The 64,259-nt window shown below is 40.9% G+C and overlaps 2 protein-coding genes across 3 annotated transcripts; both read right to left on the reverse strand.

Annotated features, from left to right (window-relative positions):
- Positions 1-20,903: 20,903 nt before the first annotated feature.
- On the reverse strand, positions 20,904-22,238 carry LOC108039691. Its single transcript, XM_017116769.2, has 2 exons — positions 22,048-22,238; positions 20,904-21,970 (listed from the first exon to the last, which is right to left on the reverse strand). The coding sequence occupies exons 1-2, from the start codon at positions 22,079-22,081 to the stop codon at positions 20,904-20,906; spliced, it is 1,101 nt and encodes a 366-aa protein (XP_016972258.2). The 5' UTR covers positions 22,082-22,238.
- A 21,059-nt stretch (positions 22,239-43,297) lies between these two features.
- LOC108039693 (calnexin) lies at positions 43,298-48,124 on the reverse strand. 2 transcript variants are annotated; one of them, XM_017116770.2, is made up of 9 exons: positions 47,733-48,124; positions 46,525-46,860; positions 46,351-46,422; positions 46,118-46,251; positions 45,074-45,662; positions 44,868-45,008; positions 44,397-44,525; positions 44,093-44,320; positions 43,298-44,031 (listed from the first exon to the last, which is right to left on the reverse strand). In XM_017116770.2, the coding sequence occupies exons 1-9, from the start codon at positions 47,874-47,876 to the stop codon at positions 43,987-43,989; spliced, it is 1,818 nt and encodes a 605-aa protein (XP_016972259.1). In that variant the 5' UTR covers positions 47,877-48,124; the 3' UTR covers positions 43,298-43,986. The 2 variants fall into 2 exon arrangements, with proteins under 2 accessions (XP_016972259.1, XP_016972260.1); XM_017116771.2 differs by lacking the exon at positions 44,397-44,525 and adding an exon at positions 44,653-44,778.
- Between the last annotated feature and the right edge of the window lie 16,135 nt (positions 48,125-64,259).

A 64,259-nucleotide genomic window follows, 5' to 3' on the forward strand; every position in this document is an offset into this window, starting at 1 on the left:
TATCGGCAGTGTCTTCCCGAAAGAGAATCGCCCCGGAGCCTAACACGCAACTTGGGAGCCTCGAGAGGCCTCCTCCTTCAGTCCTCATCCAGGCTAAACGGAAACGAACATTGACAACGACAATTGCTTGTTATTTGCAAAGCGAATTCCACCGCTTCATCAAGTTCGAAAGGAAGCTTTATAGAGGGGATTCCAGGGGAAGACCCCGTCACAAACAGTTGTGGCCCTTCGTCTGTCGGTGCCGGGGCGTAATTATAATTATGAGATGGGATGGGATGGGATGGGTTGGGTTGGGTTGGGTTGGCTTTTCGCATGTGTTCGAAGCGGAGGGGAAAAGAGAACGCCTGCAGCTGGAAGACGGGTGGGGATGATGGGCAGCATCATTACCGCCGGTCGAGAACCGACTTGAGCTCATCATTGGCATGATTATCGGACGGGAAACGACATCATCAGCAGCCGCTCGATTTGGTGCGAGACGCACTTTGACTTGGACAGAAAAAGGCTCTTTATACCCTTTCAGAAAATTACCCAAGTTTAGTCGAATTAGTTTTCAATTTTTTGGAATTTAGAAATATTGGAACTTTTATTTTTATTAGTGAATTCATGTATGTTTTCTGCAACATAGAATATTCGTCCAGGAAATCTAATTACTAAGAATGTTAAAATATATAATGGACTCTTAAATATTTTTATTTTTTATCAATAAGAAATAAAAAGGCTTTTCGCCTTGCTAAACAATGTAGAAATATATTAAAAAATGTATGTACAAAATATATTTCTTTACAATTTCACTTGGTAGAAGTGCTTTACCTTTACAGATATTCAAAGAATAAAAATTTCTCATTAATGTTTTTTCAAGTTTTGTTCATAAAATTATAAAGTCTTTATGATTTAATGATTTATTTGAACACGCATTGATAATACAACATAAAAGTCACACTTTTTCCACGGTTATCTCAAACTTTAAAGCATTTCTTATGAATACTACAATAAGATTATTAACTCTCCGACTTGGGCAGTTAAACTTGAGATCCCGAATGACTTTTTGTAGAGGGTTTAACTGGGGGAGCAGGGGAAACATAGTGCGTGGCATGTTGTGAGACTTTGCAACACGCTCTTGTGTCCCCCAGCATCTTCGTCACTTATCCAGCGAGAATCCAGTGGAGAATTCAGAGGAGAATCCCCAGAGGAGACTTGGTTCTTGCTCTGGTTCTTTTTTGTTCTCCTTTTTCTTGATTCCTTTGCCTTTGTTTGTAATGCAATTTTCAAAGCGCGAGAATTACAGCGAAACAAAACAATGAAAATCATCTGCAGCGCAGTTGGAGTTTCATATTGAGTCGAAGTCGGGGCTTTTATTTGTGTTTGCAATGAGTCTGCGGTTGCCTTGAAGCCTGTTGCCCGGGGCCCACGGATCGGACAACCCATAGCCCGAGGATCGGGGATCGGGAATCGGGAATCGGGAATCGGGAATGGGGCATCGGAGTTGGAGTTGTGGGGCCGGACTTCAATTTCAATTTAAATGAAAACAAACTGTAGTCACTTTGTAGTTATGTATTTTGTGCCTGTGGTCGTCGTTCATTCAGCTTGTTTGCATCTTTAATGCTTCGTGACTCTTGAGTGTACTTAACGACACAGATGGATGGACTGCATGGATTGTGTAGGATGCAGTTGCAGATACAAAGTGCACTCGCAATTGCATTGCGAAAAAGGAGACTGAAGATCGTATGGCAGATCTTGTGAGAGTGGACCTTTGATCTCGGTTGGAAGTGCTAATTGGTTTATTATCAAAGTTCTTAACATGATATAATCCCCGAAGCAATTTAGTCGGCTAAATCGGGGTTATTACTAGGTGATGCTGATAATTATTGCAATTGAATATTTAATTTTTAGCTTTTTTGCAGTGTAAGTAAGCTACATAATGAATCGAAATTCCAGCACGTCTTTGATAGGGTTATCTTTTTATCGACTTCCTAAAAGACTTTCATAGAAACTTCTTTGCTGATACCCAAGAATAGTTTTCCGTTATTTGAGTGACTAACACCCGACTTATCTGAAACACATTCCATGTGGCCACCCAAGCATCCCGAGTTCGCTGGGCACTAACTTCACGCCTTACGAAAATAAACAGAAACATGAATGAAACTGAAAACAGAAAACTTGAACTCGAACTGAGAAGTGTGAGGAGTGTGGGAAAGACCGGGGAAATCTGCGGAGAGGAAGGCTCGAGGAAGGGGACAAGGGCCCAGATACTAGCGCCTAGGCCAAGTGTGAAGAGCGTTTGACGCATTTTGCACGCCCTCTTCCAGTTAAAACAATTGTTTGTTTCCACATTTTCTGCGAATGGTTGCCTGGCCCGGAATTTTGTACCCCAAGCAGCGACAGCATCCAGTATTCGAATCTCGAGAACTCCAGACACCACAGCCCCCAGAAACCAGAACCCAGAAACCAGCTGACAAACGGAAACGCCGAGCGCCGTCTGTCATATTGTGCCAAAGTTATTTTGAATATGCAAAAAATTATGAAAATATATCTTGCGAAAAAAAGGAGCAGAAAAAGATGAGCAAGGAATGGAGCCAGGGAAAACGAACTTTAGCAAAGAGATTGGTCCATTATGGAGCACTCAATGCAAGCAGAGATGTGTGCACTTAGTATACTCTACGAAAGGATACTGTTGACTTATTTAACGTTTTAAAATGCATCGAAGGAAATATAAATATTTATATATGTATAATCATATTTAATTATTTGCAAGCTTTTAAAAATGTTTATTTTAAGTTACAAAATATACGTTAGACAACTCGACAGAATTAAAAGAACAAATATATAAAGTACTCATATTGTTTGCTAAGATATCAAGATATAATATTATTTGGCTTTATTAATTTAATTGTAATCTTTTACTATGGTTTATACTTGTTCTGAAACGTAATTTATTATTTTCATTTATTAAATATATTCTTTTGTTAAATTGACATGTTTTTTGAGTTACTAAACAGAACAAATTATTTTAGAGCTTTTATTTTGTATTTAAAAATCAGCCAAAAATTCAAAAATCTTATATATAATATGAAACAACGAAAACGATAATGTTGTAAAGTTTGTTTGGCGATCGGCGAGCAAGGGTATTCGAAGTTTCGAGGTTAGCCATTATTTATTTTATATTTATACCCGTTACTCGTAGAGTAAAAGGGTATATTGTATTCGTGCAAAAGTATGTAACAGCTAGAAGGAAGCGTTTCCGACCCTATAAAGTTATATATTCTTGATCAGGGTCACTAGCCGAGTCGATATAGCCATGTCCGTCTGTCCGTCTGTTGTCTGTCCGTCTGTCTGTCCGTCTGTCTGTCCGTGTTGAACGCTGAGATCTCGGAAACTATAAAAGCTGAAGATTGGCATTTTGCATGCAGATTTTGGAGTTCCTACGCAGCGCAAGTTTGTTTCAAAAGGTGCCCGCCCCCTTTAACGCCCCAATCGCTTATATACGATTTTAAAATTTAAATATTTCGGAAAAGTAAAAATTCAGTTTTATTGTGTTTATCAATACCTATCGAAATGTAGAATAAATTTTTTAAATCGGACCATTCGTTAAAAGTTATGCGTGATCAAGTTTCTATCTCCATCTCCTCTCCCTTTACCTGGTAAGGGTTCTGATAGTCGCGCCCTATAGCGTTTCTCTTGTTTTTTTTGTTTTTTGCATAACCGTCTCGTTATATATTTGCCAATGTTGTTATTGTTATTGGCGGTGCTGCTGTCGCTGCCTGTTACTTTGTTGTAGAACATACAAAATCCAGAGAGTGGCGACGCGGAGGGAGTCCAGATATTCAGGCAGACGACCGGACCTTTGGACGGACTGGCAGACAGTCCAAGGGCTCAACAAAGCCAACAAGTCGACGAGGAGATGGGATCAGATGGGATGCACGGTGCGGTACGGTGTGGTATGGAATGGTTTTGTGGGCATGGTATGGAGACATGCATATTTGAAGATCATAAAACAACGCCAGCAGCAGAAAGAGACGGCCTGCCAGTTGTTTCGCTTCGCAGGCGAGTGTGAAATTGTCAAGTTGTTTAAAGTTTACGCAGCGTATTAAATATTTGCCAATCGGCGTTTATAGATCTTGGGCTGATCTGCTCTGAGCTCTGGGGTCTCGGGTCCAGACCCGCCTGTTTTTTATTTTTATATCGCATCTTATGTGTTTTCTCTAATTTTTACTGTAGCAAAAATCTTAAGTCGAGGGCGGAGGCTTCAATTTGCGTGGGAATATTCTAAACGTTCGTTTTGGGTTTTATTTATTTGGTTTATTTTTTTATGGTTCATTTTTTTGCTTCAGATATCGATGAGCATGGTAATGATGATGTTTATTTGTGTTGACAACAAATTTTGGCGCGCAGCTGGGAGTGAGTAACTTAGTGTGTGTGCGGGAGTATCTGTGTGGGGTCTGATCTTACTTTTGGAGCTGCTCTCCCATTCTATTTGTCCGTTACAAAATAGGATGCTCTCATGGGGCTCCACTTCGGTATTTAAGGGGATTTTTAGAGACATTTATATGGATGACGTAGATGACTTAATACAATCATTTAATAATTTTACCCTCGACAAGGTATTTTAACTTTATTATACATAGTTTAAGCTGAATCTTTTTTACAGTTCTGCCATATTCTTTGCCGCTCACAATTATTCAATAAATTGTGTTGTAAATAAATATTCATGGACAAATTGTTTATAATTGTGGTACAAAAAAAAGAAAAGGAATTATAGATAAGAAGTTTCCGAATTTGATAAAATTATCTTATAGAAACACTTTTTCAAAACAAATAGTATACATATGCCTTCTATGGCAGTAGTTCTTAACATAGCTTAGAGATAACATTCCCCGGCCCTATAACTTCAAGTCCAACTGGTCGGTCCACTCTAATTTGTGTGTTTGTATGGGGATGCTGGGTCTATGTGATACACATGGTCTCCACAATCTCCAGTGCCTTTTTATATTGTAGTTTGCTGTGTTTGCGAGGAGTTTCTTGAACCTTAGATAAAAGGGATGGGGAGTGTGGAGAGCCGGGGCTTGTTTAATATAGCTCCACTTGTGAGGGGGCTGCTTTGAGTGTAACTGCAGGCAGCTCCATTGTAAACACACACAGATATCCATAGGGACGCAGTATTATACAGTACACAATAAGCTGGAATGGATGCATTAACTAAATGCATTGACCTTTCGGCTCCAGTCTTTTTCAGCCCTCAGCCTCTCGGCTCACTTGGTGGCAGAAATACGAGTTTTCCGTGTATCTATCCCCATGGATGTAACGACCTAACTGCACGACTCGGGCTGTATCTCTGTATCTGTAGCTGAGCTGGTGTGTGGGGAGTGGTTCTTGAACTTGTCCTGCATCTTTTCTATGTATCGCACGCCTCTCACTCGCGCGTCTTCTTCGTGTTGGCGTCGATGGCCATGGGGGCATTTGATTTGCTCTTTTATATTTTTAGATGATCCCGGGAAAGAGCACACAACTCTACCACAAAAACAAGGAAAAACTCTGTCTTGGGGGAGCGTTTAGTTGGCCGAGTTGTAATTGCCTTAAATTGATGTTCAAGTTGATCTCTGTCCTGGAGATATTTAGACATCTTGTGGGGAGGTCAGAAGTTATCCATTGTACATTATGGGCAGATGACACAACATTAAAATATTTTTGTTATTGACCTTGGGACTTATTTCGCATTGAACCACAATCTTTTTTAATGTTTCAATCGTATCTCTCCCAATTCTTAGTATTTTTCTTGATAAGAAATTACAATTGTGTATGGTCTCAGTTATGTCCACTTTATACATTTCTGCCCACAATCATTTGGCATATGTCGCCGCGTTCTGCGTTGTGTCCAGATTCTGATCGGAAGTAAAATGGCATGCCTGATGCATATTAAGTATGAAGAGAAAAAATCAACCAGGCGAACCGATATTATTCCCACGGGACCCACGGACCCACAACAAAGGCACAAAGGAGAAAAAACAAAACGACAAGAAGAAATGAGAAACATACAAATGCTCCGATTTAAATGACCTATTCGTCTGACCCTTAAATAAACGCGAATAGCGCTAAAATCGGAGCTCAAACCTCTCGATAAGAACACAATGCGATAGGCGTATCCTTCATATTTCCTAATCGCATAATTTGTTTGCTTTTCGCAGCGCAGGACAGGTACAAAGGTCCGAGCAGAGGACCACCTAATATTTCGATCTTCGATCTTGTGGACCACCAGTCAACCACTAATTGCACGGAGATCTCTTTATTGGCCGATGAATCACTATCACAATCACAGGAAGCAAGTGCACAAAGCGGAAATCTCTCTATTCAGGGTTTCCCAAATTTTCTCAAATTTTCGCACAAAGGCCAAGGATGTACGGCTGCCGAAAATGGCAAATGAATGGAGCGTAGGTCCCGAAGATGATGACGTACAGGGTCCTAATCCCCGAGCACAACATTGTTGCTAATTTTCCCCGGACTGACCGCAAATAATCGGACAGGAAGCTGCAAAACCCCTCCGGAGAATAGACGGCAATTGTGTGTGGGCTTTAATGTCGAACAATTTCATTAGCAAGTGTCTGTCGTATATCGAGTCGGTTTTTAGTGCGTGCTTCGTGAGTTAAAGTGGCTTTTAATGCCTCTATCTTGGCGCCCAATTAATTTCGTTCAATAAAACGAAAATTATATGCATGAAAGGGGTATATCCGACAACACACACTCGCCAAAAAAAAAGTATCTGTGTGTGAGCACGAAGGGCGTTCAAAGCGTGGCGTGGAAACGAAGAGATTTGCAGAAATTTTGGCGCCAAAATGCAAGTTGATAAACCAGTTGCGTTGCATATTTTGTGTTCAAATCTTTTTGCGCCTTTTTCAACGTCTGCACGGTCATATGAACGTGTATATATAGTCGCCGATAGTGTGTGAGAGTGGCATATCGGTGCTCGTCATTGAGGCAGTCAGTGCGGTCTACATTTATAGCCAGCTTTCGCAGGCACACACACAGCCCACATCCTCAGATACTTGTGCGTTTGAATTTTGAAAAAAAAAGGATAAACCAGAATGAATTCCCGATACCCTTTCCCCACCCCAGCACCACAGTGAACCCTGGTGACCCCAAAAGTAGTTGGGATCTTATTTAAGACCTCTAAGAACCTATTTTCAAAAGTATTAAAACATACATAGTTCATGCTTTTATTGCTACTTATAAATTTAATTTTATTTGGGAGAATTTAATTCATTTAACTTATCTGTATTTTTTTAATACGGTGTTCACATATATATTTTAAATTATATATTTTATTTCCATATCCGGATGAGACAAGATTCTTCTAGGCATTCTTTTTCATACATACATATGTATACATTTGAAATGCATAAAATATGAAAATATAAACTATGTAGACATTATGAAGACAAGCATATTGAAATCTTAATAGAATTAAAGGCTTAAATTTCCATAAAGGCATTTTAATTTTCGGAACTGATACCCTCTCATCAAGAACTCCGTGAGTAATCTAACAAACTAAGATAATTGATAGTGTCCAGAGTACTTCCACCCAGACAAGGGTATTAGGGCCCAGCCCAAAAAAAGGGATCCCAGCAGATTCAGAGCTCAGACGTAAAGCAGTGGAGCAGGCGACGCATAATTTGTAATAAACCTCCAGGACTAATGTGTCTTTCTGCCGCCGCAGACCGACCATCGACCATCCATCGCCTCCCCCTCGCAGAAACAGAAACCCAGGCCCGACGCCGAGTCATAAAAATCAACTGCCAAGAATGAACGAAAAATTTGAGCCTTTAAACTTTTCACTTAATGAATCTAAGCGGAGTGCGCGGAATGGTAGTGGACGTGATCGTCGTCGCCGTCGCCGACGCCGTCATCAAACCTCCGCAGGTAGTAAAGTTGTGCAACATTTTTTCCCAGGAACTTCTGCCGGTGCCGTGGCTCCTTATTGAAGCATATCGAGAACTGGTGCCACAGCATTCCATGGGACATCCACCGAAAGCCAGGAGTAAAGCACTAAGAAGGCCGGGCAAAATCACAAAAAAAGAACTACCAAAATGCAGGCTCACAAACACCGCGGACGTATCAAAGACCTAAGCAGCCAGCCATTGATCGGTGGTATTCGTTGTTGCACTGTCTGGTTAGAACTGCAAGTTTACCTGACCAAACCATTTAACGTGCCAGACACATTTTCGGCGAAATGTTTTTAACAGCCAAAAGTGCAGGGCCCCAGGATCACCACGGATCGAAACGGAACGAAACGAAGTGAATCGGATGAGATTGGATCGTATCGGCTCGAATCCGGACATGCGAAAGCTACGAACTTTGTATGGTGGGTATTAATTATGAATTATACTGCATTGGCATTCTAAAATATGGATCTTACTAAAAGAATTACCTCTTTAAAGGCCTGGATTTCTTTCAAAAGATCTTCTAAAACCCTCTAGTCTAAATCTATTGAAATATTATTAAAATGATTCATTGGTATATACTCTGCAAGGCAGACTTTAACTGTTAAAAATTTTATTTAGGTATGTTCAGTTTCATATCACACGAATATTTATAAAATAAAATAAAATTTTCTTTGGTTGCCAGAACTTTCTGTACATAAATGATAAATTATTTGACTACTGAACAACGTTTCACAATTTAAGAGATTTTCTACAATCAGAATCATTGAAGTGAAGCAGGGGGTATATTTTAGTCGATAAACTTTAGTCCTGCCTTTGGATTTCATTCTTTCCCTTTTTGGCAGGTCGGCTTCTCGAAAGAATTCGCCAATGCGAGACTCTGCGTGATTAGAGAACCAAATTGTGCATTTCGCCGGGGTTGGGCTCCATCTTTGGCTCGATTGTGGGCATTGGTTTTTCGGATTTCGAATTGGTCTCCTCGTCTCACCCACAATCGCGACATCTTTCTCGTTTATTGAAAGCAGCAGGCAGGAGTACATGTCTGTTATCGCTGTTTGCCAAGATCGTTATGTGTGGTTCCCTCGCCCCGGAATCGGGCACTGGTATGGGGTATACCAAGTGATTGGGACTGCTCGTATATGGCGTGTGTTTGCAAAAGACCGCCAAAGTGCAGTCCACAATCGCTTTCGTGGTGTGTGACTCAATTTTTGGCGCGAAAAGTTGGCGTCTCTGGTTTGTGGGGCTGCTGTGGGGCAGGTTAAACGAGATACGAGAATTGCAGGAAAAGGAGGAAAGGGAAATTCTCGAGTTTAGGGATTCCCATAGGTCTGGCTCTTCCGTTTTCCGGTTCTCACTTTCACCGGAAGGAAATCCTGCTAACTGTAGAGACTTTTGGCAAACTTCTGATCATCTGGCCTCCCAACCTTGAGGTGTCCTAAGTAAATAAAGTTACACCACAGACATGACCACATCCTGAGGTTCAGTTGAGAACTGTGACGAACCGGAGATCTCGAATGGCCGTTAAGCAAAGTTCGATTGACCGCAGAAACACCAGAGAGCAGAAGTAGAACCGAAGTGACATTTGCTTGTAATTCAATACGCTTGAAGAGGCTGCGAATGGTTTTTGGTCAGGTCTTGTCTTACATAATCGATGTATAAGACCGACCACTTGGAACGAAAAAGATCTCAAATCCTTAAAATCGGGAGCAACTGGAGAGGGAGGGCGGAACGAGCAGGTTGCGAACTTCTTATTTGCCCTTCAAGTGTTTGCTTTAGCGGGAAACTCTCGAGATTTTCGGTGGGCGAGGCACCTGTGACTAACCGTTCTTATGCAATCCTGGTTTTCCCAGTTTCGTGGAACCGAACCGCAAAGATTCCATGGATTTTGCGGACCTCCGGTGACAGTTAAATGGACAGAGAGATAGTACGGATGACATACGATACTCGGTTCAGGGAAAGTGATCCCGGTTTAAGGATGCGCCTATCGGCAGGATAAATCTATGCGCAGCGCACTTGAATCCGTTGGACACTTGAGGCGAAAAACAATTTTCTCATCATTGCCAATGCGTTGGGTCAATTAATGTACTGAGAGATAGGACCGGACAGAAAGGATCCTGGACAAATACGAGTGAGTATCCTGTTGTGCACTTCGCTTAGCCGTTGACACTCCAAATAAAGTGCAACAACGGCAAAAAGATTGGTTTTTTTTACGGCTAGTTAGAGATATCCCTTGTTGGTCAGACAGTTTGACATTTTTGTGTTCCTGTCGCCGCCGTCCTGTGGTGTCCTGTTTTTGTAGTGTTGTTGTCCTGTTAGACAAACAACAAGTGTTTGCCAGTGTGCGTTGGGCAGGATCTTAAGACGTGGGATCGTGGGGACACATCAGCTGAGCCCAAGAAGTGCTGGGAAAATTTCTGTTCAATCAGCTGTTGGTAACACATAAACCTATGGCCGTTAGAAATTGTTGTTGGCGACAAGGTTATGGGAAAATCGGGACATAGTAGGGGTCTTGGCTGTTGGATTCTTTGGGCCCTCGATCTCGACTGACTTGTCCTGAAGTGTAGCTAAACCTGTTTGACTTTTGTTGTTACCACTGGCTTTGGTTGTTTTTCTTGGCTGTGTGGGTAGCCCTAATGCTCTAACTTGTTGCTGCTTTGCTGGTTTTTTGCTGCCTTTGTCCCGATTTTGGACTCAACAAAGGCCCAGCAAATCATCAAGTGCTGCCGTCCATGATGATGATGATGATGGGAATCGAAGTCGGATTGCACCATCATTTTTCCAGCTGCACGAGCGTGGCGAGTGGGCGAAAAAATCGGGCAGGGATTTGGAAACGGATTCGGCTTCGGGGTTTTGGAATCAAGGATCGTACCTGCCGTGTGCTGATCTCACGCTCGCCAAACAATGCCAATGCCGAGTCAATGACAAAGTGCACTGGGCTGGTCAGGACAGGTTACTGGGTGTGGGGAGGATCTGCCACTAGGATATTCCCATCACAAATAGACCCTAATAACGCTGTTTCCATTGCCATTGTCCTCTCCCCTCGAGGTGTTACAATTGCAGAATTATTGCCCTGGGAAGCGGCTCCACCTCCGTTTCGTAGGACCACCGAGCCGATTCCCGATCATTTGGGCCCCGTCAGTTAACCCACGCCTTGAACCATAAACTTTGACAGTCAACACAAAAAAGAGGTCCCATAAAAACAAGACACCCGCTCAATGAGCGAAACGCTATGCAAACATTTAAATAAAAGGGGAACACTTCGAGTGGCTCAACAAATTCTTAATTGTTATACGCTTAAGAAGGGTTCTTTTTAAATGGGACCGAGTTTGTTCAAGTCGGGGAAAAGAATTTTTAAAAATACTTTAACTGGACAAAACATTTAAAAAATTTAGTCTATATATTTTTCCTAATAATACGGCGGTCTAAGGTTTATCCTTATTAAATAGATTTTAATTTTCCTTTAGACTCCAGAAGGAACAGTAAGATGTGGAATATGAAAGCCTTTTCTAAGCTGAACCTTATAAGTAAAATATTTCAAAAATAGAAAAAATAGAATAAGGATCGGTTTATTAAGCACTTGTCCCTTATGCCAGGCCATTGTTAAGTTCTTTTTCAATAGTTTTGAATGAAATTTAATTCTAGTTTCCAATTGATGGTCTATGAAGCTTCGGTGTTCAAAGCTACCCTAACTATTTTTCGTTTTCTTCTCTTTTCGCATTGAGCCAAAGTGCATAAAAAATTTATTTTTGTCCGTTACAAAAATCTGCCGCTCGGCGACAGAGAAAGGGAGATTGAGAGAATCAGAGAAGAGGGACCGGGCGCGTGTTTGTGAGTGTGTGTTTATGTTTGATAAAATGCGATATGGGCACATTCCCTTCCCACTTCCCACTGAAACTCCCCTCGCGAGAAAGAGTCTCCCTCGGAGAGAGAGTGAGAGAGAGAGACAGTGAGACAGGGACGGAGAAAACGGAGAACGTGAGTCTCAACGCGCAACATTGAGCACTCTCTGCCGCCGCATGTGTTCATGCCCCATCTCCACGACTGGAGAATCGAATCCAACTCGGAACGAGAATGAGAATGAGACTCAGCCAAGATAAACGGGAATAACGTATTTTTGCTGTCGGTGTGGCTAGCACTCACACTTAGACGGCGAGAAGGAAAGATAGAGATTGAGATATCCCCTCCCCACAACCTTCACCCCCTCCCACATAACTACAGAGAAAAATACTGAATTGCGAGATTATGATTTTAACTATTATCTTTTTAAATTGTGAAAAGCGAGACTCTAACAAAAAAGTATAGAAACTTAAAGCCACGGGCCAGGGTTTTTCAAACCAACCGACTTCCAAATCTCTAGATATACCTGAGTGGCTCAGCTAGATATATAAGTTCTGAAAAAGTTCAAATATTTTGCTAATTTCAAAAAGATTTATATTCAAAATTTAAGATATAGTCTGAAGTATTTCCAAAGTAGATTGTAATGTTATTAAAATAAATATATAAGTAAATGTGAGACCTTTCGTTGGGAAACACTGAATTCCCGATCGTTTAAGTTGATATTTTTCTGTGTGCACTCAACATAGAGTGTCAACTTTTCAGACCCAAAGTCAAGGCAATAAAACTCAAATAATTGAAAACCAGACAGAGCAAAGGGAATAGCATGATGGAAAAGGAGAAAAGTGAATGGGGGGAGGTCGGTTCACTATTTATGCCCAAAAATATATGAAAGATTAGATGGCGGGCATTTAAGAACCCCTTTTCAGGCTTCGAGTTTTGGCTCCATTTCTGGCAGCCTCAATTATTTGGGGGCCAGACGACGAAAGCAAGACACTTATGATTAATGTTCTGGCAAAATTGAAAATATATTTTTAACCCCACATGAACAACAACGGCAAGCGGAAATGAGGAAGTCTTGGTTTGGTTTGTGTTCTGCCAAAAAGAGTTGGGGTGGATCGGTTAGGCGAGCGAACGGGGCGGAGATCGGGGTTCTTGGGGTATAGTATGCTCAACATACGGGGCAGATCACGATCACCACAAGTGAGATTAGGCGGGGGAGTGTTTGTTCGTACCATTTCCATAAAGAGGAAGTTGGAGTTTGTTGTAGATGAAATTCTCGGAAAGCGACAATAGTACCGAGAGTATACAGTTAAAAAGGGGGGTTCAGCTTCAGGGGGTACAACTTAAATCAGATGGAGTTAAGAAGAATGAAGTTGGGGACTGTGAATAAGTGGGATTCTTGAGGATGTGAAAAAGGATGGTCTATTTTGGTATTGGTTTTTTAAAGTCTTTGATATTCTGTATACACACGTTGTGCACCAGTCATTTGACCCATGAAAGTATGCAACATTTTTTGCACACTACCAATAAGGCACAATTCAATTATGGAAATAAATATAAGCAATATAGTTTAAGATTTTAGGTATTTAGCAATTATGGCTGTACACGTTTTTAACTCGTTTTTAACTAACTTTAATAATTCTATATTCTTTACTTACCCCTTATTAAAGTTAATGTAAGCCTTTTCATATTTCAGATTTTAAAATAAAGAAAAATGTTTTTAAAACTTTAGTATCCATTGTTCGCCCACTTGACTAACCTTATTCCTTCCATGAAGTTAATTTAAAATGCATGAGCAATTATCATTTCTACGAATCATTTCATGGCATTCGCATTTAGGGCTGGCCCATAAATCTCCCAGCCTTCAAATCGAGATCAATGCACGTGCGAATCCTAAATGCTGGGAATGTTTAGAAAGAAACCCAAAATCCACCGGCAATACGAGAGCAAATTGCGCAGTCGGACGAGTGGACAACAAGATAAATGACCTGCTGACCCAGCCCATAAACGATGCTGTCACTGGGAAGATAGTTCCCAAAGTCAGCCAAAAGAATGGGTCGGGGCCCAAGTAATAATAATAATAAAATAGACAGCAAACTGCGACAGACAGAAGAAAGAGTACTGTAGAATAAACACGCCAGGATATCAAGTGTACACGTCTCAGCTCGACTCTTTTTGGATCGGATCGGATAGTGAAGAGCATGAGTTATGTTCGGACTGCGAAAGATCTCCAGTTTCTGGTTTCTGCACTTGCAACTGCCGTTGAAATTGCAGGCATTGTGTCCACATAGATGGCCCGAAAGAGAGTATCGTGGGAATGGGCATTGTGACAAAAATAAAAAAGGAAAATTGTCTGTGGGCCTCAAGTGTCGCCAATGCCCGAGTCCCGTTTGTTCGTGTTTTCTTAGACAAATGTGTCCAATTTTTTTTTTGTTGCTGTCGGTTGTTTTTCCCACTGGCCACAAAGAAAGTGTAGTACGCGTTTACCATGCGACCGTGATCCTCGATGCTCCTTGGTCTCAAGTGGTCATCGCTGGGAAAGACAATCACAGACAGTCTAATTTGTGCGCGGGCCACTTGAGTCTGGGAAAGGAAAGGCAAGGAATAGAAAGGAAAGGTTGGGCGTGCACCTCTCCTTGGACAAAAGTGAAGGAGTATTCCGAAATATCCTGGACCGAAGGCAGATGCATTTGGCGTGCGTGGGAGTCAATTTTGTTAGGGCCAACGTGGGCACGATGACGCAAGGGACAATGTATTCCTTAAATGCACTTTCTCACGGCCCAGAGTAAGGTGTCAATTTTGGAGGAAGCAGAAAGAGGAGAAGTTCGAAGTGACTTTCCCCAGCGAGGTGAAAAGAAAATCCTAATATTTAATATTCAATAAATGTAATGAGAGTAAAGAAGGCGAATGCAATCCATTCGCCAGGTTTGATCTTTACCAGACGTTCTTCATTGCTTTTATTTAGATATTTATTTTACTTAGCTTATATAAAATAAAGAATACATTAAAAATTCCCTAAAACGTTTTTTTAAAATTAGCATTTATTATTGAAAAATCCAATAATTGTAGTTTTACGGTATATTACCTTAAAACTCAATGTTGTTGCCGTGCACATGTTACTGCTATGAAGTATAACCTGTTAAACAGAAATAAGTATTATTTATAATCCCAAGCGACATTTTATGGCCATTAACACCGACTCTTCCGGTCGAAAAGGTCGCAAGGTATCGTAAATCAATGAAATCCCGATCAAATAACTGCGATATATACTTAGCACAAAGGTTCAGATACGGAGGAGATTGCATGAATGAAAGGCGGAGAGTGAAGGAATTTCGATTTGGACACGGATGTGGCAACAATGTTGCTAAGTCTGGGCAAACATTTGAAAGTTTGTTCTGAGATAAGTGCCGGACTGTTCGATAAGCGTGGCATGGAGGAGCTGTGGACTCGGAGTTTTAAGAGCCGAGTCGATAGGGCATCTCGCTGATAAAAAGTAAGGGTATCAGCTCGAGAGCAGCAACAAAATCAAGAGAGAGATTTCTGGTCTCCCAAGAAATCCGCGTTATTTCCTTTATTTTCGGGCTGGTGATAAAACCTCTGCTGACTGCCAAGCCGTATTTGTTCGATAAGTAAACATCGGATACGCAGATACGCCACAGATGCAGCGCAGATACAGATACATTTGGTCGAAAGATACGAACTGACCGACAGAAGTGCGCAAACATATTTGAACTTAGTTAAAAGCGCGTAAAAAGTCGATAAATGTCACTTATCTGTTTGTATAAATAATAATAAAACCATCAGTGGCCAGGGGAGTGAGAAAGTTGAACTGCACTGAGAATTATTTAAATATGTATTAAGATGAGCTTATTGATTTTTATGGTCCATTAAAAATGTCCTACAAGGAGTCTTTGGCTGGATAAATTTATATTTAATAAAAAAGTTTAGATTTCTTAATTTTCGTTGCTATTATACTTTTTTGAGGAATATCTAACAACCTATCATTATTAGTCATGATTAAATCGTTCTCTAAGGAGTCTTTTGTTTATTATTTATGATAATAAGGTCATTAAATTCTATCTTGATAGTTAAAAAATGATTCTGAAAGATAACCATATTTTTTACTGTGTAAAATGCAGAGGAAATATGAGTCTGCGGGTTGTGCAGAAACGGAAACCGAAGCGAGTGCACCACATACAGCGAAGCAAAAAAAACAAATTAGCGCCAGCTGCATTCGAGTGACGTCACCAAAATATCGGCAGAAAATACGCCCCCGCTTTAACCCCCCACTGTCCGCTTAACCCGCATGTGTGCGGCACTGATAAACCGAGTTTTTATGAATGGAAAAAACGGATTTTTGATTGCTTTATAACCTTTTTTGCCGCTTCTTATCAATGGAAGCCAAAACGAATATTGCAATGCTCTCGAACGGAGGCGCTTCTTTTGAAGGTCGACCTTGAGGGGCAAGCAAAAGATATAGTCATAAGACCAGATGATATACTCCCGAGACGAGAGTGTGCAAATAATGGGGGGCCCCAACACATGTGTGTATCTGCAAATCATATTTTATCTTACTACGGAAATGACTGCGACGTGATCACTGGCGAATTGTTCGTCTCCTCCAATTTCCCCTGGGCTTCAGGCAAACAATTCGCTACAATTCCAGTTGGCAATTTATGCAGACTTATCACATATACCATGCATATATGTATGGCCATACATTTGTGCACATTTTATTTCACTTTATTTGATTTTCTGCTTCTTTCAATATTTACTAAGCCTGGCGCGTGCTTTGGTTTGTGAATGAAGCGATTTATGTGTTATATTTAGTTGAGAGTCAGCTTTAACTGATCCATACATTAACCTTTTAAATACCCTTTTTCATTCAAGTTCCTAATAATTGGCAAGTCCATTGGAATTATGATTGTTGTTGTCCTTGCAAAATACCTTGAGTGTCATAAGATTCAAAATTACTCGAGTTACTCCATGTGAACTTTATATTATTTAGTTGGCCTTAATTTTTCTATTTTCTTAATTGTATTTTTTTGAAGGGCATCTAAATTTCAATACCTTTATTTAATAACAGTATATTGTTTTGCTGGCTTCGCACATTTTTATACCCTCATAAAGGGAATGCATTGTTAATCATGTGTATTCCTTTAAATTCCTACGTTTTTGTAGGAAATGTTGGAACTTTTGAGAATGCGATTTTTAATTGGACTATAGATTGCATTTAATTATTTTTAAAAATTCGGAAGCCCTAAGAATCTAATGTCTAAATGTTTTAGTTCACAATGTTCAATAAAGTTTTTTTTGCTCATTTTAATGTAAAGGTTGGTGATTGCAGAAGAAAATCAGTTCTCCCTATTGTCTGAACCTCTAATTTAACAGAAAATAGTAGAAGAGCTTTTACCAATAAAAAGGGTATTTCCAGACTCGATTCCAGAAAAGCATATCCCCAATATGTATTGCACCATATCACACAGCTGCAATTGTCGGATATTTTGCGGACCGAAACAGTTATATAAAAAAATGTAATGTACCCTTGGAATATTCTAAGAAATATCCAAATGAATCCATAAATAGTAGTCGAGGCGGCAGACTCAACCGCATTCCGGCATAGTCGGGTTTTATCGTTCTCGGGTCATCTCTGAATGGGATTTACTGGCCACTCCCTGTCATTGACCAGATTCATTTATTGAATGGCTGTCGCACTATCTCTAAAATATTCCTGGAACGCATTTGGGTGACACAGTGAGGGACGCAGTCGCGGCCTCTTCAAAAACCATTCGAGCCCCCGCTTGGCTTTCTCAAGCACCAGCGGGTTTTTATTATACTCTACCATCGCGGACAAAGGTTGAGTGTTCGGTTGGATCCGAAACCTAGAAATTATGCCGGACAAAAGTGTTAAGATTGCGTAGAGAAATTGTTTGGAAAATATGAATTACAAGCCTCTCGAAGCGAGCCCAACTCCCCGAAGAGTTACCTGCCGCGCCCTGCACGGGTTTTCCTATTATGTAAGGCATTGTAACAGGTTTGTCGAGACTGGTTATTGTTTCCATCAATATTTTTTAAGTGCCTGCCGTAAAAAATCATCGTTCTGGTTCGCGAGATCCTTGAAGTAGGTGTTAAACAAACAGCAGCCAGATAGGAAGCTGTGCGGAAATCAGTTTAGAAGACAAAAAGTGTATCAGAAAAGGCGAAATAATAGCATCCAAGGGGGTATTGCTAAAAGGAGAACTTGGACGAAAGAATCCTTTATGGGAAGTAACTTCTGTTTAATTTGAGAGGCGACTTGAAAGTACTCCTCGACGGTATCTTGTGGTTTTCTTAAGGCTTGACCTTAACATACTTGAATTTTAAACACTTCTGGTCATATTTCTAAGGGGCACTGCTGTTTTTCTTGAGAGAAGGCCTTAGAACTATTTTATCTTGAGTACTTATGTTATTTTCTAGAGTCATTATACTCTCAAGGGATTCGCCGACTTTTGGGCACTCTCAACACGACACTATTGCCAGTTATTACATTACCTTTCATAAAAAGTACTTTTATGTATTTGAGTTTTTAAAATCTTTTTACCCTTGAGTTTATTTGTATTATAATTGTTCTTCAAATAAAATATCATTAGTAAAAAATATACTTCCATTTTGCATTTGTTTTAGTTATTATTATTTTTCTTATGAGTAAAACACAATGTGTTTATTGTTAAGGATTAATGTTATTCTTAAAAATAAAAGTCACTTCAAATGATATTCCTTTTTATTTAAAAGGTTTGGATGAAGAACTAATAATCCACAGAAACAATTGAAAATCTTGTTACAATTACTTGATTTTTTTGTCCCGCCTAAAAAACACATGATATTACACACCTTGAATAAGACACGTTTTTACTATTCCTTTAATTGTATGAATGGCCATTCATTCGCCTCAAACAAAGGCTATTTAAAAACCTATTTCATACAATTAACAACAATAAAATTACTCTAAAATTGCAACAACACCACACACCCCCAACAAGGCGAAACACAAAGGACACAATGTCCTTTGTCGCAGGATCTGATCCACTTGCCACTGAGGCCGCTATTCAAAGTAACTCGTAACTCTGTTCGTTTCATTCAGCAAACTCACTATATAGCCGCCTATATGACAATGGGCGTGGCTCTGCGCACTCGACTTCGAAATCCACAGATCCAGGCGAACATTGCACGTGCGTGAGTGCAACAATTGTCCGGCGACCTGCAATTGTGTCATGTTCTGATCTCCTGTTTGTCCTGCAATGTCCACCCATGGTTGTGTATTTTTTTCCATTTAAAATCAGCGATGTGAAAATTTCCCAAGACGTGATTTTTATGTAGTTTTTTCCTCATATAGTACCTCATTGTTTGCGCAGTTCATTAGTTGCCAGGATTCGAGTTCATTTCGGTGGACACGTACATGTCGGAAAAATGCCGCCAAAATGGTAAGACGATTTTTCCTGCCAAGCTTTACTTGCCTCAGCTGCGGTTGAGTGTCTTTTTAGTTTTTTTTTTTTAGAGCAGTATGGTGTTCCAAACATTAAACTAATTTATCACCAATATATGCCAAGATCCTGGGCGCATGGATGGGCTGGGAAAGGACACCCCTTTCGGTGGGAATCGCTCGTGTGTTGGGCTTTTGTGTCTACTTACCATAATGAAAACATTTTCAAATATTTTATGCAAAGTCCTGACATGACCTTTGCCGAACCTCAACTGCCGCGTCTCCCGTTGCGTTTGATGTCCTGTCCTGAATGGGAACTGCAACCGTATATATCCCATCCCATGCCATCCCTTACCGGTTCGTAATTTGCGATCTGAACTAGTTTTCGGGATGGCCCTGTCATTATGTAGATTTTCCAGGCTGCGCGTACTGCGAGTTTGCCCCAAAAAAATGGAAGGGGAATGTAGTACTTAGTGGAATGTTGTTGCTGTTAGTCGGGATGTACCTCCGGTTTACGGGGGTCATCCTCGAGCCTGGGATTTGTTCTCACAGGAAATATATGTGTGCTAGACCATAAACCTTGAAAGCACAAAGAGAACCAGATAACGATCCAGCCCAGAAATGTATCCACCGGCAAATGGGAAAAGGTAAACACAAAGCCGCAATTTGGCTGGTGAAAATCGAGGTCGATCCATTTGCAGGACCATATAACAAACATATATACGATCGGCAACTCCGCCTCCGCCGCGATGACTGACTGCCGGGTTTGACTGTCTAAGCCACAGGTACAGAGTGATTAACCGCCGAGCTATTGCCACCGCAATTAGGATCGCATCGGATCGGGATGCCCGAGATCCCAATAAAAGCCAAATTGAAAACTAGTGCAGCAGGACCTGTAAGGATGCAGCTGATAATGGCAAAGAATTGCGTCGTCACAGGTTCACAGAGATGGCCAGCCAAACCAAGGGGGGAAATTGTAGAACAATTTTTTAACATCAAACGAATAAAGGTCGCCCCTCGCACACACTTATATTTACTTTGGAAAAAGGAGCTCCTGATTTGTTGCAAGATTTCTCCGTAAATGGCATAAAAAACCGCTCGAGAAACAAGGCGACAAGCCGTGGGATCGCTGTGGCTGTGGCTGTGGATCGTTGTTAAGATTGTTAATGGCACCCGACCTGTTCACGTCCACGATCACAATGTTGGACAATTAACACGGCCAACAACAAGAACAGTCAGGTTTTTGGAGGCACATCCTTGGGAATGTCGGGCAAAACAGAGTTTAAAAAGAAATCAAGGCCCACTATTTTTTCTCTTTTATCGCATTCTCTTGTCTCTTATGAATTGTTCATATTTTGTGGATCATTCAGAAGGGCAGTGCCGCCATCAGCTGATCCAGGGGATTAATTATGTTGACAGGTTGCTGCAATTGGAGTGCCTTTAGGTTATAAGGGTCTACATAAGTGTGATCGGAGTGGGGAATTAACTTTTTTAAAAAATCTATTCTTGTTTCATTCAAGCAAGTCCTTCTTTTTCTAGGAATCTAGTGCACATCCTTTGGGATTCCCCCAAAATGTATTGATAGTCAAGTCATTATCATTTAAAATATTTCAGTCTAATAGAGAGGTGGAATATTTTAGACACATTTTTTGGAAATATTACAAAAGAGTGAGCCAAAGTTATATATCTGTCCATTTGTTTTCTTTTTCTCCGTAAATCTGATCCACATACTCTTTTACAGTGGGTCGCTTCATCCTTTCTTCGGGCAGGAGATCGATATAGCACTTGCTCCTCCGATAAGCCTCCACATTTGTATAGCAGTGATGCACGTAATCCTGACCCAATGTGGACAAAATAACGGATCGCAGATCGGGTTTGGAAGGTTCTGGGATGACACTTTTGGGCAAAGGAACCAGGGGAGAATGATTCAGTAGGGAGGGCAAGGATGGGGCTAAGCATAGATTTGGAGATTTTGGCTTGCTATCACTTGAAGTTCCTGGACTATTCGGAGCATTCAAGGTGGTAAACTTGACTGCCTTTTTTGGGCGAGCATCCAGGAGGATCTGTGCCGCCTGTGGCATACCCCTTTCCCTTGAACTCTTCTCGTCCGGACTCAAAGTGCACCTGCACAACTTGAAGCTCCACCGGGATACCCTATCTTTGGTAGTCACTGCATACACATATGTTCTATCCGATTTCCTGGGAGCCACTTTTTTGTTCATTTGCTGACGGCGTTCCGACCTGCGAAGGGGTTTCGAAGACTTCTTTAGCTTCTGTTGGTTACTTCTTTTTGACTCCTTTTTCTTTAGCTGCCAAACAGGAGGATTGGGTGGCTTAATCGGGTTTGTACCAGGTTTCCTGCAGGATTCCCGTTGTTTATTGGAAAACCCAAAGGGCTGCTTGCTTGTTTTATTTTTAGATCTTTCGTTGGCCTTACGGCAGTTCAAACGGTGTCCCTTGATCGTATGTGGATTAGACTTGATGGCCTGTTCCATGGAGGAAGTGCGTGAAAAGAGAACCATGGCGTAGTTCAAGTTATCCGTGCCGTTCTTCACGCAAACCCTTTCCAGATCCCCGAAGTTGCAGAAATAGTTAAATACTTCGCGATGGGTGATGGCTTGATCCAAATCGGGTATATACATGCGACGACCGTTCTCCGCCTCGGGAGGCAATCGTTTCGGTGGCTGGATGACCACTGTACCCGGCTGGTACGGTGAAGCCTCCGCTTGATGGCCTTTCAAGAAAGCTGGTTAAGTAATGTATGTTATTTGATGAAGTCTTAACTTAAGGGAGATATTAATCACAAGCAGCTTCGTATCTTACCTGCCTCCAGCTTATAGGCACTTGCCATTTCCATGGGCAGTGAGTAGTCTTCAATGCCGTCTGTCAATCTGGCTTTCTTCGGCGCAGGACCCTCATCATCCGATTTATGGTCTATTCCCGTATAACCTGGTAAAGCTGCAGACACATGGGGAACCACCAGAGTTTCCAGAGAAGCAAAGGAGCTCCATGAATTCTCCATGTTTTCAGGTTCAAAAAAATAAGAGTAAGTTTTACTAGTTTAAGCTGTTAACTTCACTTGGGCACTAAATTCAAAGTGAACTTTGATTAAGTATAAAAATGTAACATTTTTCTTACTTTTTGCTTAGAACTGGTACATAGATACTATTTTCCAATACAGACCAAGTTATTTCTGTAGTATTTAGTATAATAATAATATTTAGTATAATATTTAATATGAAGTGTCACACATTTCTTTAAGCTATTAAAGTATTATTATTACTTTTGTTTACTTTTTTACTGCATTTCATTGATTTCTGGATGAAATGGTAATTCAAATCTTTCTCATAGAAAAATTTGCCAATTCCGTGTCATCTATTCCCCTAATTTCCCCTTTTTTTACCCAGAATTTTTACTTTTCCTTAGGGGTTTCCCTAATTCCTTGAGAAACAGGCCTTCTCAAACCTTTCGCGTTGCATAAATATAAATTGCATTTTTAGTTCGCTGAGGCCTGGGAAAGTTTCTCCCCCTTTTCCAAAAGGAAATGATTTGGCAAATTGGGCACAAATATTTTCGTTGGAAATTTAATAAATATTTTATAAAACCATAGAACAAAATTCGAAGCCCCATTTAAGGTCCCCAGAGTGTGTGCCGCAATGAATGAATATTCGTAACGGTCGGGTACAGATTTCAATTCACAAAAATGTTGCTACCAAATCGTGGCCAAATGAAAGGACCCAGTAAACCGAAACGGTGAAACGACGATGGCCAAAGGCAAAAACTCAGCTGGAATGCGTTGGCAGTTTGAATGTCGCCTCAGGTGACAAATTGCAAGGCTTGCTGCACAGGTTGCAAAGGCTCTAAAAAGGACTCAATGACGCGGCAGGTTCCGTCAAAAATGAAAAAATGTGCCATTTCGCACCTCCATAAAAACGTGTCCCGAATGGGTTTCTCAACCATTTGCCATCAATGAATCTGACGGCCTTCAGTTTTGGTTGCATAATGTTTGACTGCTGGGCGGAAAGTTGCACATGGCTTCTAATGTGCGATTTGCATTTGCAATCGGTCAAGGGTAAACAGGATGTGAGTGCTGTGTGCGTGTTTACCCAACGCGATTTGGCGCGCAGAAATCAGGGCGCATCATCCTTTTCACAATCTCGGATTTTCACATCCTTTGCCACCCAAGTTACGTAAGCCATAAACAAGTGACTGGCCCTAATAGACTTGTTGCCAAGGCCGCAGAGATCGCCTCCTTCTCACGCCTCGACTGCATCCGGGACTCATTGGTTTCCAGCTAAAAACGCGGCAATCCCTCAGATACTCAGATACTTTATGCGGACGTAAACTTGTTCATTCATTCATTCATTCATACACCCGCAAACAATAAGGACACAACTAGCAAATCTCTCGAGCACTTCAATGAACAATGAGGAGCCCAAGCAAATTTCTGTACGAGGACATTCGGTGTTCTCACGTTTATTCCACTGATTTCCTTCGTTTTTGGGTGTTTTTTTTCGGCTCTTTTTTAATGTTGGCTTAAACCTCAAGTGACCGAGGGTTTGATGATGATTACGATGAGCTCACAGGGAGTTTGCAAAAAAAAACGAAAAAGGAAAGCGGATACTCAGCCACTCACTCGGGTGTCCTCGCATCCTCATCATCCGCCGATCATCCCGGATATAGTTCGATATTTTTTGCGAGTTCGCCGCTCCTTTCATAACGCAATTCCCTGGAATGCCTCAAGAACACATAATCAGCAGATAATGCCGTTGATTATCTCGGGAATTTCTATTCATCGCTGGCGCTGTGTCCTTCGAGTCCTGCCGCCTCGAATTTCCCTCGCCGTGTGCGGCCTGCCAAAAAGTGAGAATTTATGAGGTTTACAACCAGACCAGAGTGTTGAGTTCCGAGTGGGGGGGAGTTCTCTGGAAGGCGAGTAGTGGAGCTGTTCGGTGAGTGTGGGAAAACTGCATTTTCCGGGCTGACTTTGGCGTTTACCAAGAATTTCGGCTATTATCACAGATGCGATGTTGTCGCCTGTCGCTCATTGTTTGGACAAAACACAATTTAATTTGATTACAAATCAGAGAGACTGACATTTGCATTCAAGACTTTTTCCCAGCCACCCCGGAACCCGCATCCCTGCGATTTGGTCAAGACATTATGCAGTCGCTCGATAAGCACGAAGTCTGTGTCATTGTCGCCTGATGAAGATGAATGATGTAATAATTCCGTCATAAAAATTACGCATACTCAGCATGTTCGTATCTGCAGGGTGGATTTACTACATAGCTTTAATGCGAACCGGACCAAATTAAAGCTAAGAACGGAGCATGGAAATCCTTGGCCAGCTGCCAGCTCAACAAGTTCTGCATGCTGTGTGTGTATACGTTTTCATTTAGAACTGGTTTACTCCGCCTAACCCCATCATATCCATTTACATTTATCGCATTTCCCGAAAACCCCGAGCAGCTTTGATGTTTCCAAAAAATATGTCGGATCGTCGTCGGGGCAACAGAAGAAAATCCAAAAATCCATTAGCATGCTCAGCCAGGCAAATCCATCATAAGCCATGCCCTAAAAAAGTACTTAAATCTCCGTTCGCCTTGACCCTGCCTCCGAGTATCTCATGGATGCGAGTCGTGCATCTTTTTTTCTGAGCTGGATACTTGTTTTATGTCTTCGTTTCGTGGGCTTGTTGCCCTCGCCTCACCTTTGGTTTCATTTTCTACAACTCTGTTTTCGTCGTGGGCCAGTGTTCGATGGCTTTTGTTTTGATTGCGCTGTCCGTTGAGTTCGAGACCCCATTCCCCTAGCCCGTAAACCCCATCCTAAACCCCATTCCCATTCCCATACCCTTTTCCGATTCCTCTTTCTCGTTTGTAAAGTCAAAGTGTCGAATTGTAAAGATCAGTCACCTTTCGCTGGATCGCCTAGGCCTCTTACATACATAAATGGATGTGATGTGTGCATATGTAAGGCATCCCATAGATACATAAACATTTACATTCCTGCCCCCTTTCGACGCCTCTTTTTAATCACTTAGAAAAATATTTGTAAAACCAAGATAGATTTAAAGAAAGGGGCTTAGAAAATAGTATGATAGTTTATTTTTATTCAGTTTTTAATCTTATGAACTTATCTAATAGGTTCTCACTATAAGGTTTTTTAGGACTGTTTAGCTCTTATCACAAGAATTTGAATATCTCCGATAGTCGTTTAAAAAGGGAACTTAGAAATTGATGTTTTCTTTTCACATGAGAAACAAACCGCTTCCTTATAAAAAGTAGAGTTAAGGCTCGAAAGATATGTGTTGAATATTAATTATAGAAACTTATCGTAAAGTCTTGGCAAACAGGTTTTTAAGAATTGCTTGGCACATTTCATAATATTTTCAATATCTTTGATAGTGGTTTAAAAATAAATTTTAAAGTAAATATTTTTGTTACAAAGGAGAAACGAACCGACTCCATGTAGTTTTAAGAAGCTATGTAGTTTAGCTTAAGTTTTTCTTGCAGTGCTATTAAGCCCAGCTGTACACCTTTATTATGGGAGGCATGTCGCCTCCTTCCTTTGCCATTCCACTGTGTAATCACGACCAGGTTCACTCCCTACCTCCCTAGAACTCCATCCCACCACATAGCATATCCCAGATCGGTTCAGTTCGCAGCTCTATGGCTGCACGCTTATTTGTTTGTTTGTGGGCTCCAAACTGGTACTGGCATCCGTTCCAGGGCGTTCACTGTACATGGGTACAGTCCTCTCTCCTGTCTTGGTGTTTTTCCTGATTTTTCTCCAAAGGGCGCACGTCCAACTGGTTTGTCTAGTAACGAGAACGTACGTGCATCGCTCCCCACCGCTTTTAATGCTTCTGTTGGGTTCTTAGAACCCTGTTGTTTTCCTTTCGGCTCTATCTGAATGCCGATCGAGCCCCCTCTTCCAGTTTGGCTAGGAGTCAAGTTTACTTACCTCGCCGCAGTTCTGTTTGCCAAGACTTTCGGTGTTATGGAATGGAACTCTGGCGGAAACTCTGGAGGAAATCGTTTCTATAAGCCGATTTGCTGCCGGCGAAGACGGAAGGAAGTTGACCAAATGATGATGCGTGGAAAATATTAAACAGCGGGAAATGCTTACCAGTCGGTTCATAGACCTCTCTCGGATGGGAAATTGGTAAATTTGGGGACTCATGAATTTTAATGTGGTAAATTCATGAAAGTGGTAAGAAAATAGCTTACTAAAGGCAGACAAATTGGTTTTCGTTAATGGAAATGTATGGGAAAGGTCACATAAATGACCATTAGGATCTTAGCTGAATATTAACTTCTTTTTCCCAATTATAAAAATTGTAATTTTATCTTTTAAAGAAGGAAAGGAATATAATTTAGATTTCAGAATGCTCCAAAGTAAGTATTTTCATACTCCCCATTGAATTTGTACACTGTTCGATTAGTTTCATATTTTTATTACCGATCGTAAAAGTTGTAATACCCAATAGACGTTTAGTAAACCCCAGTCACGCCCATTTGGGAAGTCGAGTGTTTCGCCCACGCAGTCGATGCCAAATTGAGATGTTGCATTTTATGGCTAATTGATTTTAATCTCGACTGCCTCCTTGGTGGTCACAGAATCAGCACACAAATCCCTATACATTACACTTAAATACAGGAAGAGCAGAAAAAAAGAGGCCAAAAGGTAAATACAGATATATCACGATAAGGAGGACATTTTGCGCATCATCATCTTAATTTTGGAGAGCAGGTTCCAACGAGATCTTCATCCCGGGGCAAATAATTATGGCAAACGCAGATTAGTTGCGGATGAATAGCTACAGAGATCTATGGCCAGTTATCAATGGCACCCACAGTGAGGTCCGTACTGCTATATCTGAAGTTTCGGATCTCCCAGATGATAAACGCTTCAATGAACGGGACTGTCAACAATGAAATGGAAGTGGAGGGAGAGCTGCAGCAAAGGATTTCATTTAGTTTTATTTATTTTCTTTGCCAGTCAGCTGACTGACCCGAGTTTCAGCCCACTTGAGGTCCAGCCGAACCCAAGATAATATCTGGTATAACTCCACCTCCTATCCTCGTTGCATGGATTTTTCTATTTTCTATTTTTCTGAATTCTGTTATCTGGGATAGAGCAAAACGGCAGAGGACAAAGACATTTTTTGGCGCTCTTTTTCTTGGGTTGGACATGGTAAAGAAAAATTTTACTGTGAAAGGATTTTTGAGCAACCTTTTAGGAAAAGGATTTGCCGCACTGCTGTTCATTTTTCGTTAACCGCAGAACCAAAGCCAATAACTCTTAACAGTGTGTGCGCATTTCGTAGTTGGTATCTGCGAACTCACATCGTGAGTTGGGCCGGCTTAAGGCTTATATTTCCATTTCTCATTTCCTATTTCCAGAATTTGCATGTGTGGGCTGAAACAATATTCCACCCACATAGAACAGGGAATATTCATTAACCAAAGCCAAACAAAACCAAACAAAACCCCGGCCAAGTTAGTTATTCTCTCGATGCTTTCCTAGCAATATTTTCAAGTTAAAGCAGGCTTATCCCGGTCCCAAATCCATACCCTGCTGGCCGGGACCTATTGTAAATTGATTAACTATCCACAAAAGCAACCTGTAGCTGTTCAGTTACAGTTCGGATAAGAGCTCGAGTTAGATCGTTTTTCTGCATATCTAAGATGGATCTGGAACCCGAGATCCTCGAGGCCTCACATGCTGGACTAATGGACCAATGGACCAATGGACCTATGGACCGAGGTCCATTCAGTCGGAAGTAAATGTGCGAAATTGCTTTGTTTCCATATGAGATCATCTGGTTTTTGTTGTGCAAAATTCGAGCTGGCAGATGCCAACTAGTTTTCCATATACCGCATACCTATATGGTATATATCGATCCATTGAGCAATCTGTCGTCAAACAGTTGCCGCCCTAAGTCCTCGTGCTCATCCCCGGACAGGTTCGGCTCATATGCAAATTATGTCCAAATTGTTCAACTTCCTGGAAGCCTGCACTCAACCAATAGCTCTCCATAAGTATTCCAGATCGGGTTTTTGTTTTTTGCACAAGTGTTTCCATACCACCGGAAGTTTTTATGAGTTTTTCCCGGAAACTTTGAACAGTAGCTGACTTGCGTAATGTTTTGCTTTCCTGAAGACTTTATTGTTTTTGATTTTCAGTTTTATTGTTCCGCAGGACCTAAGCTCGTGCAGATCCTTCGGAAGAGGCGGCAAAGATATATGGGGAAATGCATAATAGTTTTTCACACTCTGCCGCTAAAATCTAAAGGTCGATGGATTTTGACTTGAATGTAAATTACGTCGATTGTTTAAACAGAGTGTTAAGAGCTAGGAATTGCTTTTGTCTTTAGAAATTCTATTTTCCGAATGCGTTCTTTAAAGGAATTTCAACAACATTGGAAGGGAATTGATATATGGCTTTAGATAGAAGATAAGATAGGGATACTTTTTTTGTGTTATTAAGTAATCCCATGTATGTTTATATTTATTTGACCAATTGTTTAATCTTCGGCCTAGATACACATAACATTTATTTCTTAGGTTATAATATTATGCAGTTGAATATATTTTTAATCTATTTAATCTGTGTATAAAGTTTATTTCAGATACAAACCAGCTCTTTTTGTTAACAAACAAACAAGTGTCGGTCCATTTGACTTCTTTGTGGGCTTGACCACAGAACCCAACTTCAAAGATCTAACCGAAACGTTGCAAACCGCAAGTATCTATGCAATTTTGCCATCTCATTGGGGCATGCTAATTGCCTTTGGCCAGAGTCCCAAAGAAATGAGTTGTAAATGAGCAAAATTAACTTTCTGCAAACAAATCCTTGACAGTCATAATGTCCTGGGCTCCTCGAACCGCAGGAGTGATGCTGTCATAATGCTTTGAGGTAACTCAGATTCCGCCAGCAGATCATTAATAAACCTTTTTGCCAGGAGCCAAAGATGACAAAGACACATGAAACACACCGACTTTCCAACATTCTAATGATAATATCATCAAAGGATTTTCAACCCAAAACGGTAACCAATCGATTCGCCACCAAATAGATACATATATGCATATAAAGCCAATCTTTAGATGGAAATCAAACAGTAAGCACACGCCCACGTCTACAACCACAACTAACAAGCCGTGAAATTATTTTTTATTTTTCGGGTATATGTATCTAATGGGCGATGCATAAATCGGTTGGCTATGAAAAGGCAATTAAGTGAGGGCAATCAGGGTGTAGAGGAGGATCCTTCTGAAATTGGTTGAATGACCCCCGAGACGATCGTGAGAATCCGAGTAACCCTTCGAGTTCTGAAGTTTTGAAGAGGTTACAAACTAAAAATTAGATGATTGCGTTTTACTGTGTGTCATTAAAATCGGACTATTTGTCTGCGATCTCTTGGAGTGTTTCGAGCGTATCCATCGATTCCGTTTCATTTCACATCCACCACCTAGCTCAGCAGTTTTTCCGTTAAGGAATCAAAACATATAATTTTCCCCCTCCTTCAGAAAGGGAGAACCAACAGGTATGAGGTGCGAGGCAGAAGTAGAGCTGAGAATCTCGGGGCATAGAAGAAAATCCAATACATACAGGTAGGCTATATACATATAGAGCCCTAACCGAACAATAGAACCTGTTTGATGGAGGGGAAAGTCCAACTGGAATAGGTCCCTCTCATATAAGAAGACCTGCTGAGATTTCCTGCCACAAGGAAATGGGAAAAACAAACCCAAGAGCAGAAGGATGGGCAAAGGAAAAATGATAAATGCCAAGCAAACAGGTTGAGGACAGGTAGTAGGGGTAGGGGTAGGGTAGGCTTAGGGGCGTTTGGAGGGGGTAGAATCAGAGGACTGAATCTCCCAGTAGCCTCGAGGCCCAAGTTCGAAGTGAGGCCTGCACGTGGATGCCCAGGATCCATATCCATCCACGAGATGATGAAGCCTTTTCTTCTCTATGCGCACTGCGCACTTTCAAACGTCAAAGATCCAATAACGAGTTTTGTATTCAAAACCCATCGATGGAAGGGGGGGGAGAGAAAACGAGTTGAGGATCTTGTGGTTTTTATGGGGTTTGGCTTTTTCACAGATTACCAAATTATTTTCCATTCTTCTCCATTGCGCAGGCGTTCCAATGTAAATGACCAAACAAAGGAATGACCGGGAATGTGTGATTTGGCCTGGGAAAATCGGGAAAAGGGCTGCTTTCGGACCTTGGATCCCAAACAAAATAAACAGTTCTTATGAGCTGTGCTCTATACTTAAGTATAAAAAATGTAGGCATTTGTAAAGTCATATATGCATTATTCATAAGGCCGGTTTTGGGGTAAAATCTAATTTTCAGACCAGAGCATCAACAATAAAAATCAATATGAAAATCATTATTTAGTAATCATTATTTGCCCTTTGAGAACTCATTATCAAAACTAGTTGGTCAAGTTAAGAGGTAATTTGAAATTTGAAGTCAAAATTATAAGGGAGGAAGTAAGCCCATTAATATTATTTAATAACCATCACTAAGAATATGGAACTCGAACTTTAAATTATAAGATGAAATATTTGCATTAGTAGTTATATTATTTAAAACTTTCACAAACAAATTTAAGGCCAGAAATGTATTTATTGATGTACTGAAAAATGTAACGACTTTCTGACTTCGGACACCAGACATAAATATCCGAATTCAGATGACCCGACATCTCGGGATTGTTTTCATTTCATTGCCATGTAAATAAAAGATTCAAACACATGTGGACAATGTTGCAGGACAACGGCGGCATAAACAAAACCCGATCTCTAGGGTTTAGGACTCAATAAATTGCCGCTGATCCTGGCAAGTCGCGACTTTTGACCCAAAAGCCGAAGACAATTCACTGGTCGCTGCTAATGAGCAGTCAGAGCCAGAGGTTACTTGAGATCTTATCAAAACAGAGAAACACAGACTCAGAAATCTGGCAGGATAACGGTAGCGGCGATCGGTTTTCATTAGATCCTTTTTGGCGCTGCCGCCCGTTTTGTTTACGGCTATGTGTTTATTAGGGGCATCCAAAGGACAAAAAACCGAGGAGAGTTACGAGCGGGTCTTGAAACTCGAGTCGCCAGTGCGGAATCCTTGAAGTGGTCAACCTTTGGAAACCCGGCCATATGTCGTCGTCATCCTTGTCTCTAGTGATATATGCATCTTTTCATCCTTCTACTCCACTTTTTTGGGCCTCCAGCTCGGGCTCCTTTGCATGTGGTGTTGATTGAGCAATTTGTGTGCTCCTATATGGTGCATGGTATGTGGTGCTAGTGTGCTCATTGATTTGGAAGCTGTCAGCGTGGTTGCTCCAATTTCATGGCCGATTTGCTCAAGTGCATTCTAATTAATGATCGCATCAGATTCGGCTTAAAAACTATTTGGCCATGAAATTTGAGGACATCTGGCATCTTCCTCATTATCAAGGTTGTTGAAAGGGTTCTGTCCTTGTGTTTAACGGTTTGCTTAACGGGTCGATTAGGATATTAAATTTCTGAATGTGTTCTTGGCTTAAATGGTGTTAATAATTCGTGGAAGAGCTTTTCTTCCTTTAGAGAGGACTTATATTATTTTAATTTTGGAAAACACATTGATATTTTTTAACAAGTCAGGTGAATATATTTTTAATTCGATAATAATTAATTTACAATATACTCTCTCTCTCAAAAAGTAGCATTTTAGCAGCCTGCTAACAAGTCGGTGATCCATTTTGTTAGTTTGGTGTGATAGATATGTACTATTTTCAATATGCTGGCTTTTCCCAGCCTTTATACCTTTGTTATAAATTTCCCCGAATCGAGCAATTTACGAGCGCAAACATTATCTAATATGTGTGCGGCCACCCAACAATTGGCGCTGCCTTGAAAAGATCATTAGCAGGAATAAGATCGTAAAAATTCGTGACACGCGAAAATAAAGCAAGTGCCGCCCACAGAAAGTGAACCAAAAAACCTGGACAGCCATGAAATTGCAATGGGGAGGAGTCGGTGCCATTAACCGATCCCGAATCCCGATGGATGGATGGATGGACCTCCCGGGAAATCAAAATGTTCAATTGCACACAATTGCGGGCTCGAGTGGCGTGCAAAAGACAAAGGACGACAGAAGGATGACCGAGGCAACAAATTTATAGGGACACAAACACGGGCCGACTGTCGGCGTCTTACAATCAAATGCACTGCGTCATCGGCGACCTCGGCAACCAAAATATATCATAAATGCACACAGGTTCTTGAGTCGCCTTTTATTTTCTGAGGTTTTGCCGCCCTTTTATGAGTCTTACTATGTGGGGATGTGCTGGTGGTCGAGGCGATTCCTAGAAGCCAGCAAATACAAAAGGACTGGGCGAAAATATTATGAGAAAAAACACTGGGAGTTATTAAAGGAGTCCCTGCCACTTGTTAATATTTCCCCAGTGCTATTTACACTTTTTAATATTTTTTTGAGTTAATATTTATTTACTTGCCTGATGGATTTGTTTGCCTGGGGGAGGCTGTTTGCTCTTTGAGTTTGAGTTTTAAGAGGATTTTCTGGTTGGTGTGAAGGAGTTGGCAAGCCGATTATGATTTGCCACCACACAAGTCGAGGTCGAGGCATGGTAACGCGGGTTTTATGGAGGATTTCGGCGCAGGACTTTGACTAACGTGTCAAATTGACAGCAGGACACTTTTTCATCCCCGATACTGGTGCAATTTCGCACGGTATGGTTGCAATACCTGCGCCTAACCCACGCGGCGATCGGTGCGGGGATCGGTGCGGGGATCGGTGCGGGGACTCTTGTCCAGAGATCCCTGCTCGATCCAGGCGATCCAGACGCTCGGCTCATTAAGCGTTCTCCTAGCTGGCGCCTATCCTGCAGTGTCCTCTCAGTTTGGTGGCTTTGCAATTAACTGCATTGTTTTTCGTTTTTCGTTTTTCGTTTCTCGGCCCGGGCACACGCGCAACGAGTGTCCTTTTCGAAAGGACTCTGCTGCGACACTCGCTGCGTTTTTCACATTTTTCACTCCTTTGCAGGGATATCTAATCGCGTTTTGCTCCCTTTTCTTTTACCCTCCACCCGCTGCTTAATTGCTGGGCTTAGAGGAGTCAGGACACAGGACATCTACTCCAACATATGCCTGAAGTTCTGCCGATCAAGTAGCTGATCTCAAACGCCCCCCATTTAGTTGCCAAAAACGTTGGCCAAAACATGTGCTGGATAAAGTGCTCCTGTGGAAACGCCCTCGCTCCATAAACATTTTATTGATTTCCCAACCTATAAAAGATGAGACTGCCAGGCCGAAAATCAGAAATACATATCTACCTGCCAAAAGGACCGATCCTGTGCACTTGAACTAATTGACAATTGAAAGGTGAGGGATCGCAGTTAGCTGATAGGACCAACGGATTTTTGCTCTTCTTTGTGCGTTGAATTTATTGCGTTTGTCGAGAGGTTCGTCCTTTGTTTTCGGCAGAGGTTTCCCACTGATCGCACCAAAACAAAGTGCCAGTTTCTTGCTCTGACATGGACTATTAATTTGATTTTTATGTGCACTTGCTCGGCCCTCGCCGCCTCGATCGTTTTATGGCAGTTTAATATTTTTGCGCCTCGTCTTTGTTCGAAAGAAGCCACACAGGGACCTCCGAGGTTCAACAGTACATGGTATATACGACCTACTTATAGGGTTACACATATATAGGCACAACGATCGATGGTGTAACTCGATCGCTTTTTGGCAACTTTGCTGTCCTGAGCACATGTTGCTACGTGCCTCCAAAGCTGGAATCCCCTCAAGTGTCCATTGATGTGAGCTTCCTGCTGCTTCGACAGCTACTGGGAGGATTTTGTGCCCTTTTAATGTGGGAATATTGTGATCAACACGAAAATTATGATTGTCTTTGGAGCTGAGCATAAAATGTATCGAGTTCAACCAGGTTCCAGTGAATTCCCCAAGAAAATGTCAACAAATTGGGAAACAGTGTGGTTGCTCTTGAAACTCTGGGTTCATTAACACTGGTTTTAAGGATTGAAGATAATTACTTTGGAATGATCGATAAACAAGCATTAAGTGGAACAAATCTTCTCAATATATGTCAATAAAATTGATGATTCTCTTAAAATGTCAAGCACAGAATCATTAGATCAAATTAAATGTAATGCGTTTCGGAAGATATCCATCTGTATCAGTATAGGATTTTCTACTTTTCAAAATCGGTTCCTTTTCTGTTCTAAAAGACGACTATGACAAATGAAAATGTAAAAATAAAAATTCTTCTTTTGAAAAAAAATATAATTGTTATAATTATTTGGGAATACAGTAAAAATTGTACTTTAGAGTACCATAGATGTCGTCACGAAACACGAACCATTTAAACATAAAATAAATAATGTTTAAGTTATGTCCTCTTTTTATACTACAAATATTGTTTGGCTAAAATTTGCTATAATTGTATTAAAAGGAAATTTTCCCTTTTCCCAGAGGGTTTCTACATGTGCAACATTCGAATCCACTTGTAGTTGTCCCATCTGGAATTCAAAGAAACAGATCATGGCAAAGCCAAGCTCTCCCAGCTGGCGATCGAGTCGGACCACCCCAAAGGAATCAAACTTTCCAGCCCCTGTGCAGCGGGCGGAACTTCCCACCGAGCTGGTTCCACTTGAAGAGGTTGCCATATGGCGCCGCCTACGATACCAGGACACCGAATAGATTCCGCCACCCATGTCCTGGCCTGTTTCCGAAATTAATAATTGCAACATTTCGCAGTAAGTGCAACCAAAAGTACAGAGTTTTCGAGTCACACATGGAGTCCAGGAGTCAGTTGGTCAGTTTTATGGGTGAATTACCAGATCGGCAGGGGCTCGAAGGGCCCAGGAGCACAAAGCAAACACCCACCCATGTGTGGGCCAGATGAGAGGTCCTTGCGTGCGTGACCGTTACAAACAAGCCGCCCGATGACTCAGTGCTATCTACCATATAGTCTGCCATATAGCCAGGATCAAAACGCGGGTGCGCAGGCGCGCGTCAGTTGGTCTGCAAGTCCTAACCCTTAAATGCAGCCGGCGAACTCAAAACTCAAAACTCAAACTCCCTCGCCCAGTAAACCACCCTGTTCTAGTTTAAAATGCTGCCCAAATACCTACACCTCCTATCTAAAAAGTATAAAAGTATAGAACCAGCCGCTGCTGACGCGCCCACATTGCCCAAAGTTGTTATCCTAGAATATTTTTATTTTAATTGTTATGCTGATGTTGGCACGAGCCAACTCGGGCGGGAGTGGCATATGTCCTGAAAAACATCCGTGTGGAGTGTCATTGACTGGCGCTGCTGTTGTTTTTTGGCGCCCAATTCTCGAAGGAAAACTCCCTGCGATCGGGGGTTGTCGCCCAAGGAAAACTGTTAGTTCTGCCACCGCCACCGCACCACCATCCACATTATATCACCACCACCGAGTGCACGGCACCACCGATCATCGGAGCGCGACCAAATTATGCTCAAGTTGCTGCAGCGCTTCGCTGACCCTGTCTTTTCCTTTTGCGTTTGCGTTTGGGCCTTCAACTTCGACTTCCACCTCGACTTCTTCTGGCCGGCGACCTTTTGGGCCGCGTTTTGTGGAGTGGGTATGGGCCAAGAGCACGCGCTTCCACAACCATTTCCTCAACTTCCTCAAGTGCACCCGAAATGTAATGAGTCGGCTATGTCAGGTGCATATGCATGATGTACCAGAGAAAAAACACCTTACACTTTAATGGAGGAATCTTTTTTTGTCTCCCTTAATTGTATATCCAACATTTATAAACATTAAATACTCGAAATTTTATAGTTTCTAAAAAAATAATTTGTGAATTTGTATACACATCGTTTTCTAATCTGCTTGAATTGGAAATTATATTCTTGCGAAAAAGAGTCTGTTTCCATTTAAACAATAATTAAATTATTTTCTGAGTTCTGTGTAAGTAATATTTTTATCATTAAGAAACAAAGTGTGGCTTGTTCGTCCTTGATGTAATATTAAGGGCAGTTTTTTCAAGAAAAATGAATTATATTTCAAATTTAAAGATTGAATATTAAGTTTTTGCTTTCGCTTTCATCCTTTGGTAACATTTTTCTTAATGTATAAAATAAATATAATTATAACAATTAATAAATTTAGGGAGTCATATTTGTCAATATGCAATCTAAATTCTAAGTTCTTATCGGTCCTAAGAATATTTTATATATTTATTTTCCATTACATCCTTTGCTAAAATTTGTCTTAGTGTAGATTCAAAATGACCCCGACCGCGACCCCAACCTTCAATGGGCTATGAATTTTCTTGGTTTGTGGCTCTCTCGCTCCCTCCGCCTGGCTTAGCCCCGTCTCTTTCTCGTGCGCGTAATTACAGCGGCCAAGTCGAAGTTTTTCCTTATGGGCCAGGTCAAAGTGCCTACCACTGCCACTACCACTGCCACTGCGACATCAGCGATCGACTCCCGAGCGGTGCTCATTAGACCAAAGCATTTCCAGGCCGCATAGAGGGTGCATAGACATCTGTAGCACGAGCTATGTCCTTATGTTTAGCGCATTTCGTTGTAATATAATTTGAAATTTTGATCAGGTGTTTCTTTTTATGCATTTTGGCTTTCTTCCGCCGGGGAAGGGGCGGGGTTCAAAGGGGAACTAGGAGCGTTGAGGTCGCCGGACCGTGTAACGCAACTGCAAGTGGCTGGCTGGCTGGTCGTCTTGGCTCAAAATGCTCAAAAAACGGGCAGGAAACCCGAGGAAAAAGCGCGCAATTTCGGGTGGTTCTTGAGCTGGGCTATTTAGCATTTGAACCGTGTCGTGGGGTCTACTTGAGGGTATGCCAAAAGTCTGATTTCGCAGGGAAACAGGTGTGGACAGGTTAGCTGCAAATGTTTGACCGGTAACTCAGCAATATAAAATTATTTATAAAATGGTATACTATTTCTTAAGAACTTTCCATAACTTACTATATTCGTTGAACTTGTTTAAGACAACCTGATGGTATACTGTTTTAAAACAGCCGTCCAAATAAGGAATTTATTTGCCTGTACAGACACTTCCTGTAGCACCAGATATATTGTGAAATATATTCCGAAGACAATGACCACACTACACCCATTTTTTCAGCTCAATCTGCATCGCCCACTCACGGAGATGTGGGCACTCCTAGTCGATTCCTTTGGCAACACGCCAACCTGATCCAATCCTCCTTCGTCGGCATTGCTGTGAACTTATTGAGCAATTTTATTTTTTGGGCGGCAGACGTTGCATAAATATATCGTTTGCATGGGGAGTCGGAGTCTGTGTGTGCAGACGATGAGTGCAATGCGAGTACTAATGAGTGCCAGATCAAAGTCAATTTCGGAGCCCACGTAAAGTCACGCAATATTGTGTGGAGGCAGGATGCCAGGATCGAATCAGAATGGGGAGCGTCGGCAAATTATATTGCAGGTTGCCCTTACAGAGGGTATGTTAAGTCAAAGGTATGCCATTTAATTGTGCATATGATAAGAGAAAATAATTGGTTTGGGTTCAAATGTATCTATCCTTTAACGAATAAATCATCTGTTGGGCCTTAAATGTATTTTGAAAACAGTATTTCATATTTTTATAAGTTCCGAGCTAGAAATACCAAAGAAGTTGTAAAATCGTCAGAGTAAAAAAAATACAAATGTTATATCTTTTAAAGAAATTCAAATTTATCTTTGAAAATATTTCAATAAAATCTAATGAATTACTTAGAGTATCTTAACCATCGACTTTCTGCAATTTGGATGTTTCCTTAATTTCTTCTTGCAATTGTAAAAAGTTCTTTTGTTGTGGCGATGTAGAGAAAAGCGTGCAGCGCACGTACCTACAAAATTATGATACCGGCAAATTGAGTTCTGGCTGAATGGGTTTTTGGGAGTGCTCATGAAAATTGCCGAAAAATGAGCGAAAACGTGCGATCCAATCGAGCACATGCAAATCGAAATTTGAGCTTGAGGAGGGGCTTGTGGTCGGAGCTCGAACTGAAACTGATCCGCTTAACTTTCCTGACCGGAAAGTGCATTAAAATCTGACCGGCGGACAATGGCTAGGAATTTAGGAAAAGGTTAAGCGGTCCCGTCCGGTAAAACAAACAACTCGAAGGCAAATAACAATGGAAAACCCAATGCAGGCTTTTCTAATGCAATTAAAAATTTTTTGTGTCGTAAGTCAAATGCGAATCGAAGCGTAACCCGTTGGTCAAGCCAAGTGTTTGTTTAGTTGCGGTCAGTTGCGTTTGCTCAAAGGACCAGCGATGGGATATTGTGTAACTGATCCCGGAACCATCCTGCTCCTTGTCCCAAAAGGGGTCAGCAAATCGCGTTAGGGCATCGAAATGTTGAAATTAAGCGTTAAATGGAAAAACAAAAGCTTAATCTCAAGAACAAGGCTATGAAAAGACAAACTAAGCGGCGCACAAAGGAGGCATAATTGCGAAGGGGTCACTCATGCATTCGCGGCATTCGCGTCATTGCAGGGGTTGCAATGGGTTAAGATAATGGGTGGACAATCGGACTAGGGAATAGAATCGGACCTCGACGGGGTGGACACTTGAACCCCGAGCTGGTCAACGGCGCATTTATGACAGCCACCGTTCGTTACTATCAACCGGTTTTCCACTTTTCTCAAGCTGCGGTTATTTGCAGAGTTTTGACGCTGGCCGCGTAATGAAGATAAACGATTTACAATAAAATTTTATTGTCTTTACACCACCGGACTGCGAGTTTCGAGGAGCTGGTCAAGGATATTAATGATTGGCTGACCACCGCCAAGGACGAAAACGATAGCCATGCGGGACAGGACCCGACTAATAATGCATTCAAAAAGGTGTCTAATGCGCAAATCCTGTTTATATAGGACAGCCAGCATGAAGTCGATAAGAAATTAAACCGTCTTAACTGTCAAGGATACAATTGTGATTTTGCTTACGCATTTGATTCGCTTAGTTTAAGTTGAATAAGGGATATAATAATAAATAGCACCAAGACTATCATCATCTTTTAAATTAGTCGGTTTCTTAGCACAGTGTCGCCGCAAGAAGAGTATCGTGTCGCGTCTGGTTTTAGAACTAAGATGGAATAGGACTTTTTCCTTGAATCGTGTTAATGTTAAAAATGACTAGTATTTCTTACACAAGTTGACTTTGAAATAATTATAACGATCTTAATTAATTTGTTTGAATATTAACCAATATGTATAAATGGCAATAATTTTTATTTTCTACAATTTTTAAATACGGTCACCCTAGTTGTAAGTACAAAATTTACTTATTTTCAGAGGTCATGTAAAATAGACGTAGAACGGTAGGTACTGTAGAGTAACGCTAGAAAGCGTTTAGAAAAATAGTGTGAAAATTGGCTAAAACAATTTATTAAGGGTAAGTTCTGCTAATATTATTAATAAAAAAGCTTCTTATTCAAAAATGAATAGGAAATATTTTTATTCGTTTGGACTCCGCGCGAAAAAAAAAAAAGAACCTATCCAAAACAGCATTTCTTGATTCCGTTCTTGAAATTATCCGAAATCAATTTTAAAAGTTTTTTTGGTTCCCTAATTAAAAAATTCGTTGCGTTAAGCAGATAGATAGATACCACAATATCACAAATAAAAAAACAATATTTTAAATTAGATTAAGAGAAAATTTAATTATGAACCATAAAGGCAATCCACTTTTTAGTCAGATTTGCCTGGTAAAGTTATGGACAAACAGCAATATTTTGAATAACTTTTAGCCAATTATCTTCTTAAGTATCCAAACATTTTTGCACATTCCTAAGATGGTTACTGCTCGTAAATGTTTTTAATAAGCCGAGCATTCAGGTCACCATTATTTAAGGGAAACGTAAGTTACAATTATCTTATAGTTGTGTTTATTTAGCGTTTTTTATTCTGTGCATTGAAATTCATGTGTACCATTTTCATTTGAATGAGAATTACATTATTCTGGGGTATTCAGATTTTGCGTTCGTCAAAACAAAATAAATAAATTTCTAGATATTACAAACTAATAATAATTTTAATTGGGCTGATTTACTAACAAAGTCTTAGTATCAAAAAGTTCTGATCAGCTTTCAGAAAATTATTACGAAAACAAGAAAGGAAAGCTAACTTCGGGCGGAGCCGAAGTCGATATACCCTTGCAGAATATTCTGTAAGTTATGGCATTTCCAATCGTTCAGTTATATGGCAACTATAGGATATAGTCGGTCGATCCTTATGAAATTTGGTAGGTCGGATTGATTGGCTAAAAATAAAACCCATAGAAACACCAAAGTTATGGCATTTCCGATCAATCAGTTATATGGAGGCTATAGGATATAGTCGGCCGATCCCGGCCGTTTCTACTTATATACTGCATGCAAAGAAAAAAAGGGTGTGTGCAAAGTTTCAATTCGATATCTTTAAAACTGAGAGACTAGTTCGCGTAGAAGCAAAAAAGACGGACAGACAGACGGACATGCTCATATCAACTCAGGAGGCGATCCTGATCAAGAATATATATACTTTATAGGGTCGGAGATGTCTCCTTCACTGCGTTGCACACTTTTGACCAATATTGATTATAATACTCTCTGCAAGGGTATAAAAATAGTTTTGCTAATTAAACATAGAAATAGCCGTTGATTGAATAAGCAAGGTTAAATTCACAGGTTATCGCAATATTTATATATGTATGTATATATATAAAGTATAGTATAAAAATGTGGCTCCAAAGGAAAATATCATTCAGTCTCAAAATGAAAATACTTATTTTTCTACTGCTCTTATCAGTTTGCTGCATTTTTAAAGTCGGCGCTTGTGTCCAATGCTGTTATGATGGTGAATTCGCATTTTTCTCCTGTAACTGCAAGAAAGAAGATGTCGTGTTCGATTTTTTTTGTTTCCGAGGAGTTTAAGACGATAATGGCCGTCTAGAATCAATAAAGGCAATATCGAAATCAAATAAATCTCCAATCTCACAGAGATTCAAAAACCAATTTATATAGTTTTATGAGTTTTAATCTGCGGCGCGTGGAAACGGACAGACGGACGGACATGGCTAGATCGACTCTCCTGGTGATGCTGATCAAGAATATATATACTTTATTGGGTCGGAGATGTCTCTTTCACTGCGTTGCACACTTTTGACGAAATTATAATACCCTCTGCAAGGGTATAAAAATAGTTTTGCTAATTAAACATAGAAATAGCCGTTGATTGAAAAAGTAAGGTTAAATTCCCAGGTTATCGCAATATTTATATATGTATATATAAGTTTTAATAATCACTAAGAGTATAAAAATGGGGCTCCAATGGAAAATATAATTCAGTCTCAAAATGAAAATACTTATTTTTCTACTGCTCTTAGCAGTTTGCTGCATTTTTAAGTCGGCGCTAGTGTCCAATGCTGTTATAATGGTTTATTTGCACTTTTATCCGATAACTGCAAGAAAGAGGATGTCGTGCCCGATTTTTTTTGTTTCGAAATAGTTTAAGACGATAATCGCCGTCTAGAATCAGTAAAGGCAATATCGAAATCAAATAAATCTCCAATCTCACAGAGATTCAAAAACCAATTAATATATTTTTATGAGTTTTAATCTGCGGCACGTAATCTATATGATGAAATTGAGCTTGCAGTGCTCGTCAATTAATTGTTGGACCAAGGGGGAAACTCCTGCCCGGGGCATTCCGCGATTTCATCGGATAATGCCCGGCTTAATTGCACGGAACTTGCCAAAATATTGGATAATGGGGCCCCTTATGTATTCGAACGACTGAATATTGCCACCCTCGGGGTTCACCCCAAGATTGCCATTTTTCTATGGGGTTGATGGGGTCTGTTTTCTGCAGAAACCCCACATATGGCGTTTTATTTTGCTTACGCATCGATTAGCGTCTAACTTCAATAAAGTCCTCCAACATTTGGGGAACTCCCTCGGGTGTCCAGTGCTGACCCATGCCAAAAAAATACTTTTAACCAGTTCTGCTTACTCGGAAACCCGGAGCACTTAAAAGCCCTAACCCCTGGGTATTGGGGGATATAGTCTGGGATCTCAGTTGGTTTATCCGTCGTTTTGGTGTCTGCTTGAAGGGTTCAGAAGGCCGCTGCTGCCTTTGACAAACGAAAATATTTTTATTAAAATTAAAATGCTTACGCAGACTGAGGCAACGGGTTGGTTTTGTGGTTTTATTTTTTCTGGTGCAATGGCAACCCTTGGTGCCTTAGTCTATGCATGAATTACAGGGAATCCCCGGCTGCTGCATCCGTACCATTCTATGTTAATATACGGCGCAGTCTAGCCGCAAAATTGTAATCCTTTTAAGTGAGACCAACAGAAGGCCAGACATCAGCGAATCGTTTAATCTTTTTATTGAATTGCCCTCCAGTTTTTGGCAATCGAAGGGATTCGTGGAGTCAAGTTCGCATCTGTTTGGCGGACATAAATCTAATTTTCAATGGCCTCTATGTGACTCCCTCGACTTCGGCGTATGCAAATCGTCATATCGGCTTACTGTTGTCATAACAATTCCATTAACAAGGACTGCCTGTCTGGTTTGGCATATTTATGAGCTTAGGAAATTGAATTGAATTATTCAGAGCGACAAAAAGGAGGCCTCTAATCCACATGTCGATTGTATCGTTACTGAAAATGAATTGGATTGGCAAGGGTTTCCTTCCATTTCAAAATAGGCCGGCCTTCTTTCTTGATTTGCAAATTGTTGTTAAATGTATTTTATTCCAAACGGCCGCCAGATCAACCAATCAGCTAAATAATGAAAACATTTTTGGGGAAATGCCCCAAAACCGCACAAATGCAATGTGTCTAGTCTGGTCGACGCCACACGCACCATCGAGCATAATAAATCCGATTCGTATCTGATCTATCCCAACATCAGGGGTTGACATTTAAATTAACACCCAAATGGAAATGTGGAGTTGCCTTTTTGGGGTTGAATGAGGACCTGTCGACATTGCTCTCCTTAGTCCTTTCAGTTAGCTGCTGGTAGTTGGTCGTAATAAAACGCTGTTGTATTGGTTTTGACATTTAGTTTTATTTTTCGCTGTAAATTTTCATCGATACAAATGAAAATGGAAATTTGAGTATAACTATCATACTATTAAATTTCGTTTAAATTACATAATATTAAACTAGATGTTTGCCATTAAATTTCTCTGCTTTAGTTCCTTCTTTGTTTGCTTGCTTTTTTTTTTTTTGTTTCCCTCAATTGTCTAGTTGGTGTTTTTATTTTTACACAAATCAAAAGGTTTTTGGTTGAGGATGAAGCACATCAACTAAACACTATAAAGCAGGGTATCGTATGGTTCTGTGGGGAGGGAATATAGGAGATAAAGAAGGCGACAGATGGTCGAACACAACAGAAATGCAACGATAATACAGCAAAGTACGTATAGAGTTGACTAAACCGAACCGCGTGAACTATTAAATTAAATTAGAGACTTCACTAGAATCTGTATGTTTACAGTGTGAGAGTGTGTGTTTATTTCTCCATATGTGTGTGTGGGTGTTTCTCCGTATGTAAGTTTGTGTGGATGTTTTGTTGTTTGAGGGAGATGTGTCGGCTGCCGTTGCGAAAATTCAACATATTTCAAAATGTATGTTTGAATGATTCGATGTTTCTGCAACCACTGGCATTTGGAATTGGATTAAGTTTGTTTTAGATTTTTAGTATTTTTGGTTTCGGCATCTGAGGATGCCGGCTTCACTCCTTGCGCGCCTGACGCTTGCGAGTTTTTGTGGTAGTTTCCTAAATATACGAACATTAGTTTAGCATGGAGAAGTAAGATATTATAACTTTTTAAGCAAACCTCAGTCTGTGCGGGCTCTTCTTGATTCTCCGCCGCCTTGGTCTCCTCATCGTTATCATCTAAATCAGACTTTTGGTTCTTCTTGGGACTAGCGGACAGCGGCGTGCTCTCCTTGCTGGAATCTCCAGCAGCGCGATCGCTTTCCTCCTCCTCTGCCTCGGGTTCATCATCTGGTTGCGGTTCGTCGGACTTCTTGGCTTCGGCAGCAGCCTTTTTGGCAGCCGAGTCCTATTAATTAAGAACATTATTAGAAAATCAAATCATAAATATGACTTAAACGAAAGCTCCGAACAAGCTACTTTACCTGACTCTTAGCGGTACCAAATCTACAGTAGATGGTGATAGCAACCAGCGCCACAATGACAACCAGGCCAATACCCCAGATCGAGGGATAGGTCTTGGCTAGCTCGACTACCTTATTCACAAATGAATCCTACGAAATGAAAAAGCCAAATGTAGCAGTAACAGTTACGGGTGCAATGTGCAAAGGCCAAAATGACAGTGTTAATGTGGGTGAACGTATTTCTAATTTAAGAAAAAAAATAAGGCCCGGAGCCAACCTCTTTGGCGCGTCGGTAAAGATAGAAAACATAGCAACTGGCCGGAATGAGCAGGTACAGGAAGTACAGGGCCCACCAGCCGGGCTTGTAGTTCATGCGGCGCATCAGGCGGTGCCACAAGGTTTTCTTTAGATCGGATAGAATGGTCACTCGATTATGTTTTCCTGTGTGTTTTTGTGGAGGAAACAAAAGGAGGATGTTGGGACGGAACTTACCGATTCGCGATCGATGTAGCGACGCTTGATGTCGAAACTATTGGCGGCAAAGTCACGAGCTACCTCCACATCGTCGGTAATGATCAGATTGTCGAAGAGAATGTCGCTGGACATGGACCACAGCTCCAGACCCACTGCGCTCTAAAAAAGAGCAAAGATATTGTTATGCCAAGAACGACAAAAAACCCCTTATAAAAACCACTTACAATTGGCGTCATTTGGAAGGGCTTGAGATCCTCAAAGAAATCAGGATTGGCAATCTTCCTGGGGGCCCACTTGCCCTGGTAGTTGGGGTTCTCGATCATCGGTGCACGCCACTTGCCCTTGTAGTTGGGATTGGGGATGAGCGGAGCCTTCCACTTGCCACAGCCGGCGGCCTTCTCGCAGACGGGGTTATCCACCAAAGGAGCCTCCCACTCGCCATCGATTTCGGAATCCCAGTCCTCGGGTTTGCTGGCCGTCGGATCGAAAATCATGTCGGGCTCTTCCTCCAGCCAACCATCGGGCATGACAGCACCGGTGTCGGGCAACTGTGGTGGAGCATCCTCGTCCCAGTCTTCGGGCTTATGGGCCGTGGGATCTGGGATCTTCTCGCGCTCGTCCCACGCTTCTGGTTTGTGGTCATTGGGGTCATCGATTTCTGCGGACGGGTTAACCGGGGGCTTGAAGTCAGTCAACAAGGAACCCTCGTTGATAATCTTGTGGTCCACGCGAATCTCGAAGCTGTTATCGGGACGCACCACCAGCTGGTAGAGATGGGGTAACTTGTCCTTGAATGGCTCCTCCAAACGGTTCCTAAAAGAAAATGACCAGAAGCCAATTAATCATCGGGAGGATTCTAAATATAAGGCTTTTTTCCTTTTTCACTGCTGGTGACAAAAGTCCACGATAGTGTCGACGAAAACCACAGGGTGAAAAAGGTCGTAAAGCATTTGGTATCAAATTTTGCAAACAAAGGTGATTTTACACAATATTCATGCGGAATCATTAAATAGATTATACGTTTGCAAAATGACGGATATTAAATTCATTTTTGCCAGTTTCATATTAAATGCATATTTAATATTCGAACAGGCAACTAAACATATTAACCCAACTTTTTCAGATAGGTTTAAGTGTTTAGTGGTGTTTTTTTTAATAAAACGTCATATGCTCCTTTCATCACATTTATAGAAAATTATAACACTTGAATGAGCTTTCGTCGCTTGGTTTTTCAGCTCACCAAGAGTTGTTTTTATTAATGGACTCACTTTGGCTTGTTGCAGTGCTTCTCGGTGATTGTGCCATTAATTGGATTGACGTGACGGAATATGAAGTGCATTTTCACATCGTTGCCGCACTTGTCCGGTCCAAACATGATGGTATAGGGTGTCTTGTCATTGAACTACGAATAAAAAGATTCGGATTCGGGGGTTGTTTATGGTTTATGGTCTTTGGGGTTCGGGCAGCTATGAGCTATGAGGGCATTGCCTCCCGCACTTACCGCTTTGAGTTGTTCCGTGTCTTTTCCGGCAGACAGAAGCTTTAGATACGAGCCGCCGCACTCCTGACCCTCCTAAAAAAAGTAGGGAGAAAGAGAATTGGGTCAGTAAGCGGGTATTAATTGGATTTGCCCGGCGGCTGATGCAATCCCAGAGCGGTTTGGTGGGTGACGAACCTGCAACGTGACCTCGTACTGCACCACCAGCGGTTTGTCTTGCTTGAACTCGAAGGGTTGGCGCAGAGGGGCGGATATGGCCGCATGTTTGGCCTTCGACTTGAGCACCAGACCCAGGTCATTCGCCCAAACGATGCGCTGGGGGGACTCCCAGTTCCAGATGCCATCGTACTTTGAGATCTCCTCGGCAATGTCGTCCTTCTTGGCCTGCGACAGCACCCACTTCTTCCTGGAGGCCTCCACATCGTCGAAGTGGTCCGCAAAGTGGAACTTCTTGGCATCGATCACCGGGCTCTCATAGGTCAATTTCTCATCGCCTTCAGTGGCTGGTTCCTCCTGAAAGACAATGTAAAACGTTAGATAAGAAGCTATAAAATCCGTAACACGCGGTTGTCAGTGAGGGAAAGTGATAATGAGAGTAAAAAGTGGATGGCGTGGTTTTAAATTGGAGAGCGTTACACCAGCGGGCAGAATAATAGAAAAAAAATCTGATAAAGTGAGTTTATAACTATAAAAACTAACTAAACATTACTTAATATTCTCCGTAAATTAATAAATATCGAAATTATATTAGAGGGTTTATTTCCATTAATTTTTTTCAAAAATTAATTAAAATTGGTTTGGCAAAATTTTTTTAACATTTAGAATTTTATCGTTGATCCCGTAATACAATCTTAATAGTGACATGAATTAAGAATTAATTGAAAACCACACTCAACTGCTGATAGTTTTAACTTTTATAATTTGTTGTAACACTATCCCAATGATGAGCTGTGTTAATTACTGGATTGCATAATTTTTAGGGCTGCCATAAAGAGCGTTAGGATATTGAAGGCTTGTTAAAATCATCAGATTTAATGAAGTAATTTCTTCGGAAACACGCCCATGATTTTATCTTATGTAGTTCTCTCTCTTAAGTGATGTAACCTGTGGAATACCAGATTTCAGCATTTTTAGGGCTGCAATAAATATGTCAAAGAGCGCTATCTGCTTGACCTCATCTGTGGGTAAATATTTTCCCTCGCATTTGTCTGTGGAAACTCAGAAACACACTCGCATGCTAATTGTGGGTCATAAAGTTTGAAAAAGCCGGCCACACCACCCCGTTTCTCCCCTCTCCACCGCCCAAAACCATGCTTTTCTAGTAGCTTCTACTGACGTGTACTTCTTGCACTCTTTTATCTTTCGGATCGCAACGCCGCACTAACCTGAACATCTTCCACATATCCATCCTCGAAGTCATCTGATTCCGGACCCGAATCTGCGGCTTTAGCCGTACTTATCAGCAGTAGTCCGCAGGCGAACAGCAACGCCAGCGTTGCACCCCGCTTTCCTCCCATTTTCCTCGGCATTTTCACCCACTTTTTTCCTCGTTCGTTGGGACTTTCTTTCAATCCGCGGCGAATGGAAAACCAGGCGAGAACGTTTTGAGCGACTTCCTCCTCACTTGCGCTGCTTTTCACCAGTTTTCCCGGACTACGGACTGTTGCGGAATATCGAGAATCGAGATCTGGCACAACGAACTTTTTGTAATTAAATTAAACATGTAAATTATACATTTTCTGCTTCTCGCTGCCTACTGTGTGCTTAGAGGTGGGCCACAATCGATTTAATGACACTTTCGATTTTCGTGGGATATCGATTTTCTCCCCCAGACGCAATCCTAGGTTCAGAACTCTGATAATAATGTAGCTGTGACTCAGCCCCCTAACTTTGATTAAACGTTGCATACTTTTTACTGCTCAGAAAATAAAAACTGTGTTTCGAAAGAAATAACATTAGCAATCGAGCTAAATTCGGAATTAAAATTTTCAAATAAGTTATATTCTTAGTAAGATTATGTATCTTTACAAATAGTGTCAGTAAAAGACTTTTTAACTCCTGGTGCAAAAACATTTAGGGATCCAAGAATTGTGAGCAAATGACCAACCTACTTAACCTAAATTTTTATAAATAAAATATGCCCTTTAATTAGAAAAAAATGGTTTGACAAAATTACGGTTATTAATCATGAACGGAAGTCGAAACAAATGATGGTTTCTAACTGAAGAGACTGACAGAAGACAATTAATTATAGTTTCTTTGAAATTTCACCAACATTAATAGCATTTTTGGATTTCTCCAATGGTCAATAAATAGTTAATAATATAGATTTTTATACCCTTGCAGAGGGTATTATAATTTTGGTCAAAAGTGTGCAACGCAGTGAAGGAGACGTCTCCGACCCTATAAAGTATATATATTCTTGATCAGGATCACCTCCTGAGTTGATATAGCCATGTCCGTCTGTCCGTCTGTCCGTCTGTCCGTCTGTCCGTCTGTCTGTCCGTCTGTCCGTCTGTCTGTTTCTACGCAAACTAGTCTCTCAGTTTTAAAGCTATCGAATTGAAACTTTGCACACACCCTTCTTTCCTTTGCACGCAGTATATAAGTCGGAACGGCCGGGATCGGCCGACTATATCCTATAGCTGCCATATAACTGATTGATCGGAAATGCCATAACTTTCGTGTTTGTAAAGTTAGGAAGTTGAGATTTTCTATGGGTTTTATATTTGGCCAATCAATCCGACTCACCAAATTTCATAAGGATCGGCCGACTATATCCTATAGCTGCCATATAACTGATTGATCGGAAATGCCATAACTTTCGTGTTTTTGTAAAGTTAGGAAGTTGAGATTTTCTATGGGTTTTATATTTGGCCAATCAATCCGACCTACCAAATTTCATAAGGATCGGCCGACTATATCCTATAGCTGCCATATAACTGATTGATCGGAAATGCCATAACTTTCGTGTTTGTAAAGTTAGGAAGTTGGGATTTTCTATGGGTTTTATATTTGGCCAATCAATCCGACCTACCAAATTTCATAAGGATCGGCCGACTATATCCTCTAGCTGCCATATAACTGATTGATCGGAAATGCCATAACTTTCGTGTTTGTAAAGTTAGGAAGTTGGGATTTTTTATGAGTATTAAGAATGCATTATATGAATAATTTTGGAGAATATAATTTACAGAGTATTCTGCAAGGGTATATCAACTTCGGCTCCGCCCGAAGTTAGCTTTCCTTTCTTGTTATATATGTTTTTATCGTATCGCTCGTCTACTGCTAAAAACCGAATTATCTATTAACTTTAGCAAAAGAAAGAGATTTTTTTTAATATTCAGATTTATTAGGTAAAATGTGGCCAAAAAATAAAAAAGGAAAATTGTTACAGGACATTTTAATAACAGTTGTAGGTAAATCTGTTTGTATGCTAGTTCAAAATGTAAGTATTTACAATTAACTTAAAAAAAAAGCACCTTTTTACACCCCCCCCCTAAAAAAATTTTTTAAAAAGCACTGATTTATAATCCAATGTTTTTTAATATTTAAATCAAATTACAAAATTAAGATACATTTAAGAGCTTTAAAAAATCTTCCTCTCCTATTGAGGATCGCACTGCAACTGTCTGGTCGCTCGATTTTCGGCAAGATGTCTCGATTGGTGTCAGGTCCAACCGATGAATTTATGAAAATAAATCGACGTTTCAAAATGTACTGGGGCGGTAACATTCCCCCCCACGTAAACAGCTATGGGTGTTTACATTTACTTAGAAGCAACGTCCAGTACAGCTATTTTGGTTGCTGGCCGTACCATAATACCGTGCTGAGTCTTAATAGTAGCAGATCGAACTTGGCCATCTTTGGCTGTGACGACCTCTGTAATTCGTCCTTTGGGCCAAAGGTTCCTGGGCAGATTTTCGTCCACTACGATTACGACGTCGCCAACTGCCAGAGGATGTCGTTTGGGAAACCATTTAGATCGCTTGGTGATTATTGGCATGTATTCCTTCACCCACCTCCTCCAGAATAGGTCGGCTAGTTCGTTTGCCTGGCGCCAACGTTGTCTCGGGCTTGACTCCCTTGTTAATGGAGGCTTGAAGCCATCTGCGGATCCTAGCAATAAATGGTTGGGAGTAAGTGCGTCATCGTCTTCTGCCTCCAAGGAAACGAAAGTCAGTGGGCGGGAATTTATTATGTATTCTGCACTTGTAAGAGCATTTTTGAGACTTTCGTCGTTGTAATTGGCGTTCGGGGAAATGGATTTGAGTACCATTTTAATCGATCGAATTAAACGTTCCCATGCCCCGCCCATGTGTGGTGCAGCAGGTGGATTAAAGCGCCATTTAATTTTGTCATATTTTATAACGAGCTTGTCAAACTCAACATTTTTGAGCTCCTCTTTGACGATCTTTTCAGTTGCTTTGAAATTTGTTCCATTGTCGGAAAATATTTCCTTGGGCGTCCCACGTCGCGACATAAAGTTTGCCAGGCACATTACGCAAGAGCTAGTGTCAAGGCTGTGGGCTATCTCTATATGAACTGCGCGCAGAGTGAGGCATGTAAAAAGTACACCCCAACGTTTTTCTTTGTGTCGGCCTACGTTAACAAGAATTGGACCGAAGAAATCCACTCCGGTGTATGTAAAGGGCCTCTCGAAGCTAGCGACTCTAGCTGGCGGTAGTGGTGCCATCTGAGGTGGTTCCGGGATCGCCGTATTATTTTTGCATCTTTGGCACGCTTTCCGTACGGATTTGTAAACAACACGTAACTGGGGAATAAAATATTCGCTGCGGATTAGATTAATTGTTCCCTCGTGAAGCATGTGATGGTTGGTTTCATGAAATTCCTTTACTATAAGTTGAGTGATGTGGTGACGCTTTGGCAAGACAATTTGGTCTCGGCTTTGATTTATGGTATCTGAACGGCCTTGAGTACGCAATATTCCATCACTATCTATGTAAATATTCAGTCCAATTAATACACTAGGCTTACTTATGAATCTATTTGATTGAAGAGTCTCAAGTTCCGATTTGAAATTGTCTTGCTGTGCTTTCTTGAAGAGTAGGTTTTTAGCCGACGTTAGTTGTTCGAGCGTTAGCTTTTTTTTGATCTTCTCAGCCTTGCATCTAGCTCGAAGAATGTCCAAGTATAACAGAAAAGTTGCCGTTGCCCGGTATAAGCGCTTCCAATTAGAAAGGCGCTCAACGTTTAATGGTACCACAACTATACTATCTTTTCTGATTATCAAGACCGTTTTCCGAACCTCATTATGGTCGACTTTTGTAGAAGGGCATAAAGTGGGCTGTTTTGGCCACTGGTCCTTTGACTGTTGAAGAAATGATGGGCCGTTAATCCATTCCTGTGAGTTTGGTTTGCTGATAAACTTTGTCGCCATGTCTGCTACGTTAAGCTTTGTTGGCACCCAATGCCACTGACCAGCGTTTGTGGTCTCCAGAATTTCTCCTACGCGGTGCATTACGAAAGAGTAAAATTTACGCGGGTCCATCGTCAGCCAGGAAAGCACTGTCCTTGAATCGGTCCAATAAGTGTGTTGATCGACGCTTATGTTACGAGTGCTCCGCACTTTGACGGATAGACGTGCACCGATTACAGCAGCAAGTAGCTCCATGCGGGGTATGGAAAGTGGCTTGAGGGGAGCCACTTTACTTTTTGCTGCGATTAGTGACACAGTTATATCATCCCCTTTTCCTATCCGAAAGTAGCACACGGCGGCATATCCGTACTCACTGGCGTCCACGAAAGTATGTAATTCAATGAAATCTGCCATACGAAGTAAGGGCGAGTAATGACGCGGTACTTGAATAGTTGTAGCTTGTGGTAGCAAGTCTTTCCATTTCGTCCAAAAACCCAGCTGAGGTCCTGGTAAGATGTCGTCCCAGCCTATGCCTGTGCGCCAAATTTCCTGAAGAAGCATTTTGAGGCCAATAGTGTAGCAGGATAGGAATCCTAATGGATCAAATATGGACATCAACACTTGCAGTACCTCGCGTTTGGTTGGCAAGACTTCTTCCGAAAGGACGTTTCTTTTCATTCGTGCAAATCTGAAAACATATTTAAACATGTCAGTTGTTGGTTCCCAAAACATACCGAGGACTTTTTCTGGATCTCCGAGTTCCTTTGGCGATTGTAGGTCGAGGGAATCACCTTCTAAATGTTTCAAGACTTCGGGTGAATTAGAAGCCCAGTTCCTTATATTGAAACCTCCAGCCGCGTGTATGTCTCTGACCTTCAGTGTAACCTCGATTGCTTCGGTTTCGTCTCCTAGGCTATCTATATAGTCGTCGACGTAGTGAGCCTTGGTAATGGCTTCGAATGCACGCGGGCTTTGCAGCTTGTATTCCTCCGCGTTCTTGTCGCGAACATAATGAGCAATGCATGGCGCACAGGATATTCCGAATGTCATAGATCTCATTACAAAGGTTCTGATAGCCTGCGTTTCCTTGTTGTACCATACAAAACGTTGAGCGTGCGCATCTGCTTCCAGGATTCGAATTTGGTGAAACATTTCAGCAATGTCGCCACAAACAGCTATTTTACCAACTCGAAACGCCATTAATACTTCGGTAAGTGGATGTAGTAGATCGGGGCCGGTATACATGAAATCGTTGAGTGACTTCCCATGAGATTTAGCAGCCGCATCCCAGACGAGTCGGACCTTTTGAGGTTTATTTGGATTGTGGGCTATAAATATTGGAAGGTACCACACGCGTTCAGGCTGTTCAACAAGTTCGGCACTGGACAGTTCGGATGCATACCCTTTTTCGAGCAGATTATTTATTTGCATCTCAATTTTGCCAAAAAGTTCAGGTTCTCGGTTTATCTTAGCCTTTAGACAGTTTAGCCTTTTTATTGCGTTGTTGTAGCTGTCCGGAAGAACTGGATTATTCTCGCGCCAAAGAAGTCCTACTTGATAATGGCCTTCATTTTTCGAACAAGTTTTATCCAATATTTCAAGGGCCTTCTCGTCATCCACGGAGCGAAACATTTTTGGAGTAACAGTTTCAACGCAAAAACTCTCTTTAATACTCTTTTCAATCTCGTCCCAGTTACACTGGCAGTGGTGCATGGAAAATGCAGTTTTGGAGCTTGTGGAGCCTTGCAGTCCCCAACCGAGCATACACTTAGACGCAATGGGATCATTCCATTTTCCTTCTCTGAGCCTTCGTGGTACAGCGAGTTTCCAGTTGTTGGTTCCAATGAGAATCATTGGTTCGGCATTCGAATAAGATTGTAGGGGTATTCCATCTAGATGTGGAAACTTGATGCGCAATTCATGTACGTTTACCGTCTGTTTTGGCAAGCCTAGGTTTTTCACGGTGTGAACATTATTTAGCCAATATGTTTTTGTGGCGCCTGCTCCAGCGACTCGAATATTGCAGCATACGGAATTGCCCTCCCTTCTGGTGGTTTGATTGGTCCACTGCATACAAATCGGGTCGGGGGTGCCACGAATGTTTAAACGTTTAAAGAATGATTCGTCTATCAGTGTGACCGAAGAGCCTTCATCCAGGAAAGCAAAGGTGTCGACTTCAATATTGTCGCCGTGGATCTGTATTGGCACAATACGAAAATATTGTTCAACTTCAGCTGATTTAACCTGGTGAGACGTGACAACGTTGATATTTTGCTTGCCTTTATGAAGTAAGGGATGATGCCTTGACTCACATCCTCCAACACCGCATGCATTAGTAGAAAAGCATCTACGGCCATGAACTTTTAGGCACTTGAAACAGAGCCTGTTGTCGCGAACAACCTGTTGCCTTCCTTCGTAAGTGAGACTTTTGAATTGTTCACATTGAGCGACTTGATGCTGTGCGTTTTGGCATACGAAGCAAGGTGAGTTCTCGGATCGGTAGGCTATGTGTGGGTGCTCCTCCGATTCCGCATGTTGCGGCTGTACATCATTATAGCTGGTATGAGTGTGTACATTATTCGTCCTTGAGTATGAGGTGGAAACGACTGTGGAGGCTGCTTCTGCGATCTTATACATCCAATCGCTGAATGCTTTTACATTTGCTATGGAGCCATCTTTTGGGTGCATTGCCCAGTTTAGTTTGTATTGATTTGGAAGTTTATCAACCAACTCACGAACAAGCATAGGATTGTTTAGATGTGCATCCAGTTGGCAGGCCTCCATGGTAGCACAGATGTTGCGAACTGCAAGGGCGTAGTCGATAAGTGAATCCAGCCTGTCCTTGTTTACCGAAATTCTTTTAGCTTTCTCAATTAGGCGATCCAGTATTTGATCTGGACGACCAAAGAATGTTTTTAATGTGCTTATAACTTCGGGAACCATGGTTGGCAACAAAAGCTTGTCTCGGACTAGTTCGTAGGCTTTCCCTTTAAGACATTTTTGAAGTCGAAGCATATTTTCGACATTTGAAAAGCCGGCAGCAGAAGTGCTGTTTTCAAAGGCGCTTATAAAGGTGGGCCACTCGTCTGGATTTCCGTTAAATGTAGGTAAATCAGCTGGTAGTATTTGTCGAGCTGATAATTGAACGCTGCTGGGGCCCATTGTTGTGGGTGTCCATGTCATGTTGGAATCCTGTTGGTGCGACAAAATATTATATTTTTGTTCAATATATCTCTGCTCAGCCTCTCGTTTTTCCTCAAGCATCTGTAACATAAGAACGTTAGTTGACATGTTTATACCGGGTGTTTCTTGTAAACTCATTTTCGGCTCTTTTTGCAATCCCTGCGCGGCGGAGCCTTGCTGTGCAGTTGTATTGGTCTTCACGATGTCGGTAGCATCCTTCTCACAAGGAGGGCAGGCCCAGCCTTTAAGGTTATTTGCGCTTTCATCACGCACACAAGAGAAATGGTACCAGGTTTTGCAATTATCACATTGAACCCATATTATGTCTTTCCCGGGCCGATCTTTTTTGCAAGCGCCGCATACCGAAGTATCATCTCCCCGTGGAAGCATTTTTACGTTTTCGCGAAATTGATTTTGGTTGTGAGCTTCTCTACCTGTTGGGGGAGAATTTATTTGCTTTCGCTAGCTATGCCCCTACTCATAGCCTTAGTTGGCAGAAGTCAAACCGTGGAATCAGTAATAGTTTTGTTCTTTTCGCGAATCACTAACACCAATACGTAGAGTGTCCTCGCAAGACTTTATTTGTCGGTTTCTGTCTTCGCTTGGTGTGTATACACTGATTATAAATGTCGCAGTTAATTTTAAGTTCGTGTCACGATTACGGTTAATGTACGGGACTGCGGAACTTTCTTGTTCTTAAAGACGCAGTCGAGCACCAATTAATAGTTAACCCGCTATCGGAACTAGACTATGTTTAATATTGTTACTACGGAACTTTATTGTTCAGACGCAGCAACTTGTGGTGTTTGGTGTTTTTTTTTTTTTTTTTTTTTTTGTTTGTTGTTACTACGGAACTTTATTGTTCAGACGCAGTTGTTGTTTCTTTGTACTCTCGTATATTCAGATTTTTTAAAGAATGTTACAGCCGACCCCTTAATGAAAGCTTTTAACAGCACTGATTTATAATCCAATGTTTTTTAATATTTAAATCAAATTACAAAATTAAGATACATTTAAGAGCTTTAAAAAATCTTCCTCTCCTATTGAGGATCGCACTGCAACTGTCTGGTCGCTCGATTTTCGGCAAGATGTCTCGTATTGGTGTCAGGTCCAACGCGATTTTTAGTAATTTATGAAAATATATATATAAATACACAAACGGTATTAGTATATAAAACAATATAAGGTAAGTAAAGGGGACATATACTCTTCAAATGGAGATTATGCCTTGCAAGAATATAGATTATTGGTACTCTTGTTATAAGTATTTTCGTACACATTTAAGTTCAATAGACATGGCTTGTAAAACTGATAACTTTGGGTTCATTTCCCAGTGTACATCCTTTAACTGAAGCAAATTATCTGCGGCACGCGTATCTTTGCTTCTTCCTCTATCTCTCCCACTGAGAGTTTTTTTGTTTTCTTTTTTGTTTTTGTTTGCAACTGCATACAAAAAGCTTTCTGTTTAATGGAATATTTAACACAATTTAAAAAGTTTTTTTCTAAAGACAAACAAAGACTCGGAAGCACACATGTGGGTGGGGCATATAGTGGGCTTCAGTCTGAAGAAGAGGCAACTTTTGTTGAAGCCCCAGGGCGGAGAAAACTAAACGCGAGCACACAAGCATTTTTTTTATGGAAATTGTGTAATGACAGTTAATGAGCGTACTACATAAACAGACACGGACATCTCATACTCACCTTTTGAAAACCCCCCACCTGTGCATAAACATCCAGTGTTGTCAAGTGTTCTATTAACAACGAGGCCAGCTTACCAACACTTGAGCTGGATTTCTGCTGACGCTGCCCACTGTGGAGAAAGTACGAAATTGATATTATTAAAAGAATAATAGATAGCAAGGCAGTACACATTTTAAAATATATTTGAAATAATATTATTGGTTTTATAAAAAGATCATCAAATAATCTGTCTTTCAATCAAAAATAGTTTCTGTCTTAGTTATTTTAGTGATTTGTTTTAAATCTTAAAAGGATCATCAAATAATATTTGCCTTTCAATCAAAAATAGTTTCAGTATTAGTTATTTTAGTTATTTCGTTTAACTTCCTAAGGCTTACAAGATTCATCTAAATGTGAAAGCAAAATAATTTTCTTTATTTTAAGAACACCGATTTGGGTACAAATTTTAGATAATTTCAAGCTGCTTTCCCAAAAAAATAATGTTTTATGTAAACTTTAAAATCGAAACACATAAGCAAAAGTGCCAGACCTAGTTTGGAGCATTAGCCAGGCTAAATCGGTGCTAATTACGAATATACAAAGTACTTTTGAAATTTTCGAAAGCTTTTCACTCTGAGTTTTAAACTTCTGGGTAATTTATAATAACATTTACCTAGCACATAAATATTCACGCCTGGCAAAGAAATTATATGCGAGAGGAGCAGCCATCTCCCATTGTGCTCCTCTTTTAAAACAGCAGCTCTTGTCTACACGAATTACTCAAAAAACATACTTAACACACTCACCCTCTCAAAGGCATTAATAGAGGGGGCGGTGGAAAAGTGGGAGGGGCCGAGGAAAAGCGGAAGGCTCTCGGGGGAAAGGTGGACGAAGAGGTGCTGCGACTGCGGAACATCAATGTTGATGGCATACCAGGAAAGTTTTGTTCTAAGCTTTTGGACAGCGCCGGCAGAATCTCAAACATTTTCACCTGCAAGCGAATAGCGGAAGAAAGGTGTTTTCCGGGGGATGGGGCGGGGGTCGGAAAATGAAGAGCGAGTGGCCGTGGGTTTTTCCAGGGTAAGAGGAGAAGTATTCATGTGTGAGAGAGTATCAAAACACATGAAGGAAGCGCCGCTACAAGCGCACGAGTTCAACTTAGTGTGTACTTAACTTCCGTTACATGGCCACCACTACACCTTTACACCTCACCGACACCCTCGCACACACATCCTTTCACACGCATGGCCAGCGCCTCACATACACGTACACGCAGAAAAAATTGAGTAGAAGTGGTAAATAGTTAGTTTATAGTTTTTAGTTATTAAAAGTTTGGTTTTAAGCAATAAGTTTGTATGTGGAACATTTTACAGTAAGATACAAAAATATTTTTTAAAAATGACAAAAATAGCTTTCGATTTTAAAAGTTTTTAACATAACTTATGTTATTAACTGTTTATGCTTAAATGACAATCAAAATCAATTCAAATTAGGTTTAAAACAAGAAAGGAAAGCTAACTTCGGGCGGAGCCGAAGTTGATATACCCTTGCAGAATATTCTATAAATTATATTCTCCAAAATTATTCATATGATGCATTCTTAATACTTAAAAAGTCCCAACTTCTAACTTTAAAAACAACAAAGTTATGTATTTCAATCGTTCAGTTATATGGCAGCTATAAGATATTGGCCGATTTATGAAATTTGGTGGGTCGGTTGATTAACCAAATATAAAATCTAGAAGATCCCAGCCTCCTAACTTTACAAACACCAATGTTATGGCATTTCCGATCAATCAGTTATATGGCAGCTATAAGATATGTTTGGAATTTGGTAGGTCGGATTGATTAACCAAATATAAAATCATAATCCCAGCCTCTAACTTTACAAACACCAATGTTATGGCATTTCGATCAATCAGTTATATGGCAGCTATAGGATATAGTCGTCCGATCCTTATGAAATTTGGAGGTCGGTTTGTTAGCCAAAATAAAACCCATAGAAAATCCCAACTTCTAACTTTAAAAACACCAAAGATATGGCATTTCGATCGTTCAGTTATATGGCACTATAATTGATCGGCTCGTTCGACTTATATTTACCTGCAATAGAAAGACAACTTTTGGGAAAGTTTCAAGCAGATAGCTTTAAAACTGGGGACTAGTTTGCGTAGAAACGGACGGACAGACGGACAGACGGACAGACGGACGACGGACAGACGGACGGACAGACGGACGGACAGACGGACGGCGACGGACAGTATCGACTCTCCTGGTGATAATATTAAGAATATATATACTTTATAGTGCGTTGCAAACTTTTGACTGAAATTATAATACCCTCTGCAAGGGTATAAAAAGGAATTCTATTGACTATATAGAATTATAATTTTAATATAAATACAAATATCCTTTTTTCTCAAGTGTACGTATTTGTTTGTTTATGCCAAAAGTGTTGTAAAGTGCGGCGCTTTGTCGGCAGGAAACGCTGAAAATTTATTACCGGACAATTTTGCCGGGGCGCATAAAAAAGAGAGCCCACCGAGAAGGGGCGGGGCAATGGGCGCCCAGGGGGCGGAAGAGCCTAGACTCCACCCCGCGAGCATACACACATGCATATGCATAGTTTGCTCGCCGTAAGTGTATGCAAACATGCCTAAAAAATCTGGCACAGTCGAGGGGAAAGGAAATGCGGGGCGGGGACGGGATGTGTAAGCAGGCGGGCCATTTTCCATTAAAGATTCAAAATGCCCGACGCCCAGCCCGCCATTAACACCCAGCCAAATGTGTGTGTGTGCGGGAGTATCTGTGTGCTGGGGGGAAAACCTCTTTAGATTCTCCTTACTCCGATTTCCCACTTTTCCCATTTTCTCCACTTTCAACACCTCGTTTTCTCACCTTTCGAATGGGCTCTCTGTTCGGCTTTCACTGTGTGTGTTGAGGAATTTGCAGCGCCGTTAAAACTGAATTGATTTGTTATTCATGTTTTCTGACTTATGGCCAACACTTTCGGCTTTCCGCCTACCATTCAATTGACGTGGCCAATGGCGCCGACATTTCCCCAACTCCATCCCCTGCTGGAAATAGTGAAAATTTAATGCAGGCGTTGAATACAGTAGCGGATTTCAGAGGGATCAGGGAAAACCTGCTGTACACAGAGACAGCTGTCAATGTATGCACATATATTTATGGCTTTCGAAATATACTGAATAAGGTGCAATGCAAACACGAAAGTTGGTTATATTTTTTTAATTTGTAGATGGTTTTTAAAATTTGTTTTATTTATTACTAAACCACTCCTGAACTCCCTCATAAAATCTGAAATGTACTTTAGCCTCTGGCTTGGATTTTATATTTATAAAATTGCCGCAAGGGGACCATTTAGTGCTTGTTTTAAAATAAACACAAAACGAAAGGCCCCCAAGAACACAGTAGCTTGCTGACATTCATAACTTTTGGTATACACTAACTAAACAAAAACAAGCTTTATATAAAATTTAAAATAAATATTATTATATGTTGTTCAAGTAGAAAATAAAAACGTTACTCTTTTTTGAAATGATAAACAATTGAAATTAATATCATAATGACTTTATTTAAACAAGTTTTTTTTTATTTCGAAACAAGTTAAAAAATTAGTGAAAAGTTAAAGGAGCAATTCTTAATGAGTTACCATTCAAGAGGGTATGTAAAAAGAGGAACTGAGGAAGAGGAAGAGGTATGATGTGGCCAATACCTCGGTAATTTGATTGCAGGCAAAACAGGGGTTTCTCGTGCAAATCAACATTTCATATAATTTGTACGCAAAAAAACAAATAACATTTTAATGAAGCCGCGGCCTGAGATGTGCATAACAAGTGTATAATTGCAGTTAAATGCATAAAAAAGGTTCTTCAGTTATGCAATCCATTCAGAAACGAAAAGGATTAATTTTGTGAAGTGGCATTTCAGCTAATTCGGAATGTATTCAGATTGTAGGTCATTAAGTGCCTTTCATATTAATTTTGAGATTTACCCTGCGGCGCTTTGCCGCATTAAAGAGTCATTCTTTGTGGGATCTTTTACCCGCCAACTAATTTGCATGCCTTATACCTTCCCCTTTTCATTTTAATTTTTCTTTTTCGGCTTGACAATACTCTTTGAGTTGGGGCCTGGGAATGTCTAAATTTTAATCACCTCAGTTGACAAGTCAAGACAAATAAAAGCGGTTCGCAATTCGGGCGTGAAACCAAGTTTGGGGAAGGATTCTTGCTTTTTGAAATAATAAATCAGGGCATAGGCGAAAATATTTAAATTTAAATGTTTCGGGGCCGAAACGTAAACAGGAGCAAAACTCCCGGGGCGGCAGTCACTTTCATTATTGGAAATATAAATCACTTTCCTTGCCGGGAAAACAAAGTCGGCCTATACACCCTTTGAGGCTAATGGGTGGGCTGAAGTCTGAATCCTGAAGGCTGAGTGGGTGGTGCCTTGTTTGTTCTCCATTCTTTTCCTCGTTTTCTCTGCGGTGAGAGGGCTGCACGATAAAAACAAACAAATTCATAGCTAATAAAATTGCTAATAAATAAACGAGAATGGCGTAAGCGCAAAAAAAGGGACACACGAAGCGAAAACAAAGCAGCCGCAAACAAAATATACCAACAAAGAGTACGAAAAAAATCATCATCAGGCCACACACTCACCTGAAGGGGTGGGAAATTGGGGGAGGTGGAAAAATAATGTACGGCTAAAGCGACGCCAACCTGGTGGCCGCATTGACCAACAGCTAGCGGCCATTTTTGGTGGGTGGTTGGGAGCACAGGTTAGCGGACATTGCATTAAACAGGTAATGGGTTAACGGGGCGGAGGGCAAGGAGGCGTGGCCGGAGGAGTCGCGTGCGCCTCTGCCAACAATTGCTGCACGGATAAAAAATGCAGGAACAATTTTAACAAACATATTCATAATTGCCTAAACTATTAATAGTAAATTAAAAAAAAATTGTAATTTCCATACATATCAATTATTTGTTAGTCTAAAAAGACTCAATTTATTTTAATAAACTAAACAAAGTTGTAATCATATTACCCACCTATTTTTCCAAGTGTGGCTTTTTGTTTTCGTTTTCCTTTTTATGTTTTTATTTTTTGCTTTTTTACTCCTCTGGCCTTGTTGCTGTTGTTATTTGCGGCGCTGGTTTTTGAAAATTTATTACCAAAAACCGCACATGCTTTTTTAACTTTTCCTCACAGCGGTTACCTTAGTTGCTCCCTCACATTTTTTGGCTGGCAATTTTTAATCAAAAGAATGCTGGCCACACAAATCCAATTACATTCTGATAAGAAATGCTTAGCCAATGGCCACATTTGTCTGTATGCAAATCAGCCCAGTTTATTAGCCCTTTATGGTGTTCTTTTCTGCTTGATGGTTATTTCTGCGCTTATATTTTTTTGTTAGTCCACCGCAGGTGGCGGAGCTTGAAAAGTGTCCAGGCTGCAAAAGCAGATCAGGACGTCAGGCAACGAGGGTCGGGTCATCATTCCCTGTCCCGGCTCATAAATCTTTGGGATAAAAATCCGCTGAGGGCAGCGAAAGTTGCCAGCCACTTTGTGACCCACTTACAGCCCGCTTTTCAGTCCCGCCAACTGACTGTCTGACTGACTGACTGACTCATAGAGGTCATAATTCCCATGCAATTTCAGCTTTTGTCCCCGTTTAATGACTGACAGGAAGCCTTAGTGCCCGTCTCCTAACAATTTGCATTTTTATGGAATTGAGACATTTGACGAGCTCAAAGACGCCCGTAGATTGGATATGAGCCAGAAATTAATGTGCAGCATAAAGATTGCTCCGCCCAGATTGCAGATCAACTTTTGACGACAACTTGTTTAAGACAAGTTCCCTTATTCTTTTTTATATACAAAGAATAAATAGGAACAGATAGAATAACATTGCCTTTTAATTCTTAGTTTTTCATACTAAGAAATATATATACTTGAATATACTTGAAAATAAAGATAGCACTGGCAAGATTTCCTTTTCCTTTTTTTTTTTATTTAAGTAGAGTTTCTTTAAAATTTAATGATCTAGATTGTAATGATGAAGGTAATTCCTTCTTCTTTTTATTCCAGTTATAAGTGTGTATTTTTGACAACTCCCAGTTTTAGGGACCCCAAAGAGCATTCATCTGCTATAAAACGATTTCAGGGACTGACTGGATTTCCTACTTAAAGCTTAAGAACGACCCCAGTGAGCTGTAAATAAGAAAGGGAAAACCCAAGCTTTAATGCGAAATTAATAAACCAAAATCAGCTGCTAAGCAATAAACTAAACTAACAGAACCGGCTTTGCCTTAACCCAAAGGCGACCTAAATAAACACAAAACACATACACACCAGCGAACATCCAAGGTCGTTCCTAAGCGCGTAAATAAAATAAGGGGGCGTGGCGCAGGGCGGAAGGCGGTGGGGAGCCGAAAAAACCGCAAGAGCAGAACGGCAAACGAAATGTGAAGGAGCCGACAAAACAAACCAAAGACAAAACAAAACATAGAGTCAAAGGAATAAACCAAGCAAATAATCCTTTAGCTTAAAAAACCAAAGAGACAGGACTCGGGAAAAAATAAATTTGAACCGGCAAGTTTTACGACTAGAAAGTGCCTCGTATATTTTAGAAAAGATAGTTTCATATTCATGCGACAAAATTAGATGTTGATTTTTGCATTTTTTTTAATCAAAGGTTCATATTCTCAATTAACTATTGTATTACATAAGAAAATCCATAAAATAAATCAGAGCGACATCAAAAGTTTGAAGCTTATACGTTTTGTTTAGGATTTTCCTCTTAACTTTGCAAGAACACCATATACCCACGTTGAAGGACTAAAAAACTCGAGTGACAAGAAAAGCTAGGCGAGCCATCGAAAGAGTGAGAATGAGAGATATAGAAAAAAAGGACAAAATAGGACAAAATAGGGCAAGGATAGCGGCCGCCTCTATTTTGTTTTCCTTTGTTATGTCAGCGCTCTCTCGGTATTTATTTCGTTTATTTTTTTTTCGCTGCCCTATCTATCTATCTTTAAAAGAAAAAATTGAGCAAAGGAAAATCCACACGGCCGCATTATCCTTTGCTTATCGCGATGTTCTCGCGACCCTTGAGGTCGGGGGCGCTGTAAAACAAGGGGGCGTGGCCCCCGCTTTGAGACTGCGAGTCGTCGTCGACGCTTTGAACTGTGTCTTTTGATTTCGATTTTGATTCGGCCGGATCCGGATCCTTCAGCCCGTCTGTACATATTTTCGGCATTAATTTGCCTAAGTGTCGTCCTTGTTCGGCGCGTTAAGATTCCTGCTGACGATAGGCGAGCTAATTTTGTGTAATGAAATAAATTAAAAGTCCGTAATAAACACAAACTGTCAGCAACAACAATCAGAAAGCGACGTCGTGGCAAATGAACCGTAAGCAGAGGGGAAAGAGACAGCTAGAGTGAGGGAAAGAGAGGGGTCTACTGGGCAGGCAAATTGGCTTGTTAATGAATCATTACGCATACGTCACGTTGTGCATGACAAATGACACAAGGCGGCGGAATCGTTGATACAGAAAAAATGAAATGAATGCGAATGACTTGCTAAAAGGGTTTTTTCCTTGCCATTCCTTTTCATTCATTCTAATGGATACGTACTAGGGTGGCTGTAT

This window comes from Drosophila rhopaloa, unplaced genomic scaffold (assembly GCF_018152115.1).
Source record: "Drosophila rhopaloa isolate 14029-0021.01 unplaced genomic scaffold, ASM1815211v1 contig_178, whole genome shotgun sequence".
Classification (NCBI taxonomy): Eukaryota; Metazoa; Arthropoda; class Insecta; order Diptera; family Drosophilidae; genus Drosophila; species Drosophila rhopaloa.

Bases quoted from the DNA above. Each gene is read 5' to 3' on its own strand.
- LOC108039693 (XM_017116770.2), bottom strand. From the start codon at position 47,876: ATGCCGAGGAAAATGGGAGGAAAGCGGGGTGCAACGCTGGCGTTGCTG. The intron at 46,423-46,524 runs GTTCGTCACCCA...TACTTTTTTTAG, and splicing joins AGTACGAGGTCACGTTGCAG to GAGGGTCAGGAGTGCGGCGG. The intron at 44,032-44,092 runs GTTTGCTTAAAA...TCGTATATTTAG, and splicing joins AAGAGCCCGCACAGACTGAG to GAAACTACCACAAAAACTCG.
- LOC108039691 (XM_017116769.2), bottom strand. From the start codon at position 22,081: ATGGAAATGGCAAGTGCCTATAAGCTGGAGGCAG. The intron at 21,971-22,047 runs GTAAGATACGAA...TTACTTAACCAG, and splicing joins TGCCTATAAGCTGGAGGCAG to CTTTCTTGAAAGGCCATCAA.